The sequence below is a fragment of the Panicum virgatum genome, chromosome 1K (assembly GCF_016808335.1).
Source record: "Panicum virgatum strain AP13 chromosome 1K, P.virgatum_v5, whole genome shotgun sequence".
In the NCBI taxonomy this organism is placed as follows: domain Eukaryota; kingdom Viridiplantae; phylum Streptophyta; class Magnoliopsida; order Poales; family Poaceae; genus Panicum; species Panicum virgatum.
Genome location: NC_053136.1, coordinates 16,463,069 through 16,534,699, shown reverse-complemented (window position 1 = coordinate 16,534,699; position 71,631 = coordinate 16,463,069). Strand labels below are relative to the sequence as shown.

The window sequence follows — 71,631 nt, the reverse complement described above, 5'->3', positions numbered from 1 at the left end:
GAGACAAGTTCTCTGCCTTCTTCAGAAGTCGTTACTCCATCGGCTACCTCGAATAGCAACCTTTCTTTGTTCACTCAAAATCAAAGGCACGGCGAATCGAGTAGTCGGGGCTAAGGGCCATGAGCCTTGCGGCTCTAGAGACAAGTTCTCTATCTTCTTCAGGAGTCGTTACTCCATCGGCTACCTCGAATACCAACCTTTCTTTGTTCACTCAAAGTCAAAGGCATGGCAAATCGAGTAGTCGGGGCTAAGGGCCATGAGCCATGCGGCCTTAGAGACAAGTTCTCTGTCTTCTTCAGGAGTCGTTACTCCATCGGCTACCTCGAATACCAACCTTTCTTTATTCACTCAAAGTCAAAGGCACGGCAAATCGAGTAGTCGGGGCTAAGGGCCATGAGCCTTGCGGCCCTAGAGACAAGTTCTCTGTCTTCTTTAGGAGTCGTTACTCCATCGGCTACCTCGAATACCAACCTTTCTTTGTTCACTCAAAGTCAAAGGCACGACGAAATCGAGTAGTCGGGGCTAAGGGCCATGAGCTTTGTGGCCCTAGAAACAAGTTCTCTACCTTCTTCAGGAGTCGTTACTCCATCGGCTGCCTCGAATACCAACATTTCTTTGTTCACTCAAAGTCAAAGGCACGGCGAATCGAGTAGTCGGGGCTAAGGGCCATGAGCCTTGCGGCCCTAGAGACAAGTTCTCTGCCTTCTTCAGGAGTCGTTACTCCATCAGGCTACGTCAAACACCAACCTTTCTTTGTTGACTCAAAGTCAAAGGCACGACGAATTGAGTAGTCGGGGCTAAGGGCCACGAGCCTTGCGGCCCTAGAGACAAGTTCTCTACTCTTTCGTCCATGAGACGACAAATTATTCGACTACTGCGGTACTCGATCTCTGGATGAGACATGCTCCCTTTTTTCTCGTCCATGAGACGACAACTTATTCGACTACTGCGGTACTCGATCTCCGGATGGGACATGCTCCCTATTTTTCTCGTCCATGGGATGACAACTTATTCGACTACTGCGGTACTCGATCTCCGGATGGGACATGCTCCCTATTTTTCTCATCCATGGGACGACAACTTATTCGACTACTGTGGTATTCGATCTTCGGATGGGACATGCTCCCTATTTTTCCCGTCCATGAGATGATAACTTATTCGACTACTGCGGTACTCGATCTCCGAATGGGAAATTCTCCCTATTTTTCACGTCCACGAGACGACAACTATCGACTACTACAGTACTCGATCTGAAAAGAGACATCTCAAGAAGAGTTACTGTAGCGAAATATGGCATGGCGAAAATGGCCTCTCATGCCATATTTCAATATAACGTTTTGGTGATTGATATAAACAACACAACACTTGGACTAATATGATTATTAAGATGACCATTCTCATTCTTTTAGGTTCAAGTGATGACAAAGAGAAGATAGGCGTAGCAAGGCCCGAAGGGCCGCCCCTACGGTGGTTCCGCCCCTCGTGGGTCTCAGGGCAGCACCCTGAAACCTCTTCGGTCCAAGGGACAAGAATTGAAGAGACCGTGAAGAAATCCAAGTCAAAACAGAGACAATTTACTATCACCGGTTAAACCGACGATTGGAAAATTGTACTCACCGGTGCAATGGGCTCAGTGGAGACCAAGTCAGCAGAGTGCACCGGTTGAACCGACGACGGGAAAAATGAAGGCGTCGGTGCAATGGACCCAGAGGCTGAGGCTAGGGTTTAGCACCGGTTAAACCGACGATGCTCAAAATTGAGCGTTGGTGTAGTTGTCCAGAGACTCCATTTTTCGGGGGTTTCTGAGCTTGCACTCACCGGTTAAACCGACGGTGATTTCAAGAGCGTTGGTCGATTGATCAAGTAGCCGTTGGAAGACAGTAACGGCTAGAAGAAGGGAAAGTACACTCACCGGTTGATTCGGTGTTGACCAAACTGGAGCGTCGGTTTAATCGACGATAAGAATTTTTGTCAGCCTTTCCCAATGGCTCTTTTGGGGTGTGTGGGCTATATATACCCCCAAGGCCGGGTCATTTAAGGTTGCTGGAGAGTGCTGGAGTTGTTGAAGCATACTACACTTGAAGAACACCTCCAACCACCATAGAGTTTCATTGTACATTATAGAGGATTAAGCACACTTGTGAGAGTGCTTAGTGCTTGTAATAGGGATTAGTTCTTACGAGAGCTCCCTTGAGAGAAGCCTTGCTGCGGCAAGCAATCATTGTACTCGTCGTGTGACCCTCCGACTTGGTGTGGAGAGGCAACGACACTTTGTGCGGGGAAGGAGACCCCTCTTGGTGAGAAGCTCCGATAGTGAAGACGGTGCCATGGGTGACGCTTCGAGAGAGACGGTGGCGGTGGCCTTGTCTTGGTGACTTGGGGTCACTTAGCCTTTGCTTGCCGGGAGCCTTGGTGGCGAACGCAAGACGGTGATTAAGCAGAGAGACTCGGCATCACACTTGTTCGTGTTGGACAAGTGGCCGTGGACGTAGGGAGGGACTTGGTGTCCTAACCGAACCACGTTAAATCGTGTGTCTTGGTGTCTTCACGGGAGTTTGCATATTCTCTGCCTTACCTCTTTACTTACCGTATTACATTTCCGCATTTACTCTATCTTGCGTGCCTTTACTTTCCTAGTTAGTTTGATTAGGATTGGCTATAGGTTGCAAGTCTTTTAGGGGTAAGTAGAGAGTAGCATAGATAAACGTTAGTCATAACAAGCATGTGTAGGACGTGTTAGATTTATCTTATGCAAATATATTGAGCCCTAGGATAGAAAGCGATTATCGACCCTATTCACCCACTCCCCCTCTAGGGTCGGACACCCCAGTGATTCTTACAATTACTCATCCACAAGATGGAAGTCAAGGAAGAGACAAGATCTCTACATCCACACAAGACGGTCAATCAAGAAAAGTTCTCACAAAAAGAACTTACCAACTCATTGACCAAAAAAGTTATATTTACATGGCAAAGAGAAGATACAGTACATCCTACTGATCTATCAACTTTACAATCTGGTCGGCCACAGGTTTCGCCTCCTCTACAAACTTGACAAATTGGTCATGATCACAAGTTGAACACATGCCATCGCCAAGGACACCTATCTTGGCCCAAGGCCAGTACGATTTGACAAGACCAAGGACCTGCGCTACACAATTCCTAGAAGCTTCGGCCAAGTACTCAGCAAACTTCTGCAGCCGATCAGCCAAACTGCCATCAGACTCCTCGGCGGAACCTACGGACTCGACCACAGTCTGAGCTGCCACTCGAAGCACCTACAACTCCTTCTGGTGGTCTCCAGTACCATCTGCAGCCACAACAAAAAGGACATGAGCACCAGTATAACCAAAAAGAAAAGCTTCAGAACACAGATCAAGAGGTTACCTCGGTTCTTGTGGATCACCTCCTTCAGCATCCTGACCCTCTGCTCGAGCGCGGCTTTGTCTTTCTTAAAAGCAGCATTCTCCGCCTCTAGCAGAGCAATCTTCTGACGATCCGCCTCAGTCGCTTTCAGCTTCTGAGACTTCAGATATGACCGATTGGCCATTTGCTGCAACAACAAAGTCAGCTCACAAAAAATTCCACACAAGGAAAAAGTACTCGACAACAGTACTCACCACAGAAAACCTTGTGAACTCCCGCACAACGGCTTGGAATTTCTTCATGTTCCCAGCTATCAACTGCGGATCATCTTCAAGCTGCTCGCAATGATAGTATTCAAAGGGAGGAGGCGATGCCCTAATCTCCTCCAAGAGGCTATCACTCGACTCCTCGTAAACTCTTGGCGAAGCACCTGCTGTCCTATCCTCGTGAAACAGTCGAGCAAATGGAAGAGCCTTCGAACCATTGTAAGGAGGAACGATGGGCTCACCATCAGGGATCTCTTCCGAAGGCCGCGATCCCGCCCCCCAGCCCTCCTCGACGACTCCGCCATATCAGGAGTGGCAGCAGCAGGAGCTTCCTCCTCCACCACTCGCCTCTGCTTGGGCGCAGGACCAGGGCTACAGACAAAAGCTAGGGCATCAGACATACAGCTCAAAACGAGACAAAAACCACTCGACGAGCTACCTGACATCGCCACTAGCCCTCCTCTTTCGCACAGCTGTCCTCGGTTTTTTGGGACAACTAGTGCAAACTTCAGCCTCAGGGCTCTCGCCCTGACCCAAAGACCCGACCGCCCTAACCTTCACATCTTCTGCAAGGGAAGCACCCTCGTCAGAATCATCATCCGATAAGCTAACAAACTCAGCTAAATCCGGATGAGAATCAACAAAGGGTCGGTAGGCACTTGGAGTCTCGTGAAGTGGACGAGGCACTTCAGGCAAAGGAGCATCACAACGGAACACAAGCACATCGCTCTATAAGCAAAAGCAACAGTGAGCAACAAGCACCAAAAAGAGAAATTGGCAAGCCAATTTCCAAAAAACTACTCGAAGAATCAGAAAGTTACCAGATTCGGCGGGTGCTTACGATGATACAACTTAGGGAGCTTTGGCACGGAGTCGACTCCCTCAAAAAGGTCATTCAGAATCGCCATAGCCTCATTCGGATGAATCACTTCTGAAGAAAATCGAGAGGGGTCATCTAGGCCAGAATACTCGAACCAAGCCAAGAAAAAGCAACCATTGCACCAGTCACCCCGTTATTCTTCAGAACAGCAATCCATTGCAACAGCTCTTCCTCCTGGACTTGGATATTTCCATGATGAAACCATTCATGACAATGCTTGGGCGGACCAGGGACTCTGTCCGGCAGCGAAGGCGCATGATTGTCTATATAAAACCACTCGGCCCTCTAGTCACCAATCTGACGACGAGGAGTATACGGAATATACTTCCCCGCCATCTCAGATCGAAGCTCAAGATTGGCTCCACCAACCGTGGCAACTTTCAAAAAATTCGGATAGGGATTCAAGAAGAACAGACTGTTGAACAAATCAAAGTGCGGGTAGATTCCAAGGAAAACCTCGCACAAATGAACAAAAATAGAAATATGGAGAACGGAAGTTGGAGTCAAAGGATGAAGCTGGATCCCCCAGAAAAAGAGGAGACCCCGCAAGAAGTCGCAAACAGGAATTCCCAATTCGCGCTCAACAAAAGACTTGAAGATAACAGTTTCCGCAACTCTTTCATAAGGTCTATCATGTCCCTCAGCCGAAAAGCATTGAACAACAGATCGAGGACGGAGAAGTCGACGACTGACAAGGGATGAGATCGCGGATTCGGACAACTTACTCTTCCTCCAACCATCCGCAATCGTCGCCTCCTTCTCAGATCTCGGACGCCGGGACCTCTTCAGCACCATTCGGATGGTCACGAGCCGCTTCTCACGCATATGCTCGGGGGCTGACAAATCAAGGGAAGACTCAAGGTTGAGGAGGTGGTCTGAGGCAAGAGCAGATGAAAACACAGATCGGATCTCTACTGTTAAATAAACAGGGCAATGGCATTTCTGGAATTACCAAGAAAACCAAAGGTCACAAAGAACACCTTGGTTTGGGAACCTTAACCCTAAATCGAGGGATGTGTCATAAATGACAAACCTTTTTCAAAAACAGACCTGAAGACAGAAAATGACCCTCAGCCTGATCCATCGGTTCAACCTAAGGCTCGGGGGGCTCCTCCATATGGAGCGTGAGTACATCGCGCACCATATCGGAAGACGAAATTCGGGGCTGGAGCACCTCATAGCCTCGATGCAGCCAAAGAAGTACTCGGAAGATTAGTTGAGGCGCACAAAGGACTCCAAGCCTGAGCAATGGACTCCAGAAGCACTCGAAAGCACTCGATGGACATCTTCAAAAGTACTCAACGCCTGCAGGACTCGACTACGAAGAGCTCGGAGGCTTGTCAGACCCGGGGCAGCAGAACTGCTCACGGGCATAGAATATTCTAGAGTAGGGAGAACTGCATGGGTACTCCCTACCTCTACTGTAACTACTCATACAATAGTAGAACTAGCCTAAGTACAAAGAAACTACCCCGACCCCACTCGGAGTAGGACTCTAACCGTACTCGGCTAGGACTTTCCATGTAACCCTGTTCCCCCAGACTATATAAGGGCGAACAGGGACCCCTCCAAATCATCGAACAATACCAAAGGGAATACAAACCGCAACACAGGACGTAGGGTATTACGCTCCGACGGCCCGAATCTGTCTAAATATTTGTGTTCCTTGCACCATCGCGTTCTGATCTCGGCGAGTCTCTACTCATAACCACTCTCCTCGGGATACCCCCCGGAGAACCTGACGGTAAAACACCGACAAAGTCGTCCCTACAAATGCCATTTTGAGGGGTGGCTCACCCCTCCACCCGCTCTTGAAAATGGCCTCATTTTTAGGGGTGGTTGTGGGTGAGCCGCCCCTAATCCACTGGATCATATCATACAAGACAAGGAGTTTGACAGAATGGTCCATTCTTATTTTTATGATGGCGGAGACGATGATGGTGTCGATGATGATGGGGTTGGTGGATCCCATGGTGATGATGTCGACTGTCTCATGGATTGTGATAATAGTGATGATGAACTTGACTATGGTGATTTTCTCGGCCAGCTGTTGCGCCACACCAAAGCGGAGGTATTGTTTGCTAGTGCCGGGGGATTAGCAAACTTCGAGACAGTGCGAAAACCAGTGGAGGAACTTATTTACGACCGATAGAAGGGATGCCCGGAACATTGGACCGTGCTTCGTTTCATACTTCAGCTATTGACTCTGAAAGCTAAGCATAGTTGGTCAGGTGGTAGTTTCAATGATCTGCTGTGTATCTTGACCCGGTTGCTTCCAAAGTCGTATAAAGTGTGAGCCAACAGATACTGAGCTAAGAAGATGAGCCAATTCCCTAAGTGCCATAAAAATTTGTATAGCTTCCCTAGGTGCCACAAAATTTTGTAAAATCCCTTTAGTGCCATAGAACCAAAACTTTATCCCTTGAATGCCAATTCTGTTAGCTTGCTGCTACGTTGGTTGACAAGAACTTGACTCCATTTGTGCAGTGGATGAGATGGGCCTGGATTCACGGATCCCACTGGACGAGGCACGCGCAGCGATGGGAGCAGCTGCGGACGGGGAGGGGCGACATGGCTCCTCGACGCGTGCGGGCACCGCGCGCCGCGCGGCCTTGCGATTGGAGTTGCGGGGCCCGCGGCTCCCCGTCGCGCTCCACCCGCGCGATTGGAGCTCTTGGGCCCGTAGCTCCCTAACCCACGCGCTGCCTCTGCTTGCGCACGCATAACCGCCACGCCGACTCTTGGTTGAACGCCGTCCGCCTCCGCCTCCTCAACTCCGCTAGCTGGCGCCACCGCTCGCCGCCACCGGCAACCTCGTCATGGGGGTGGGTGCGTCTTGGCGCGCTGTCGAGGAAGAATGGCTACCCGCTGGCTTCTGGGTGCTGTTGGCCGCCGTGCATGGCGGCGGGAGCAAGTCTAGAGGGAGCAGGTCTATGCTGATGCCCGGAAATAGGAAGTGGTCCCCCGCACGACTGGAGCTCTTGGGCCAGCAGCTCACCGACGCGGAAGCTCCTTGGCCACTACTCCCTGCTGGTGGCCGGCCTCGCGAGTGCTCACGCTCAGCTGCTCCCTGCCATGGTGGGGATTGCTGTCGTGCTGGGGATTTGGAAGATGGGGGAAAGAATGGGACGATGGTTTGGAGAAGAAGAGAGCTGAAACTGAGGATAAGGTAGAGAGAGAGAGCAATCGCCGGAGGGTATATTGGTAACATGTATACTTGGATATGGTACCAACAGGTGACCTTCCATTAAAAATCAAACAGGAGCTAACAGAATTGGCATTCAAGGGATAAAGTTTTGATTCCATGGCACCAAAGGGATTTTACAAAATTTTATGGTACTGTGGGAAGATATACTAATTTTTGTGGCACTGATGAGTGTGGAAAGAATCCACGCATGTCCAAATAATTTTATTTTGTATCGTGGGATACTTTCAAAGACTTGAAGAAATGCCCTGTATGTTACACAAGTCAGTACAAAAATAATGCTGGTTACTGTGGTGACGACAATCAAGGTTCATCTGATGTGAATAAAAGGAATGTGGTGAAGAATAGTGGTGCCTCCATTGAGCCAAACAACACAACTTTAGGCATTTCTAAGAAGCATAGCAGAATTCCCGCCATGGTTATGTGGTACCTCCCGGTTTTCAATCACCTTAGGTGTTTCTTCTCAAACCCAAAGGATGCTGAGCTAATGCGATGGTGGGATTCAAAAATAAGCGCAAGAAGGGTGACGGAAAGCTCCGACATCAGCTGATGCTCGACAGTGGAAGGAATTCGATGAAAAGTATTATCTAGAATTTGGGAATGACCTGAGAAATGTTCGGTTCGTGTTGAGGATAGAATGGATCCGTTTGGTGAAAGAAGAAGCACCCACATCACATGGCCAGTGATACTGTCGATGTACAACCTACCTACATGGCTGTGCCAGAAAAAGAAGTATCGTTTGGTATCCATCCTTATACAGGGCCCCAAGCATTCTGGTATCGATATAGATGTTTTTCTTGATCCTCTAATGCAAGAGATGGAAATTTATGGAAGGAGAGTATTGATATCTTTGATGGTTTTGCACGACAGTCCTTTAATCTTAAAGCCATTATATTCATCACCATCCATGATTATCAGGCATTGTTTCTCCTGTCAGGATAGATCGAAGGTAGGATGAGATGCACAGTGTGCATGAATGACATTGTATTGTCTTTCCTTGAGGGTTCTTGAAAGGTAGTTTACCTTGGGTACAGACGCTTCTTGGTGGAAGGACATAGGTACTAAAGTAAAAAGTTCTATAATCTTTTTGATGGCCAATCTGAATTCCGTTCTGCTCCAGTACAACGAGACGGGCACTATGTTTTCAGGATGGCCCAGAACGTCCAGGTCATTTATGGGAAGAACAAGGAATATGGAAAAAAAAGAGAGAGATATATAAGACACCTATCGATGGCGTACTATTCAAGAAACAGTCCATCTTCTATAAGTACTTGCTGTATTGGGCGGATCTTGAGGTCCGCCATGCAATCGATGGTATGCACCTGAATAATAATGTGAATTGGGCTCCTCCTGGGGACATCAAGTAAAAACAAAGGATATTTTGAAGTCGCGACAGGACATGGTAGCCATGAAGATAAGACAAGATCTTAACCATGAAGCTAGCTACAACTTGGCACGTGATGAGAAGAAGGCAATGTGCGAGAGATTAAGAGGGATCAAAGTCCCGATTCGTTTGACTTCCAACATAAGGAAACTAGTTTCGATGAAAGATCTGTCACTATGCGGCTATAACTGTCATGATTGTCATGTGTTGCTGACGTTGTTCCTCCCAATTGCAATCAGAGCGATCAAACCAGCATATGTAAAGATGGTAATCATTTGATTATGTTACTTCAATAGGATTTCACAAAAGGTGATTGGCGAAGATGAGTTGTAGGATCTCAAAGAATTCATTGGGGAAACTATGGCGCAACTGGAGATGTGCTTCCCTCCGGGATTTTTCGACATAATTGATCACCTAATGATTCACATGGTCAATCAGATACGCACTTGATCCACTTTACCTACACGAAATGTGGACATATGAGCATTTTATGTCCATCCTCAACCGGTACGTACTGAATCGTGCTCATCCTAAGGGGTCCATGATAGAGGGATACAGTACAGGGGAAGTCATCGAGTTATGCCTAGGTTACCTAAAGGATAACGTGTCCCTTGGTTTGCCTATTCTGATTTTTGGGGCGGTTGGAAGGTGTGGGCACAGTTGGAAGGAAAATTTTCATTGGCAAAGATTCCAAAAGTGTGCAACAAGCACATTATAGAATCTTGCAGCACCTCGCGATAATGACACCTTTAGTCAATCAACACTTGAGCATGATTCATGTAGAAAGTAACGGCCGCTCAAATGATTGGATCATGAGAGAGCACAAGAGTCGACTGACTGCACGGTTGAAGGACCTGCATCTACTAGATGAAGAGACCTTGATGGAGCAAACGATCAAAAGATTGGTAGTTGGCCCATCTAGCCAGGTCACATCATGGCAAGGGTAGGATATTAATGGATATCTTTTCTATACTGCCACCAATAACAAGAAGACCGTGTCCCAGAATAGTGGTGTTCGTATTGTGCGCTATGGTTCCAATATTCAAATCCCGGTGTTTTGATGTCGTTCGTTGAAACACCCAAAAGGTGTTGAGGTGGACGGCTATGGACTCACAACTGTTGACCTCAACAATATTGGTTATAAAGACGACCTATGGGTACTTGCTTCACAGGTCGCACATGTACTCTTTGTAGTTGATCCTGCAAAGAAGACAAAACACATTGTCTTTTCTGGAAAACAAGATATCATAGGAGTCGAGTGTATCGAAGATGTGGAAAAATATAATCATTACTATCAAATGAACCTGTTCATAGACCTACCACAATTGATGAAGATTATAGAAGCAGGAATCAGAGAAGACGAGAAGCCGTGGGCACGCGAAGATGGCAAATCGAGAATTGTTATAGCTTAAATATATGCAGCCAATATCCCATGCATTTATGTATTCTAAAAGTTGTATAAATACGAGATCTATTAACATGCAGTAGTGTTTGTATTTTGTCATCTCTTGCTATAATGATGACACTTGGACTAATTGTGGTTTCAACACTTTTATTCATCACAGACATGTCAATGTGATTTCTATATTTTTTCTTATGTTGTACATATGACAATATGCTCATGGTAAAAATTTCACAACTTAACTTTTGGATGTGTTGTTTTCGCATTAAATGAATTTTCTTCGGAATAAATTGGAAAATAATTTGTAGGGGCGGGTGGGGGCCTCACTCGTTTGTAGGGGCGAGTGGGGGCGCCACCCGACCCAAAAAATTGATTTATAGGACGGGTGAGGCCCCCACCCGCTCCTACAAATCATTTTTCAATTTATTCTAAAAATTTATTTAGTTGAAATAGAGCTGCAAAACACTTCAAAAAAATGTGATTTTTTTACCATAAGCATGTAATGACCTGTACAACTGGTAAAAAATATAAAAAATACAATTAAGCATGTTTTGTGTTAAAGAGTGTGGCAAACACAAAGATAGCCTTGAGTTCTATGAGATAGTAGTGTGACTTTGGTGCACATTGCGGTTTCAACATTTTCATTTATTATACACCAAAACATGTGATTTCTATAGGGACGGCTATGGGTAGGAGCTCCTAGCCCGGGCATGCTGCAGCTCTGCGAGGGTGCTGATAAGAGTAGAATTGAATGGAATGGTTGGATTATCTTGTTAATAGAGATCACTGTTTATATACAAGACCAAGGGAGGCCGAAGGGACATGCCCCTTCGGTATGGCCCCTTCGTGAGTTGGCCCTTTCATGGATTGGCCCTTTCGTGAAAGGTAACCGCCTACTGACTAATCTTATTGACTATTACAGAAATTGATCACTAATTCTAATTTCTTCATAACACTCCTCCTTGATCAATTTTCTTCTTCTTATGGTTTGTAATCAATTTGATCTTCTCATGAACTTGTAATCAAATCGAAAAACTCCTTGAAAACCCTATGGGAAAAATCAGGAGATGCGATATAATATATAACTCCCCCAAAAACCTTTTAGGAAAAATGTGAGAAGATTCTTTGGAAAACCCTGTGGGAAAAACCAAAGTAATTCCGGTATACTAGGCAAAACTCCTTAAAATCCAGTGGGAAAAATAAGGAGAAATACCATAGTATACAATTACCAATGTTAGTTGACCCTTGAGACAAATCCAAGTCTTAATCTAATAACGCCTTGACCCTATGGTCAATATGCTTCAAATATCATCTTCCAAAAACCCCGGTGGGAAAAACTAGATGACATAGCATATAACTTTGTGTTAACATTGCCTCATCAAAAACTTTATATGAGAAACCTTAAAAGAAAAAAAACTCACATAAAGAAAATAGTTCAATGTATTATGTCCCAATATCATCCACCAAAAACCCCTTCAGGAAAAATGGATGATATGACATAGCCTTGTGTCGATATTGCCTCATTAAAAACTTTATATGAGAAACCCAAAGGAAAAAACTCATACAAAGAAAAGAGTGCAATATGATGTTTTCAACAAGTTATTAATCAGAGAGACGAGAGACTCTCCCCCTGAAACTTGCAAACCTTTCATACCAATGTATTCTACACATGAAATGTGGAGTATAGTAGATCTTGTGAATATCTCTTCGAGATTATCACAAGTACTTAGTTTGCAAATATTCATATGCCCATATGACCTATGAAACAGAACCATCTTAATGCAAAATATTGCATTAAGTATAACTTGGCTCCATCTAAACAACACAAGTTGCATTACCTTTATAGATAATGATCTTTAATTCAATAGAATCAGAACCACATAACTTCAGTATGTGACATATCATTCTGTCAAGCTATACACATTCATGTGTAGCCTTGTACAATGCAATATCAGAATGATTAGTGGAATTAACCATTAAATGTCTACTTAAAGACTATTACAGAATGATCTTTCTATATTCCTGTAAAGCTTATTTCAATGATCTGGAATTTGGGGATCATATTGATAACCAGAATCATGATATCCACGTAATCGGATCATGGATTATACCAAATCCGTATGTGCTATTTTAAGATATATCAAAAGTTATTCTTAACTTCAATCTACCAACTTTAGGTAGAATAGTGCTGCTATTAGATAGCAAAGTATTGCAAAGATAATATCCGACCGGGAACTTTTGCAATATATGTATTAGCGCATAAATAGCACTGGAATAGTGGACCATATGTCCCAATATCTCAATTCAATCACTATGGCATAATAAACAATCTTCCTCATGCCTTTCTCTATCATGAGGTAGAACCACCATAGGATTCCCTTTCATATTGAGTCATTCAATATGGCGTGGATATAGATAGCTTTACTATAAAAGTCAGGAAGAAAATACTTGGATCCTAAACACAAAATAAAATTTTGGTTTAGACCGTATCTTCCATATCTAAACTCCGTCTTTAGATTACAACGTGCTCTCGACAAGTGTTCATTACCAATGATGTCACGATTATTGACAATCATATAATACTAGAAAATCCCATTAAGAATTCCGAAATGAACACCACGTGTAATTAATCTTGTATCCGTTTAATTTAAGGATACATATAAAGTCGATTGTACCAAAATCAACTTAACTGCTTTGAGCCATATATTGACTTAAGCAATACACGGTATATGTTGCGATTTTATATATAATTAATTATTGGATATGTGAACTCCTTCCTGGAAGTTTCACAGTATACCAAATCAGGTGATCATATGTAATAATTACATCTATCAACTGCAAAGGTAGACGCTTTTGTACTGCCAGTCAAAAGTTAGTATCGGAAATTTATAACTTACTATGGAGAATAACCTGCATTGAAAAACAATGCTCTGGGCTTTGCATAAACCCCTTGTGCTACTAGTCTTGCTTTAATCTCACCACCTCATTGTTCTCAATCCATTCTAGGATAAGAACACTTTTGTACCCACTGTAAAGGTACATCTAGGTGTTGGCTTTACTACCAAAAACACCTCTCTTCAAGTGAGCAAGACTATCTCTGTTTGTATAATTTTACTCAACAAGTTCCAATAAGAGTGACAAAGCACTCTGCCATGGTCTTATTAACTGGATAACTTTGGATAATGTATACAATTTATTTAGAGAAGTATGAGTCCACTCATGTAGCCTTTATATGATATAATTCTCCGATTATCAAAACTCAAAAATGGACCCTGAATGACTCATCGTGACTTTCTTAAACGAGAGTCAGGGCTTTCCGATATCCCAGCATCAGTATTTTGGTGCACCTCTGAGCTGGGTTGTGGATTATAAATATCCACAGGACATAAAATGTCCTCTAGGTATCTTTCAACCAAAGGTTGAGTTGCATTTACTAATTTAGAAGAAAAGTCTTCTATTGCTAGCATGAATAATCCTACTTTATGGCTATACTACTCCCCCTCATTTACAATTCGGAGTTGAGTGGTTTTACTTAGTACCACTACTCTTTCTGGCACATACTTGCATTAGATTAATGATTAGTAAATCCATGTGGCAGTTTATTTGCAATACTATGTAAATCTTTGAACTCAAAGTTCAGTTAATTTAGTACGTGATCCTGAGCTTGAAATGCTTTATGCACTCAAATATTTTCCGGGCATTATATATGGTACTTCTAATCTCCCCTAATGCCTGGAAAAGCACATTTATACTAAAACTCAGCATACATATTGTAAATAGATCCTCTCTAAGAGATCTAGATACTGAACAATCGACGGAGATTTGAAATCTCAGATGATCCCCAATTTCCTGTGTGAACCCATCAATATATGCTGCGGTGGTGAGAGTGGTCTGTATACAACGTAACTCAATCTTACACAAATAGGAAATCTTCATGTATTTCCACGTACTATATGCATATGGGAGATATGCAATTAATCATAAGTCAGAAGTGTGTAAATCTACCTGACTTCAATACGAAGTTGATGATAGCAATCCAATAATGATGATCCTGTTATGACTTTAATGTTATACTTATATATTCCAATTTATGCTTTTGGATATGTAACTAAACTCTTGTGATACCAAACAATCGTCATTGAAGGTATAAAGGTTTAGTAATGTTCAGGATAATGCTCATAACTAGAACCATTATCTACCAAATGCATGGTTGAGCGTGTAAATTTTACACACTCTAGATCATCTCATAGATGTATCTATACAACCATGAAATGCCTGAACTGTCCATACAATCTTCGTACGAACCCATACATATTCTTTTGAATATGATCAAGAAATCTAATAAAGTCAACCTAATTTTAAGATAAGAGGGTTTTAAAATCTGTTTCCCTATGTTACTTATTGTATCCACACTTTGGGAAAGTCATGACCAAATGAATTGCCATTAATTTCTCACGCATCCCTTTAGATGCTCAAGTTGATCATTTCAAATTGAATAGATCAACCGTGTGAAAAATTTGGATACGCAACATGGTGTACGGGATGGTTGTATGCATAATACAACAAAAATGAGATCCATCTCATTACTTATATGCCATATCCAAAATTGTCTTTTTGTGTTTTCCTAAAAACACATGTTGATATCTCTATACTTTAGTAAAATATGAGTTGAATTAGGACATAATTAAATGTCATCAATTGTTTACTCATATCCTTAGGAAGAATGATAGTGGAGAAGAGTCGACCAAACTATCATTGCATCGCATTAGCGATAGCCAAAATTATTCCCTCTTCTTGTCATAAGAAACAGGAATATTTTGCTTCCATAATTATAAAGTTTGTGATACAAATTATCCACTAGAGACATATTATTCCAAATTGGAGTGATTCTCGTACAATCTATATATGGCAAGAATTTAATGGAATTTTTGTCTAATATATAGAAAAATCCATAAGTATTGTCGAGTATCAAATTCATCAATATGATACTCACAGTAGTTATGCATTGACAACAAATGTTACAATATATTTTGATTGACTAAATAATATCAATGGACCTTGAGATTATTCTCAAATCTCAAAATAAGTCATTCGAATTATGTTCGATGATCTTGTTGTCCATGAATTTATGTTCTCTTATGATAGAAATGGGAGTCTTTGTTATGCGATCTTAGAAGATCTGGCAAAAACAATCAAATTCCTAGAGAGCTTAAAATTTCAGATTGAAAAACTTTCAAATCTTATGTCCTAACTCCTATTTTATCCCTTATTGATGTTTAATATAGATAAATTGTTCCTTCCATAAGATATTCTTATCGATAATCTTTATGGATGTAGTGCCTTAACAATAGCAAGGCACATTTTCTGTTATCTATAATAAAAAACCCCAATCAAGGGTCATTAAATTCTTTTATTAATTTATGGGATAAAAGCAATATTAATGTCTATTGTTTATGTGGGATATTGATGCCACCAAGAGCGAGTTCAATAGACTACTCTGAAGTCAATATCCAAAATATGTGATAGACCAATTATTTAATTAATTTACACCTAAGATAAATTAAAAATCACTATGGTGATGTTGTAATCTCCAATGCAAAATTTAGGGGAAGGTCCATATCTTCACTTTGTTTTGGATAGTTGGAGGTAGTCAACAAAACTTCAAACCTCACAACAATTAGAGGTAGTCACAAAATGTGTATACCTCATAGACAATCATTATTAATATGACACACACATAGTAGATAATCTCTATGTCCGAAACATAGAGTATATCTCTCAGTAATAGGCAAATAAATTGCTGCTATAGGCATGGTCTCTAGGCTGATATATTCACATGAATATACTGCAGCCAATGCCTAAGACTCTACTACCTGTGTGTAACTTTTAATAATGAATTATGGTAATCACCATAAAAGTATACCATTTGTATATTTCCAAAACACTTATTTGGGAGAACACAATGTAGGTAATCATCAAGTTTAAAATCCCTAGAGTGATGTAAACCTCTCAGCAATGGGCGAATAATCCCTGCCATAGGCACGGTCTATGGGCTGAATAATTCAATATGAATTAAACGCAGCCAATGCCTAGGACTCCATTACTTGTGTTAGGATCCCAAATGTATCCAAAATATAGATATAACAATTTTGCATAACCCTTCAATAATTAAGAAATTTTTAATTAAGAGGAACAATCTTTGTTAAAATGTTACTTATAGAAAAATAACCAAATTAACAATGTTAACAAAGTACTCTACCATATTGATACTGTTTAATTCAGATATTAAAACAGAAAATTTACTAAGCACGTAGTGCTATAGATGGATAGTGGCATAATTTACACAAATCCTGTAGGGATCGAAGCAAATTTCCATATTTTATGTTAGTCTTACTAGCAAAAATGGTTTGACTTCCATTTTGCCTTTCTAGACTGGGCTAATATTAGCCTAAATACAACCGTCATTAATTAAGCATCACTTAATTAAGAGGATCCAATTTTATTGTAATTAAAATAATTGCCAACCAACAAAAATGATAAACTATTTATGTTTACATATACAATTTTCTGGTCTCAAAAGCAAACAATGTATAGGAGTAAAGATTCTATCATACAAATTCTCTCAGAGTCCATGACTAAAACAGAAAATCATAGACACAGAGAAATATATATATAAATATTAAATAGTAAAAAGTCTGCAATATAATATCTTATGATGCAATTTTTAAAAGACTCATATGTCTAAAATTCACTCTAGGTAAATAATTTGCATCATAAGACATTTAAATACAAGGCTTAAAACAAGCATTTATATCATCGGGCTCGGTTGGTGGCTTCATTTGGCCCGTAGCATGGCTTGGGGCGGCCCAAGTCGGCCCATCTTGGCCCGATCAAGATGACAGGGAGGGGGGCGCCCTAACCCTCCCCTCCTAGGAACACACCGCCGCCGCCTCCTCTTGGTGTCGCCGTCCTCTTGGTGCGTCCGCCGCCGAGCCATGGAGCGCCGCCGCCACCGCCTTGATGTGCTGCCATTGCGGCCTCCTGTGCCGTGCGCCGCCGCAAAAAGCCGCCGCGCCATGGAAGGCCGCCTGCCCCCTGTGCAAGCGCCGCCGCCTCCTAGCCCTTGCACCGCCGCACCGGGGCCATGTGCCGCCACCTCCTGTGCAAGCGCCGCCGCCTGCCCACGGTGGCACCGCCTCCTTCGTCTGGGACGACGGTTGTTCCTTCCCTTGGGGTCCGCTGCCGCCCCTTGGTGCTGTGCCGATGCCGGCCTTGGTCGGCCGTCGGCTTCCTATGGCGGAGGGGTGGCGAGCGCCGAGGGCGCCGGCGAGGCCGCAGATGCGGTGGAGAAACCGGAGGAGCGCGACGCATGGAGTGGGGTTGCGACTGCCGATGGCGGCAATGTCGGGCTTCCTCATCGACGGCGAGGACTCCGATGGTGAGCCATCCAACGATCCCGACCACCGGTGAAGTGCCATTCGCGACCATGAAGGCCGTGGCATCCTACATGGCCATGGCCATGCTGTCTTTGCGGAGTCCATGAAGTCGTGAATCCGCCATGGACGGTGGTTGCCGTGGCGGTGCAGAGGCCATTGTGCATCTGTTCTTTTCATTTCCTTGCAAGAGTTCTCGTCGAGTTCGTGAGGCAACTCGTTGAGTTGTGTCTCGGTGAGTTCTTTGGGGGTGAGCAGTGGAACTCGGCGAGTTCCCCTTGCCCAGGGAGCCAATTCAGTCCCTGTTCTTGATTCTTTCGTGCGCTCAGTGTTGAGTCTAGCATGACTGATAACGTGATAAGAGTAGAATTGAATGGAATGGTTGGATTATCTTGTTAATAGAGATCACTGTTTATATACAAGACCAAGGGAGGCCGAAGGGGCATGCCCCTTCGGTATGACCCCTTCGTGAGTTGGCCCTTTCGTGGATTGGCCCTTTCGTGAAAAATAACCGACTACTGACTAATCTTATTAACTATTACAGAAATTAATTACTAATCCTAATTTCTTCATAACAGGTGCGAGATGGGGTGCGGGCGTGGGCCGTTTGGTCCACTGCCTCATCATCCAGCGGGTCGTCTGGCTGGCTAGAAGCATCCCAGGGACGAGGGGTCGAGCGGCAGGGGCTTCTAGTTTACGGTCGACCGTAAACTCATTGTTAAGCGGTCGATGCTCCGACAGTATTTTTTTTCCGTTTTAGGAAAAAAGTTGTGCACGTAACTCTGGGGAACATTAATATGGCAAGGTGTGCCCACCATGTCCGCCTCCACCACCTTCCCACCGGCTAGAAATTAGATTTTCATTCTCTTTGAGATTTTCTTTAAGAAGCAACAACCCTTTCGGGACCGTGGGAAACAGGGGTATTTAAAGGGTGGGGGGTTGGAATAAAAGTAAGTTTTATTTTCTCTATAAAAATTAATAAATTATTTGTTTAAAAAATGTTGTTAAAAGGTAAACGTGCTAGAATTGTGGATTGTGCGGAACGAAAAAAGGACGATTTATGTTCTGGGAAAAAACTATACTGTCGAAATTTGTGGGAAAAATAAACTATAGAAAAATAGAGCCTAGAAGGCGACTGATCTGGGAAAACATTTCCAGAGAAATTACTGTAGCACCAAAAAAGTGAGAATCATTGTATGTTTTTTTTGTAGCTCCTGAGGATAGCAGAACCTTTGACAATGGAAAAAAAAGGTTAACACAAATGTCGTAGAATTTTTCTTGTCCTACATTTAAATGAAGAAATTTAATTCTTATGTGCCCTGAAAAAAAAAAGAAAAACAAAAAATACAAAAAAAACTTATTAGTTGAAAAAAAAAACATGGTAAATAAAATTAGTAGAAGATTTTCAATAGACAAGTTTTCGAATAATTCTTTTTTGAAAAAATTCTAGGGAACTTATAATTTTTTCTTACTTTGCTTAGCATGAAAAACTTATGAAGTAAACTTTGTCAGAAAACTTAGTTTTCAAAACTTATACAACACCACTTATACAACAAACCTATCAAGTTGAACTTTCTGAATTTCAAAAAAAAATATTTCAGCCTAAAGTTTATTCAAAAAACTGTGTAACAAATTTTCAAACAAACAATTCTACAAACAAGTATAGGTAACTTATATAAGACTTTTCTAAATAATTTTTTCCTATGGAACTTCCCTAGTAACTTTCCTATAAATAAAACAAGTATCTAGAAAATTTTGTAAAAGAAAACTTTACAAAGGAAATTTTGTAAAAGAAAACTTTACAAAAATTTTGTAAAATATTTGTTTCTAGAAAACTTATCTGGAAAACTTGGACAAAAATTATGTCATGAAAATATTAACACATACAACTTTCAAAAAAATTTAAAAGAAATCTTTCTAGAAGAATTTTCTGGAAGAACTTTGATAAATAACTTAGCATCCAAACTTCTGTAAATCTTTCTAGAAATATTTTTAATGAAAGACTAATGAAATGAAACTTTTTCCATATAAAAACTTATTCCTTTAGAATTTTTCTTTACGTAGAAAACTTCTAAAAAAATTAAAAGAAATCTTTCTAGAAGAATTTCCTCGAAGAACTTTGATAAATAACTTACCAACCAAACTTTTGTTGATACCTTCTAATTAAATTTAGGTTGAAAATATTTGCTAGCAAATTTAACAAACTTTTGTAAATCTTTCTAGAAATATTTTTAATAAAAAATTTATGAAATGAAACTTTATGGAAAAACTTATTCCTTTAGATTTTTTTTGGAAACTTCCTGTAGGAAAACTTTTTCAACTAAAAAAACTTATGAAGGTCATTCAAACGTAGAACTTTTTTTATCAAACTCTCTTAACAGTTTATTGACAAATTTTGGTTTAAAGTTCTTTATATGATTTCATATAAATATTTTATCATATACGTTTTGTGTATATTTATCTACATAACTTTTATACCAAAACTTCATCAATAACTATGTTGTATAAACTTTTTTGGACCTTTTGTACATAAATTTTGTTAGGAGAAGCTTCATCTGTATAACATTTCTAAGAAAAAAAATATTATACAGTACATACTACTTGGTATAAAACCGAGCATCAAGACAACAACGGTAGTCAGTTGAGCACTTACTTGTGATATTTGATTTATAAACTGTCCAGAACTCCAGATTCATGTCCTCTTCCTATACTCCACATCCATGATGACTTGCTACAGAAATTGAAATAACAAAAGAAAATAGCCAAATTAAGTACCTGTATACAGAGGCACACCAAAAAGCTTTTCTTAACAGTATTTCTCCACTTGGAATGCATTTCTCTAAAAAGTCTGTTGATATGCCATAATGAAATGGTTCAGTGGCCCACAAAGGATCGGTAACTATCCGCTACCTCCTTTTGCATTAGGTCGCTGTAGTTAACTAAATGTAAGGGAGTTTCAACTTAGTCAACAATGAGCCATAGAAATAATGTTCGATGGTGATGGCTCGATCATTAGTATGAATTTCAACCCAAGACGAGCATAAGTGGATTAAGAGCTAGAACTTGTCTCAGTCAAAGCTCAAGTAGACTCAAGCCCAGCTTGTGAAAAGGTGAGTGCTACTCTTCCTCAGATAAATATGCCATAAAAACTGAACTGAAGATCGAGTAAGATTCAATCTACTTATGAAATTCAGCACCTACCCTTCCATACAATAACTCGTATAAAACATCTTGCAGAAAATCTGATAGAAAAAACAAGTGGAGCATTCAAAGGATTAATTCGAGAACAAACCACACAGTTCAATACAAAGAAATGCTGAATCTTAGCTTAACCAAGCTTGAATCAGAACAGAAGCGACCTAACTTGAGTAAGTAATGGGTCACGAGCACTTCTGACAACCTGAATCAACAGGTAATTAAACAAGCTTATTGCAAGTCTGAATCCCTGAAAATATTGGCATTCCAAAATGAGTTGGTTTAACTTCTCTCAGTGTAATTAAATGAGTAATTGTAAAGGCTTGCCCCAACAAATGGTTTTGAGATCTCGGTTCCCTGTTGATGATGCTAGTGCCAGGTGCCAGGTTTGGAATTCAATTATTCCCTTAACATTACCAGAGATGGTATTGGTTACAAAAAAAAAGCTACTGGAAAGTTTAGTAATAGGCAACTGTTTGCCACAATAGCACAGAAATTTGTGCTAAATCTGAACCTATTTTATAACAAACATGAGGGGTAGTGATTAATGATTGTGGGTTTGTAAAGCTCTGCAGGTAGCAGGCAAGCTAGCAGTCTAGTGCATTAGAGAGTTGCTGCCTGCAGTATGTTGGGAAGGGATTACTACCATAAAATAGCCAGCAATTTTGATCCGCAGGGTATGGCAGTTCCAATCGTAGCTGTAATTCTACTAATATTCATAACGGCGACATGCCAACTAGTTTCTTCCAATCAGCAGCCAACAAAGACCTTTCAGCTAGGCATCGTGAGAAGAGAAGATGTAGAAAGGGAAAGGAAGCAAGGTGCGTGGGCTCACCAGGGATTGCTTCCTGCGCTGCACTCAGACAGGTGCTCTCCTCCAAACTGCCGCCACTCATGTGGTTCTCCCTGGACGCCTCCTCTTTGGCAAGCAAGATCCGGCACTCCGCCAAGCGGATCTAGCGGCCCCGCTCGGAGGTCCTGCTCGCGCCGCTGCACTCCAACGGCTGCATCTCGCGGTCAGAGCTCAACGCCAACACCGCTGCCGCCGCCGCTCGCACCACCAAATCAGCAGCGGGCATCAGGCATGGTCGTCGAGCCACCTCCTCGATGGCGAGCAGCACAGGGATTGATGAGGCGGTGAGAGGGGCGAAAAATTGGAAAGGTAAAATGGGGAACGATTGAGAAAGAGAAGGAGAAGGAGCAGAGGGAGTCGCGCTCTGATGGGACCCACCATGTGCGCTGAGCAGTGCGGTCGAGTCCACCGTGAGTTTGGAAGGCTACGGTCGACTGTAGAATCACCATGGGTCGAGGGGCTCGTCGCGGGGGCCGCCACGGCTCCGCCAAGCACTCCGCTGCCATGGGTAACCGCCGTTGTCGTTCCTTTCCTTGGTGCACCCCCACGGCGCGCCGCTGCTGACGATTGCCGCACGGGGTTTTTGCAGGGCGTCCTCGACTGGCCCCTGCGAAGGGATGGCGGTGCCGGGCCGTCGTCTGCTGCGGCTCCCGCTAGCCTTCCGTCATCGGGCTCATCTGCGTCGTCGGACTCCAACCATCCGAAGCCGCACCCAGACGTGACTGACCTGGTGCGCGGAGCAGACCAAGCTCGTTGCTGGTATGCGGCCGCTACGGTGGAGGTTGAGAGGCTGAAGAACAGCCTCGCCGCCATGGAGGTGGCGCTGAAGGAGGCGGATGCCGAGACTGCTGACGCTCTCGCCCGGGTCGCCGGTGAGATCTTGTCTCGTGGTTCGGATCGCCCCGTTCGTGGGCGAGCACAATCTGACGTGTTGCCATTGTTAGGTTTGGAGTAGAAGGCAGGCGTCGCACGCCAGGAGGTGGCGGAGATGCGACGCCGCCTCAACGACCCAGAGGATCGCCACGAGGCCCTTTTGTAGGCGGTGCTCTGCGTGTTCTGCCTCGTCAGGCCGATCGAGCCGAAGCTCATCAACCGCCTGCGAAGCTTTTCGGGTCGCATCCGGGAGGCGGTGGCTCTGGACGCTCGACGTAGCGCCACGACGATGCTAGCTTCAATCCAGCTCCGCTCCAGGTTACACCTGGGGCAAGACGAGCCGGGGTTCCCAGAGTGTTCGAGCGCAGCCACAGGCGCTCATGCTCGACTTCTATGGGGCCATCGCGGTCTCGCTGTGACGGAGGTCGACGTCGACAACATTCTTCGGAATGGGGCGGATCCCAGCCTGGATGGCCTTTGAGTGGCGCTTCGACGGAGTGGTGCTGCTGAGGAATGTGAGTACTCTATCCTGCCTATGATGAGTGAATTGTCAACCGTGCAGTGTGATCGTGCGCTTGGTCTTTGAATTGCAGGTACACCGGCGTTGAGTGTCGATGGGGAGCTGCCGTGGAGGTGCTGTGGCCGATGGACCGTGCGGTGAATGGCGGTGAAGGGCAGCCGGGACCGGAGCTTGGACCGGGCGGCAGCTGTGGCGTCCACTCCTGGATCGAGGGCGCAAGCGGCGACGGAAGGCGGGTTTCTTGGTTTGCGCCACAAAACCAAGGAGGCGGACGGCGGTCGAAGACGTGAAGTCGTGGAGGCACGGGCGTCAGTCTCGGGACTGACGAAGGAGACGGGCGTCGACGGCATCTAGGGCTTCGCTGCGGGTGAGGAGGTGACGGGCGTCGGGTGGCGTCTATGACCGTCAGAAGGCCGAGGCGGGAACGACGTCTAGGGCCACGGCGTGGAGGCGGGAATCTTCCCGCGCGTGATGTTTTTGCGGTTTTCTCAAAACCGGCCACGTACCCGGGTTTCGCGGACCCTCCAAAACCGCGGACCTGATCTTCATCAAGATGGCGGCATCGCGGAGAAGACTTCGTTTCAAAGAAAGAACCTCGGCCGTCGGATGAGATCGTGTATAGGGGGTGCTGCAGGCCAACCGGTCTGACCGGTCCCTGGCACCAGTCTGACCGGTCTGACCGGTCCCGCGGGTATAAATACCCCTTCACTTGTGTTAGGTAAATTGCGGCTTTTGTAATCAGTTCGTGAACTCTTCTGTTCTCCAGGCCGCCGCCCCTGTGTCTCCCTCCCTCTGTTCTTCTCTTTAGAGTAGAATTTGATTATGGTTTTGTGAGACTTTGTATTGGATTTGATTGGAAAAGGAGGCCCCATCCTCCTTGTGCCCTCTAGGCTTTTGAATCGATCCAATCTTGTCGTTTTTGTGCCCGTTTGTGATGGATTTTGTTTTCGTTTTTGGTGCACACGATTGCGACGGTTCCATGAGCTCTTTGTAGTGGTTCCTCTGCTTCTAGCCTCGTGCCAAACCTTCTGGAATCGCTAGCTTTTCAGAATTGGAGTTCTTGAGTTTTTGAGAAAACCCCAATCCTTCTTAATCTCTCCTCGAATTCTCAAGATTTGTTGATCTTTAGGACGAGATCTCTTAGGGATATGTTCACGGGGTAGGAGCAAAGCTATCCCCCAAGTTTCATCGATTTTCGTAGTCGTTTGGTTGAGATTCATCGTTTGAATCTAAGTTTTCGGGGGTTTTCTGGGTGCCACCGGTCAGACCGGTAGGCAAGACCGGTCAGACCGGTAGGCAAGACCGGTCAGACCGGTCTGCTAGTTTTTTAACAGCCGAGACCGGTTAGACCGGTACAGTGCACCGGTCAGACCGGTCCAGGCAGATCAGGTCGGCTGTTTTTCCCGAGTCGCTTCCGAATTGCTTCGGATTTTCGCTCGCTCATTCGAGGCCTTTTGTGTTGGTTTAGCTTTTCAATAGCTATTCCAAACTTTGGTCAGAACGCTTGAGGGCTTGGGTGATTTTCGGAACATAGGCCGACGATTCAAATTTTGAAGAAATTTTGATCGGCTCACATTCACCCCCCCTCTGGTCGCCGGCTTCGGTCCCTTAATTGGTATCAGAGCTCGGTTGAGGTTTTCAGTACCTTAACCGGTTCGAAAACCACTCAGCGACCATGGCGAGTCTTGGTAAGATCCCGGTGTTTTTCGGCGAGGATTATGCCTACTGGAAGGTTCGCATGAGAGCCTTCCTGCAGAGCATGGGAGCCGATATGTGGGAAATTACCACGAACCAGCTTTACGAGGTGCTTGCTGTTCAGACCACACCTCTCCAGGTGACCCAGTACGAGGCTAACGCCAAGGCCGTCAATGCCTTGTTCGCTGGCATTTCTCGTGCGAAGTTCTCACGCGTCCAGGGTTTTCAGGAAGCCCACAAAATTTGGACGTGCCTTGAGAACTACCACGAGGGTAAACCTCACGTGAAGGCCAGACTGTTCGAGACTCACCGGCGTGAATACGAGAACTTCACACAGGAGCCGGGTGAGAGCATTGACTTGATGTTCAGTCGTTTTCAGTCGATTGTGAACAAAGTCAATGCGAATAGATCTGCTGGTGCCCTTGAGTACACAGAGCACGAGAAGGCTCTCAAGTTGCTCTACGCACTTGACCGCTCTGTGTGGGATCTCAAGGTGAACACGATCATTGAGTCTGCAGGCTATGAGACTCTGACCGTGAACGAGCTTTTCAGCAAGCTCAAGGCCACGGAGGTGGATAACCAGACACGAGCCAAGCTCAATGGTGCCTCTCCTTCCAAGAGCATCGCTCTTGTGACTGGCCCAGGTGGTGGATCGAGCTCTAACGCTAACTCTGTTCTTGGCTTTTCTCTTGCCTCTTTGCCTTCTGTTTCAGATGAGCAGCTGGAGACGCTGGGCGACGACGACTTGTGTCTCCTCATCAGCAAGTTCCAGCGCGTCTACCACAATAGGCAGAGAAAGAAGAATCACGGGTGCTACAACTGCGGCGATCTGAACCACTTCATCGCTGATTGCTCCAAGAAGTCCGGCGGTGGCCAGAACAATTCCTTCAACTACTACCGCCACCGCGACCGCGACGAGGGAGGCTCCAACAAGGAGCGTCGGCGCCACAAGCACCGCAGTCGTGACCGGGGAGGACGCTTCGACAAGGAGTCGCTCATGAAGCACTTCCAGTACAAGGCCAAGAAGTGGGAGAAGGCCTTTCTGGCGCAGCTCAGCGATCTCGACAAGAGCTCCGACACCGACCGCTCTTCTTCACCGACCTCCGACGACGATGACAAGAAGAAGAAGAAGCGGGACAAGGAAGCCACCGGCTTCATCGGCCTTTGCTTGGCAGCCGGTCGGCGCAAGAGTTTCTGCACCATGGCGGGCGAAGCCGATGGTGCTCGTGCGTCTTCAGGTGGACATGCTACACCGACGCACTCCGGCTCTTCTCCTAGATCCGAGAGTGATTCAGAGGTAAACTCCACGATCGACCTGCTTGATACAGAGGTTAGGGAGTTGTACGCCGCTCTCGACAACCAGAAGAGGCTGCTTAAGGAAGCAGCTAGAGAGCGTAGAAAGCTTAGGGCTGAGCTGACTTGTGCTAGGGAGAAATCTAGTGAGGATGAGTGCGCTGGCTGCATATCTCACATGAACGATCTTGTTGCTCTCCGTGCCAAGCAGGATGAGAACGTCGCGAACTTAGATGTTGCTAAGACTTCGCTTGCTGACGTGTCTCATGAGCTCGCTAAGGCCAAGCATGAACTAGAACTAGTTAAGGACGCTCCTATTATTAGCGATGTGCTTGAATGCGATGAGTGTCCTATTTTTAAGTCCGGTCTAGCTTCGTTGCAGTCCAAGTTTGCTACTGTTGTGTGCGAGCTAGAGGAGATGAAGTCTAGGCCAGTTTTGCTTGGTGCTTGTAAGCTTTGTCCCACGCTTAGGTTGGAGCTAGATGAGAAGAACGCTTTGATCAAGTCTTTTGGAAAGACTAAGGTCGTAGAGTCTAGCCCATCTATTGACTGCTTTGTTTGCCCTAGTTTGATTGCTGATCTGGATAGTCTTGCGGTAGAGAAAGCCAACTTGGAGAATGAGAATACCTATCTTAGGGCGATTCTGAGTTGGGTTTCTAGCAGTGAGCCGCAGTTGGGCATGATGATTAAGCAGTTCAAGCGTGGTGATGGGTTTGGGGTCGGTTACACATACACGAAGTCAGACTTTGATAGGTTGTATGGTAAGATTGGCAAGGCTACTGGAAACACTGCTAGCACGAGCACGCAGCCTTCGCTTGTTGACCCCGCGGATGGTGTGCTTAAAGAACCACCGAAAGCACCTCCGCAGAAGCAGGTTTGGGTTCCAAAGCCCAATGCGCTGAGGAATCCCCTCGACACGCTCCCTGCTGCCACAGCCCAGGTTGCCCAGAAGAAGAGGGCTGCTCCTCCCCGTCCGCAGGCTAGGCCTCCACCTCCCAAGCGTGAGGTGAGGTATCACTGCGAGTTCTGTGACAGGGAAGGTCACCTGGAGGAGTTTTGCTTCAGGAGGAAGCGGGCTGTGAGGCGAGAGCAGGAGAGATGGAACGCGGACATGTACTCTGCTCGGGTGCAGTGTCCTTCTCGGCGTGGTGGTAGGCAAGATGCTAGGGCGCGCCGTGTAGGTGGAGGTCAGGGAGACGGTGGTGGTTACCGTGCTCCAGCGGGTGGTCGCTTTGCCGGTCGTGCTCCTGGTCATTTTTAGTACGGCTATGGACCACGGGACCGAGGCTTTGGAGGAGGTTTTGAGGCTCCACGCTTTCCTCGCGGTGGAGTTCGTCAGTCACGCGGTAGACGGGACGGGGGATACGCTTTGCCTGATTTTGCTAACCCTTCTGTAGAGCAAATGGCTCAACACTGGTTTGCTTCTCACTTTGCTAACCCCAGTGTTGAGACATTTGCTCACCCTTTGTCTCACTACTGATGTGCAAGTCAGAGGCTTGGAGAACAGGTGGATCATGGACTCCGGTTGTTCGCGCCACATGACCAGAAATGACAAATGGTTTTCCAGCCTCACCCCGATGCGCTCAAAGGAGTACATTGTGTTCGGGGATAATGGAAGAGGAAAGGTACGTGGACTTGGCGCTGTTCGAGTTTCTGATCGTTTTACCCTGAGAGAAGTTGCTTTGGTTTCGAATCTTGGCTTTAATTTGCTCTCTGTTTCGCAACTTCTTGATGAGGGGTTTGAGGTTCGCTTCAAGGAGGGTTGTTCGCGTGTTCTGGATTCCAGGGGAGATTTGGTTTGCCGGATTACACCTCGCGATCGGGTTTTCTTGGTTGACTTCTCTGGAACTCCTCTTGGCCCTTCTCGTTGCTTGTTGGCTGGTCCTTCTTCTGATCTGTGGAAGTGGCATAGGAGACTTGGACATTTGAGCTTTGACTTGTTGTCGAGACTGAGCTCACTTGGCCTGATCCGAGGATTGCCCAAATTGAAGTTTGAAAAGGACCTTGTTTGCCATCCGTGTCGCCACGGGAAGATGATTGCCACTTCACATCCGCCTGTTAATCAGGTGATGACCTCTCACCCTGGAGAGTTGCTACACATGGACACTGTCGGTCCTTCTCGGGTGATGTCTGTTGGTGGGAAGTGGTACGTTCTTGTGATTGTGGACGACTTTTCTCGCTATTCTTGGGTCTTTTTCATGAGAACCAAGGATGAGGCTTTCGAGTTTGTTTGAGACTTGATCTTGAGGTTGAAAAACAAGTTACCCCAGGCCATGAGAGCGATCCGCAGTGACAATGGCACAGAATTAAAAAACGCTCGTTTTGATGCCTTTTGCAGTGATCAAGGGCTCGAACACCAGTATTCTTCTCCCTACACTCCACAGCAGAATGGAGTTGTAGAGCGGAAGAATCGGATGCTGGTTGAGATGGCGAGGACGATGCTCGATGAGCATAGGACTCCTCGCAAATACTGGGCTAAGGCGGTTAACACCGCTTGTTACGTGTCCAACCGCATTTTCTTGCGTGCTTTCATGCACAGGACTTCTTATGAGTTGCGGTTTGGACACCAGCCCCGTGTTGACCATCTCAGAGTTTTCGGTTGCCAGTGCTTTGTGCTGAAAGATGGAAATCTTGACAAGTTTGAGTCTCGCTCGTCTGACGGTATTTTTCTCGGTTATGCTTCTCACTCTACAGCGTACCATGTGCTGATTATTGATACTAACATCGTCAGAGAGACTTGTGAAGTCACTTTCGACAAGACTGCACCGTGCAATTCTTCTGTCTTTGAAGTTGCAGGAGATGATGAGCTCGCCACCTCCATCTTTGAAGATGAGGAGGAAGAAGCTGCAGAGGGCGACGCTGAGGCTACCACGCGTGCTGTGGACCTAGCTATCTCTGCCACGAGCTCGGACGATGACGACGGCCCCGACCCGACTACGTCTACTTCCCGGGGGCTGATCGAGGAGGTGACTCAGGCTTCACCAGCTGCACCTGAGGAGACACCAGCTTTGGTTGAGGAGGAGGCGACTTCGACACGGGAAGCACCGCAACACATTCAACGTCGCCATCCACCTCAACAGATGCTAGGTGATCTCAACGAGCGAGTCACCAGGTCCATGGTAACAAGTATCGCTGGCTTTGCTCATTCAGCGTTTGTTGCTTCTTTTGAGCCCAAAGATATTGGACACGCTCTCTCTGATTGTAATTGGGTCAATGCCATGCATGAGGAACCTGAAAATTTTGAAAGAAACCAAGTTTGGGTTTTAGTCGAGCCTCCACCTGCTTGTAATCCCATCGGAACGAAGTGGGTTTTCAAAAACAAGCAGGGTGAGGATGGGTTGGTTGTTCGAAACAAGGCTCGTCTTGTTGCCCAGGGGTTTTGCCAAAAAGAGGGTATTGATTTTGAGGAGACTTTTGCCCCTATTGCTCGTTTGGAAGCTATTCGAATCTTTCTTGAATTTGCTGCTTCCAAGGGTTTTAATGTTTTCCAAATGGATGTTAAATCTGCATCTTGAATGGTTTTATCGAAGAAGAGGTTTATGTGAAGCAACCCCCTGGTTTCGAAAATCCCAAGTTTCCAAACCGTGTTTATAAACTTCAAAAAGCTCTTTACGGTTTGAAACAGACACCTAGAGCTTGGTATGATAGATTGAAAACCTTTTTGCTGGCTCAGGGCTTTAAAATGGGATGTGTGGATAAAACGTTGTTCCTCATGCGGTCTGACAATGACTTTCTATTAGTTCAGATATACGTGGATGATATTATCTTTGGTGGCTCTTCTCATGCTCTTGTTCCAAGTTTTCTGAGCAGATGTCCAGGGAGTTCGAGATGAGCATGATGGGTGAGTTGCAGTTCTTTCTCGGGCTGCAGATCAAGCAAACTCCTCAGGGCACTTTTGTCCATCAAGCCAAGTACACTAGAGACTCATGATCGGCTCTCTCATGTACCTAACGGCGACGCGACCGGACATCCAGTTCGGCGTCTGCCTCTGCGCGCGGTACCAGGCGTCTCCGCGCACCTCCCACAGGCAGGTGGTGAAACGCATCTTCAGGTATCTGAAATTCACCCCTGAATTTGGTCTTTGGTATTCTGCGGATTCTTCTCTGGTTTTGGTGGGCTTTTCTGATGCCGATTTCGGTTGGTGTCGGTTGGATCGCAAGTCGACATCTGGCACTTGTCAATTTCTCGGTACATCTTTGGTGTCTTGGTCCTCTCGCAAGCAGGCTAGCGTAGCGCTTTCTTCCACAGAAGCTGAGTACGTTGCCGCTGCTAGCTGCTCCTCCCAGATCCTTTGGATGAAGCAAACTTTGCAGGATTATGGATTGAGTTTTGGTAGGGTTCCCATCTTTGTAGACAACATGTCAGCCATTAGCATTGCAAAGAACCCTGTCCTACACTCCAGAACCAAACACATAGATATCTGGTTCCATTTCCTGAGAGATAACCATGAGAGAGGCCACATAGACTTGGTCCATGTTCCTTCAGAGAGGCAAACCGCAGATATTCTCACCAAACCGCTTGAGCAGGACACCTTTGCTCACTTGCGAGGGGAGCTTGGGGTTTGTTACCACTTTTGGTTGCTGACTTTTCTTTGGTTAGCCTTGTAGATTTTATTTGCTTCTCTTTGTTTTCTGGGTTTGGTAGTTGCATTGTGCATATGCATTGTACATATTTGCATTTTGCATTGTCTCACTTGCACTAGCATTCTTGTATACATTGCTATGATTTTCTAGTGCCTGCTAGTGTGAGTTGATAAACTTGATCATGTATAGCTTGCTCCATTGTGTATATGACATCATCTGAGTTAAGCTATTTTGATTTGAAAATCTGAAAACATGATCACCCTGTCTTGGCTACTAGCATGTTAGGGCGTGTTGATGTGCTTTGCTATCTTATTCATGCCAGTGTAGCTTTTCGTTCAGCAATTCATACTTGAAATGATCTAAATCTGATAAAATTGCTTGAACTGCTCTTGAAATGGATTAAAAAGATCCAGGTGGGATTGCTTGTCGCACTGATCGAGCTTTCGAGACGGCTCACTTTGCACTTGTGAGAACCCGGGCAAGGCTGTGCATGACTGAAACGAGTGCCTTAAGCTTCTGATTGTCTTTGGCATATGCTTGGCCTCGTTGCTAAGTAAAGCATGACAAGCTTTCAACCCCTGGCATTAAGAATTGCTTGATATAAATTTGATCGAAAAATGAATGTTTGCAACATGCTTTTGGCTGGGTTGGCTCACTTGTATGAGTATGTTTAGCACTGCTTTCCATTTCCTACTTGTTAGTGCTAGATCTTGGGTGATGCTTTTATTTCTCCTAAACTGATATTGCCTAGCTCTAGACTGATTTGATATACCCTGTTGAGCTAGATGCAGGTCCTGTTTATGGATGCACACGTGCTTGTGACTAGATGTTGCTCATATCCTTGTATCCCTGAATGCTTTCACTTACACCTCCTGCATTGCATTCATTGCATAGCATCTGTTCAGGGGGAGTCTCAGCTTCAGGGGGAGCTTTAGGTCTGTTTAGGCTTGATGTGTGCATGTGCCAACAAGGGGGAGAATTTTGGGAGAAGTGATCGAACAAGGGGGAGACTTGTTTGATTTTTGAAAAACCTGTTGTGCACAGGGCCTTGAGAGTGCATCATTTTGGGAGAGTTACACTTGTGAGAGGGAAAAGCTTTGATTGGGGAGTTTTTGTTTTGTTCTTGGCTCCTGGTTTTCCTCGTTTTCCCTCTGCTTCTTGCATGACTGCGTCGAGCGTTACCTCTGTCTTTGAGGAGTCATGTTTTGGGTTTTGATCGATTGCGTCGAGCCTTTGCCCTTGTCTTAGGGGATCGATTTTCCTTGAGTAAGTGACTGTTCTTGCCTTTCTGAGCCTTTCGTCACTTGCTTATGCTTCTTTGTTCTTTTCTGGTTTCACTTCTCTTAGTTCGTTTGTGGTGTGTTGACAATGCACTCATCAAGGGGGAGATTGAGGAATGTGAGTACTCTATCCTGCTTGTGATGAGTGAATTGTCAACCGTGCGGTGTGATCGTGTTCTTGGTCTTTGGATTGCAGGTACACGGGCGTTGAGTGTCAACAGGGAGCTGCCGTGGAGGTGCTGTGGCCGATGGACCGTGCGGTGGACGGCGGTGAAGGGCAGCCGGGACCGGAGCTCGGACCGGGCGGCAGCTGTGGCGTCCACTCCTGGATCGAGGGCGCAAGCGGCGACGGAAGGCGGGTTTCTTGGTTTGCGCCACAAAACCAAGGAGGCGGACGGCGGTCGAAGACGCCAAGTCGTGGAGGCACGGGCGTCGGTCTCGGGACTGACGGAGGCGATGGGCGTCGACGGCGTCTAGGGCCTCGCTGCGGGCGAGGAGGTGACGGGCGTCGGGCGGCGTCTAGGGCCGTCAGAAGGCCGAGGCGGGAACGGCGTCTAGGGTCACGGCGTGGAGGCGGGAATCTTCCCGCGCGTGAGGTTTTGGCGGTTTTCTCAAAACCGGCCACCTACCCGGGTTTCGCGGACCCTCCAAAACCGCGGACCTGATCTTCATCAAGATGGCGGCATCGCGGAGAAGACTTCGTTTTGAAGAAAAAACCTCGGCCGTCGGATGAGATCGTGTACAGGGGGTGCTGCAGGCCAACCGGTCTGACCGATCCCTGGCACCGGTCTGACCGGCCTAACCAACCAGTCTGACCGGTCCAACGTACCGGTCTGACCGGTCCCGCGGGTATAAATACCCCTTCACTTGTGTTAGGTTAATTGCGGCTTTTGTAATCAATTCGTGAACTCTTCTGTTCTCCATGCCGCCGCCCCTGTGTCTCCCTCTCGCTGTTCTTCTCTTTAGAGTAGAATTTGATTATGGTTTTGTGAGACTTTGTATTGGATTTGATTGGGAAAGGAGGCCCCATACTCCTTGTTCCCTCTGGGCTTTTGAATCGATCCAATCTCGTCGTTTTTGTGCCCGTTTGTGATGGATTTTGGTTTCGTTTTTGGTGCACATGATTGAGACGGTTCCATGAGCTCTTTGTAGTGGTTCCTCAGCTTCTAGCCTCGTGCCAAACCTTCTGGAATCGCTAGCTCTTCAGAATTGGAGTTCTTGAGTTTTTGAGAAAACCCCAATCCTTCTTGATCTCTCCTCGAATTCTCAAGATTTGTTGATCTTTAGGACGAGATCTCTTAGGGATATGTTCACGGGGTAGGTGCGAAGCTATCCCCCAAGTTTCATCGATTTTCGTGGTCGTTTGGTTGAGATTCATCGTTTGAATCCATGTTTTCGGGGGTTTTCTGGGTGCCACCGGTCAGACAAGTAGGCAAGACCGGTCAGACCGGTCTGCTAGTTTTTTAACAGCCGAGACCGGTCAGACCGGTACAGTGCACCGGTCAGACCGGTCCAGGCAGATCAGGTCGGCTGTTTTTCCCGAGTCGCTTCCGAATTGCTATTCCAAACTTTGGTCAGATCAGACAGGCAGTCATTCGAGGCCTTTTGTGTTGGTTTAGCTTTTCAATAGCTATTCCAAACTTTGGTCAGAACGCTTGAGGGCTTGGGTGATTTTCGGGACATAGGCCGACGATTCAAATTTTGAAGAAATTTTGATCGGCTCCCATTCACCCCCCCTCCCCCCTCTGGTCGCCGGCTTCGGTCCCTCAGCTGCTCATGGGCCTGCTAGCGCCGGCCTGGCCAAGTACCCCAAGAAGGTGATCCTCGTTGCCGGCCTCGCCAAATACCCCTAGAAGGTGATCCCAGGCGGCGGCAAAGACTCCTTCGCGGGCGACGTTCTTTATGTTTTTCTTCTCTTTGGTTTGCTTGTCGGACATGTATCGCTTTCGTTTAGGTCTTGTGAGCTTATTTTCGTGCTAATGATGATGATGCCGGTTTGACCTTTTCCCATCGTTTGGGATGATGGGCGAGAGACGTGAACTAGGGTGACTTCCCGAGGACAGGTTAGCGGGTGCCGCGGCTGTCGAGGCATTTGCAGTCCGCAGTCCGACCTATGGTGCTGGGCGCGCTACACTTTGCTCAGGCGATCTCCGCTCGTCCGTTCGTGATGGGGTCGGGTATTGCCATAGGTTCGCTCAGGCGACCTATGGAATTTGTACAACAGCCTTCTCTAAGGGTAGAAACGACGTATAGCTATTCGATGTTCCATGCGTTGGAGAAGACTTCTCCGTCGAAGGTCTGAAGCTTGTGTGTGCCGGGTCGGAGCACCTCTACTACGATGAACGGCCCCTCCCATGTCGGGGAGAGTTTGTAGCTATCCTTGTTGCTCTACACACGCCGCAGCACCAAGTATCCCACGCTCATGGCCCGTCCACGCACGTGACGATGGTGGTACCTGCGCATCGCTTGCTGGTACTTAGCCGATCGCAAGAGCGCGATGTCGCAAGCCTTGTCAAGCTAGTCCATCACATCTTCTAGGGCGGTATCCGCCCCCTGCTCGCTATACGCCCTGACCCGTAGGGATCTGTAGTCCAAGTTGGTCGGGAGGATTGCCTCCGAGCCATACACCATGAAGAATGGCGTGAAACCGGTCTCCCAGCTGGGAGTCGTCCTCAGGCTCCACAGGACGGTAGGGAGCTCAGCGACCCAGTGTCCCGCAAACTTCTTGAGCTGGTTGTAGATCCTGGGCTTAAGCCCCTGCAGGACCATACTGTTTGTGTGATTGACCTGCCCATTCGTGCGGGGGTGCGCGACTGCGGCCCAATTGTCGGATGTGGTAATCGTCACAAAACTCCTGAAACTTTTTCCCGGTGAACTGCATACCATTATCCGTAATGATGGAGCGCGACGGGCCTTGCCTCGATCCACTTTGTGAACTTGTCTACGGCGACAAGGAGGTGGGTGTAGCCTCCGGGTGCTTTCCTCAACCCTTGGCGTGGCAAGAACTTGCTTCTTCGCCAGCGGTACGGTGTTGTTGACGCAAAAATCCCACCATAGGTACTCTCACGCTCCACGTTTGCTAGGGATGGGTCCGAAAAGCTCAATAACTGGTGAACAGTTAAACCCCGCTGGACGGATCTAATATACTCGATAACTGGTGAACAGCTAAACCCCGCTGGACGGATCTAGCATGCTCGATAACTTTGTGCGCCATAGACGGAGGAAGAAGTGACGCGCTGTTAACCTGAACACATCTACTCTATTTAGTTCCCTAGACTTTAATAAATGCAAAGCATTGTAAGCAGAAAAGTAACATTTGATTGGCTCTATATGCCCTTCTCAATGCAATTGTTTCTGGGTATAAGTTGGTATATGGTATTGCTTTAATTAGATGGATTTTACTACAATTTAAATGAAGAATCTTATCTTTGTGAAACAAAATTTGAAGGCTAAACGAGTAGTATTTGCGGAACCAAGGGAGTACAACAAGCCTTTTTATCCATTCAAGAGAAGGCCACGCGCCCACGCCACATTTTGCGCGTGACAGTTAATTACCTAGTAGTTCTCTGTAGCGGTCGCATCCAAAATTCAAAATCCCCTCCTTCAGTTCAATTTCAATATAGAGTAAACGCCACATTTTTTGGGACCGGCGAGATGCCGTGCCTATTTTGCTCGTGGTGGTTACCTTACCTACGGAGTAGTTTTCTGTAGCGGCCGCATCCAAAATTCAAAATCCCATCTTTCATGCAGTTCAATATAGATCTAGTAGTAATTATATAAACGCTAGATTGGCCATCGCAGCCAGATTCACTCACCCAAAACTAAACCCTCCATCGCCGTCGTCTGCAGGCGAGCCACCGATGAAGGGAGTCCAGCTCCGGCGCCGAGCCGCCACACTCAAACCACAGAGTGAGGAGGCCACGGTGAAAGCCACGAGAGCGAGAAGTTCCAGGAGACGCCTGCGCCAGCCGTCGCTCCCGCTCGTCTACTTCCCAAGGTTTTAAATCTCCGGCTATAGCTTCCGCTATCTCCGGCTATAGCTGTTTGAGAGAAATTTAGCTAAGTTTTTTCACGTACAATTTAGCTCTTAGCTACCGCTATAGCCCGCTATAGCTGGCTATAGCTCGTTTTTGGACATCGATAGCTAAATGGCTTAGCCCGCTATTTAAAACATTGCTACTTCCACGCCTGCCGAAGAAACGTCGACGTCGCCCTCGACGCCTTGGACTTCCGACGGCGCCCCGCCGAGCGCCGCCCTGTGCTCCGCTTCAGCGACTACGACCGACGCGGCAGCTCCGCGGTCCACGCCTCCTGCGACGGCCTGCTGCTGCTGTCCCTCCCCAATGGTACCTTCTACATCTGCAACCCGGCCACGCGCCAGTGGACCAGACTGCCCCGCCTCCATGGCTTTGCGAGGGGGCTCTACCGGCACAGCTCGTCGGGCGAGTACCGCATCTTGTACAGGGGTTGGGGTCGTTTCGGCTGCTACTACGTCCGCACCGTGACCTCCGCGAAGCCAAGGTGCGTTGAGGCGCCGCCCATTATGGGGAGCGTTAGCACGCCGCCGGTCTTGCTCCATGGCCGCCTTCACTGGGCCGTCCCCGTCAGCCGCTCGCAGGAAAAGGGTCTGGTTGTTTTTGATACGGTTGCTGAATCATTCAGGGCTTGGCGGATGTCTTGTCCAGCCGATGGCAATTGGCCATGGGTGAATCTGCTTGAGATGGACGGCACGCTTGGCATCACCCGTACTGATGAGAGCAGCATGGTACTGCAGCTATGGGTGCTGCAGGACTACGAGACGGAGACATGGTCACTCAAGTACCGGATCCAACTTCCAATAATGGAGGTGGCGAGTATCGGCCAGAAATGCAGTTTCTTCAATGCTTGCAGTGTGTCCAAGGAAGGGGACGTGCTGTTCCGGACCGACCTTTCTCGTGGTGACCTTTTTCACTGCGACAGCAAGGGCAAGTTGCTTCAGAAGCTCCACTGGGACCATGTGTCTTCACATGTTAGTGGACAGTGGTTCAAAGAAAGCCTCGTCAGGCATGACTTGTTCGAGAGGCGAGATGGCCTTCGTCGCGTGAGCCAGCCGCGGTTCTTTTCAGGACTCTCTAGTACTTTCGAGTAACTAGAGTAGTCCTGCACAAAAAAAATTTCTGTCTAGGTTATTGCTTGGGCATCCTTTTGCTAATAACCAACCAGCATCTTGTTTACTTTGTCCAATTGTGTGCGTCTATATGCATGTACTGTGTGCTGGAACTTCTCAACCATGCTCGCTAATGGTAGCACATCTTATATGCTCGCTCATACATTTCTACTTCTGTGTTTCTGCTGCTGGACTATATGTCAGAAATATATACAAAATTTTGTAGGAAGATCGATATGGTACCGCACAAAGCACAATATTCTGTTTTTGCTCTAGCACGGGCTAATAATTATCTTGATAGGAATAAGTTTCAGAAATTCATAAAAAAAATTACAATCCGTGGATGATAATCAAAATTGAATTGCAGATTCAGGAATGAAGCCAACGCTAGATGAGTTAATAATCTCCAAAGAAATGAAGCCATAAGATTTAGGAATTCAAGAAATGAAGCCATAAGATTCAGGAATTCAAGCTTGAATTGCAGAAAATGAAGTGAATAATCATATTATATGTGCGTATATGCATTAGAGAACAGAGCAACCAGTGCGAAAATTAACCAGACCAGTTCACCTTTGTCACTGGTGTGTCAGTATCTCTCTTTTCTCGGATTTCTGCCCATTCATGCTCATGCTCAACCATCATCAGTCTTATAATCAGGCAAAAATAAAAAAAACAATATTCTTGTTATGCTTCACGAAAACATATTTGACCTTGCCAAGGATGACGTCATCTAAAAAACAAATATCCAGAACTTAAATGCTTGATACAAACAACATATTCTATTGATAGTAAGGTATCTGCCATTTTAGAATTTGAGGTGAGAAATGAAACTAAAGAGAAGCTTGAAATCTAGTACAAACAAATCTAACAGCCTGCCTCCTATCACTCTATCAGTAGTGGACCTGCCTCTGACTTTGAATCCGAGTCTTTCTGAACTGCTTAGTAGCACTACTCTGAATCATACCTGCCTCTAACTCTTCCTTTCAGGCTATCTCAGTTGCTCTGAATCATTGCACCGAATCACTGTATCATGATAGCAACATTCAGCTATCATGATAACATAAGCATTATAACTTTCAGGCTCAATTTTGGAATGTAGTTGCTTTTATAAAGCTTAAACCACCTACAGAAAGCATTAAGTTCCTTACCCAGTAGCAGTTTTGTATGACAGCAGTCTAACATGTCCAAGCAGCATGTAAAGATCCATTACCACTCAAATTGCCAAGCCTGCAAGACAACGACAAGATATGATGCACCATCATCTCAATGAGCAATTGAATTCAACTTTCGATGGCCTGAAATTGGACAGCTGTGTCGCAGTACCTCCAAAAGAAGCATTGAAGTTCCAAAACTTTAACTATCATCAGAGTTAGCAGGTCATTGATAACAATTCCATGAACAAGCCCATATGGTCGTCATGAGAGAAACAGGTTGTCCACTGGTCATAGTGAATCACATTCATGGAATGCATGAACCTGCAAACAGAAAGTAAATGGTCGTTGTTCAGAATTTTAGAAAAAAATGCTAATGATACAACATTGGTCTGCTGATCACTTCGATCAGAGAGCTCAAGCTCACGTTCACACACACTGGTGGCTGGAAGTTGAAGAAGGAAAGAGGAGCAGAGCACACACGTAGGTTTGTGCTGCTCAACTTAAGCTGTAGCTGCTTTCCTGCCTTCATTATATGCAAAAGCCACGAAACCATGTACAAGGTATGGTCAGCCACTACTCCAACCACTATACCTCTACTGTTGCCATGCTGCAACTTGTTGACTACATTACTTAGCTGTTGGCATTTCTTAAGTCGATACCAGGTTTGCGATGACATTGGTAACAATCTCAGAATTGCCTGTTCGCGGTCCTTAGTGCAGTCACTAGAAATGAGGGTGCCGAACCCATCCTAGCAACTGCACCCAAGGGGTGCCACTCTCGTGGTATAATAATACGATTACAGAAGGATCCGCAAGCGCACAGATATACCGTTGTAGCATTTCACCCGGAGAGTAAGGGTATCGTCATTTATTTGTGTCCCAAAGGACAGCAGCGGCAAAGGTATTGTACTTGACATTAACCATGGCATTGTGCCTCAAGCAATAGGCAGAACTCTAACAGGGGTAAGTCCAGGTAAAGAATAAGCAAGGGTAATGCGACACAACACACAACCACACTCCAAGAGGAAGGAATAAAAGAGAGAAACGACGAAACAAAGGTCTACTCTATCCTACGTTAAGTCAGCTGGAGCTTAGGCTAGGTTAGGTGTCCTAGTGCTTCTATCCAAAGCTGGGGTTATGTTAGGACATGGTTAGGACTACAGGTGCCAGGAAAAATGGGATAGCGGGGAGAAGGTCCCGCACTGGAAAACGTCCAGTTCTATTACCTCTTTGCATGAACTCCTACACCAAACCCGAATGTCGGGGAGTACACTAAACGCAACACCGTTGTTACGCCGGACGGACAGGGCTGTCACCACCTGCCGTCTACCCCAGTCACACCGTGGAGAACGGTCATATCTGAAGGATCCCGCATACCCGAGCACCACGCTCGTGTATGAAGTCACTACTCTAGTGCCCCCAGGTCTCCCACCCTTCGGATGGACGAGTAAAACACTAGAGCAAGTCCGAATGCACAACGAATCTCTATCCGTACCCGGATCATCTAGCCTAACCAAGACTGTAGCATAACTCATGAACGTATTAAGCATGGATTGATAAACTATCAAGATAGTAAAGCAACCATGACATATCTCTATATTATGAAAAGAAGTCTGACAGGTCGGATACAAAGCCATACCGGGAGGCGATGATTGCTCAACGACCCCGAAGACGACTTGGTCGCTAAAGAACTAGCGTAGCTCCACTACCTAGCTAAGAGAGCAAGAGAGGAGAGCCTTCTTGGAATGATGGAATGATAGTGCGTGTGTGTTGAGGGGAGGGGAGAAAAGCCCTATTTATAGCTCTAGAGGTCGGTTCCCGCCAAATGCACATATGGAAGGTGATCAGGTGCCTTGGCCGTGACTCCTCCGCAAGATGCACCTAGACGCGTTGCAGGCCAGGTTCGGCCGACCCTAGGGGTCGGCCGACCCCACCTGTCAGCCAAACGAGCTGATCTTCTTCTGGATGGTATATTCTTTGATCCTTATCCTTATCATCTGGTGCATCTTGCATGGAGGCCCCGTTTTCTCTGACATGTGGGCCCTCTTTGTAAGTGGGTGACGCCGGAAGCGATCTTCTGCGTAGTTAAGTGGCGTCTGCTGCATATTTTCGTCTTATTCCACTCTTGCTCATCTGAAATGTACAAAACTCGAAAACAACTGTAGAGCGAGGTTAGTGATACAAATATGTGAGTAAGGCATATGGTTTTCCTTTATTATTGAGTATAGTTGACGGTTGAAATTGCACTTAAGCACTGTCAACAACTCCCCCAAGCTAGCCCTTTGCTCATCCCGAGCAAAGTTTTAGACTTAGGTTGTTGATCAGGAGTTGCTACAATGTCGCATTCCTGACTTATGCACAAGGCACAACCGAGTGTTCTTACCTTTATTCTGAATAAGTTGGCCTTGTTCGCACCTTTTACCTTACTCCTGTGGGGCTTATAGCATCATTCTCATCTTTGGCGGTTGAGAGTCAAAACAGCTTGTAGAGTACCACTTACCACTCTTGTTCAACTGTCAATCCGGAGGTTTTTTTATAGAGTTTTTGAAAAGAAATGTGTAAGTTCCTCGGGTGATCTCTCGGATCGCTCAAATGTGTTTTATTCCTCACCAAGGCCTTTTTATGCGCCTTTCTTTTTCCATCCTACTTCTAATGACTCTTTTTGGTGGATCTGTAGGTATGGAGGATATGAAGGCAACCTGCTTCTCATATTTTGCTGAGTCAAAGACCGGATCCAAAGGAGAAACAAGTCATAAGCCTTGATCAAGATGTGCAAGTGTGTGGATATTTTTGGTGGATGATGGATGAAAACTCCTTTATATGAATTCTCCCTCCCATGTAATATTGTTGGTATGGGCTATATTTTCTTTTTATTTTTTTTTATTTTTTTCGACACGCTTTATGGGTGTGTGGCATACCTTCTTTGGGTATACATCTTTTCTCTTATCTTTTTTTTTACATGTGTAGCGAAAATGGCATCTGATGCCATATTTCAATATAATGTTTTGGTGATTGATATAGATAACACAACACTTGGACTAATATGATTGTTAAGATGGCCATTCTCAGGCTTTTAGGTTCAAGTGATGACAAAGAGAAGATAGGCGTAGCTAGGCCCGAAGGGCCGCCCCTACGGTGAAAAGGACAGAGATACTTTAGTCAAAGAATTGAAGAGACCGTGAAGAAAACTAAGTCAAAGAAATTAAGACAGAGATACTTTAGTATCACCGGTTGAACCGACGCTAAGAAAATCACATACGTCGGTGCATTGACTTGGAGCACACCGAGATACTTTAGTTTCACCGGTTGAACCGACGTTAGGGAAGTTGAATACGTCGGTGCAATGGAACCAGAAGCTGGGGCAAGGTCTATACACCGGATGAACCGACGATTGGGTCTTTGTGAACGTTGGTGCAGTTGTCCAGAGAGTTTGTTTTTCAGAGTTTACAGGACAATTACACTCACCGGTTAAACCGACGCAGCATCGGTTGATTGCCCGTGCACGTAACAGCTAGTTTTTTAGGCGGGCAGTTTAGTTTCACCGGTTGAACCGACAATGGCTATTGGAGGTGCGTCGGATTAACCGGCATTAAGTGTTTTTCTGTCAGCTTTTCTCCAACGGCTATATTTGCTTGGGCTGCCTATATATACCCCCAAGGCCGGGTCATTTGAGGTTGCTGGAGACTATGGAAGCATAAAAGAGTTAAAGATCATCTCCAACCATCTTAGAGATTCATTGTACATCATATAGGCTTAAGCAAACATGTGAGAGTGTTTAGTGCTTGTTTAGGCTTAGTTCTTAAGAGAACTAGCTTGAGAGAAAGTCTTGTTGTGGCAAGCATCTTGTGTACTCGTCGTGTGACCCTCCGACTTGGTGTGGAGCGGCAAGCATCATATTGTCTCTCGGCCTTATTCTCATTTTTCATGCCTAATTCGATGATACGCCAAACATCAAGCCCACGGGCTTGGAGATGTGCTTGCATAAGCACTTTCCATCGTGGAAAACCTGTGCCATCGAAAAACGGAGCCATGTCGGTACTCATCCCTTCCCCGAACATTATACTCACTCGACGGTGAAGTCGACGGGTCTCCTACGAGCTTTCTCACAAATTTACCAATGGAATTGGCTAATCCTCGTAAGAGGTGTGAGACTAAGCTCTGATACCAATTGTAAGGATCACCGGGGTGTTCGACCCTAGAGTGGGAGGGGGTGAATAGGGTCGCTAATCGCTTTCTAATCTAGGGCTCAATCTATTTGCTTAAGATAAACCTAACACGTCCTACACATGCTAGTTTTGACTAAGGTTTATCTATGCTACTCTCTACTTACCTCTAAAAGACTTGCAACCTATATCCAATCCTAATCAAACTAACTAGGAAAGTAAAGGCACGCAAGATAGAGTAAATGCGGAAATATAATACGGTAAGTAAAGAGGTAAGGGAGAGAATATGCAAACTCCCGTGAAGACACCAAGACACACGATTTAACGTGGTTCGGTTAGGACACCAAGAACCTCCCTACGTCCACGGCCACTTGTCCAACACGAACAAGTGTGATGCCAAGTCTCTTTGCTTGACCACCATCTTGCGTTCGCTACCAAGGCTTCCGGCAAGCAAAGGCTAAGTGGCGCCAAGTCACCAAGACAAGGCCACCGCCACCATCTCTCTCAAAGCGTCACCAACGGCACCGTCTTCACTATTGGAGCTTCTCACCAAGAGGGGTCTCCTTCCCCGCACAAAGTGTCATTGCCGCTCCACACCAAGTCGGAGGGTCACACGACGAGTACACAAGATGCTTGCCGCAGCAAGACTTTCTCTCAAGCTAGTTCTCTCAAGAACTAAGCCTAAACAAGCACTAAGCACTCTCACAAGTGTGCTTAAGCCTATATGATGTACAATGAAGCTCTATGGTGGTTGGAGATGTTCTTCAAGTGTAGTAGGCTTCAGCAACTCCAGCACCCTCAAATGACCCGGCCTTGGGGGTATATATAACTCACACCTCTAAAACTAGCCGTTGGGAAAGGCTGATGAAATTCCTTAACACTGGTTAAACCGACGCTCCAGTTTTGTCAACACTGGTTCAACCGGTGAATGTATTTTCCCAGCAACTAGCCGTTACTGCTCCAATAGCTACTCGATCAAATGCACCGACACTCTTGAAATCATCGTCGGTTTAACCGGTGAGTGCAAGCTTAGAAACCCCCCAAAAAATGGAGTCTCTGGACAACTGCACCGACGCTCACATTGCCTTGATCGTCGGTTTAACCGGTGCCTCTGGGTCTGTCTTCAATTCAAGTCATTGCACCGACGCGTTGTCTTTAGGCATCGTCGGTTCATCCGACGCAAAACCCTAGCCTCAGCTTCTGGGTTTATTGCGCCGACGCCTTTACTCTGCTCCTTGTCGGTTCATCCGGTGTACTCTCCTGATTTTGCCTTCTCTGAGTCCATTGCACCGGTGAGTACAATTTTCCTATCGTCGGTTTAACCGGTGATAGTAAATTGTCTCTGTTCTGGTCTTTTCGACTTGGTTTCTTCAGGGTCTTTGATCTTTTCATCCCTTGGACCTATAAACCTGATTTTGCCTTCTCTGAGTCCATTGCACCTGTGAGTACAATTTTCCTATCGTCGGTTCAACCGGTGATACTAAATTGTCTCTGTTCTGATCTTTTCGACTTGGTTTCTTCAGGGTCTTTGATCTTTTTATCCCTTGGACCTATAAACCTGATAATGATCATCTTAACACATATATTAGTCCAAGTGTTGTGTGTGTCATCAATCACCAAAACATTATATTGAAATATGGCATGAGAGGCCATTTTCGCTACAATCGTTGCCAGTTCTGAGTTGACTCGATGTGCTGGCCCAGTGACTCGTCGATGTTGGTGGTGTGCATATTCAGCTTGTCCATCTGCCGAGTCAGAGTGGCGAAATCTCTGGACGAAGCTGTACGTCGCGGGGGTCCATTGGAGCTGGAGCTGGTGGACCAGTGCCCTAAGGCCTGCCGTGCCCACTCGGTAGAGCTGGCACTCTGATATGACGAACCTCCAGTCTCATATTGCTATGGTTGACGCTGAGGTTGCTACTGCATGAATTTCTCCCTTCTGGCCCTGCTTCTTGTAACCCTGCTAGGAAGACCAGAAACACTATATCGGCGGCTCTCCTCTTGTGGAATAAGAGGGATGGTTAGCGAATGCCAGTTACACAAATGATACCCCGCATTTGGCAACGGGATTTCATTCGCATAACCAAGCAAAAAGAAAATCAAGGAGTCATCCGGGCCTTTCTTGAGCGTGTGGCATTGAACCAAATACGCCTCATCGATCATAACACGGGGCTCCTCAATGAAGGGAACGGGGTTCCCGTCTAAGATTCCCATGTTTGATGCGATGCGGGTAACCAAAAAAGTGCATTCAATAGGACCCGTCATCCGAAAATTTGTGAGCCATTGCTTAACCATTGCTTGTACGGGGGAGATTCGAATCTTGTTCACCATGGCATATAATATCATCAACTCATCGTTCCGCACTGGTCGTGGATCATCTCTTGGAAAGAGAGTGATAGCCACCCACTTGTGCATCAAATGAAGAGTCGGATTTTGAATGTCATTGCACCGAGGTGCAAACTTGCCATGAACAACTTGACCCGAAATCAAACTCCAAAACTCATGTCGATCAAAACCGCGGCAAGCTTTTGCAAGGGAAGCCGGCAAGCACGCGCTAAAACCAAGGAGGTGACTGAAATTTCTCCAATTAAAATAGCGTTCAACTCTAAAAAGTCGGAAAGAAACACCGTCGTCCACCTCCCGAAGAGTGCAAAGAAACTGGATGGTGAGGAGAAGAGAACCATTCTCCTCAACGGGCACAAAACCATCACATCCAACCGCATGCCAAACACGAGCGAAGTCAACGTCCATATGTGTTTTCTCGAGAAGGTCCGGATCGAAGGCTCTGGTATGACCAAAGCTTCGATTCTTGATCATGGCGTAGGCCTGACACTCGTGGTCATCTTGCCAGTAGAGGTACGGTGCATCATCTTCATCTATATCCATGTCCTCGGCTTGCAGCTCTACAGCTTGCTCCTCAAATTGTTCTTCTTGTTTGTCTTGCTCATAATCCATCGTGGTCGGTGTTGGTGCCGGTTCGGAGGAATGACGAGAGTTTGACTCACCCCGTGAATAGAACGAGCCTGACCCGGTCATCGTCTTGAGAGCTCCAGAAATCTTACGTTCGGCACTTCTCATGCTTGCAACAAGAACGAACGAGAACGAACGAGAACAACTCGATTCGGGTTAGTGAAATGAAAATGAAACTCTTACCCGAATGTTGTTCCGCAAAGTGTGTAGACGATCTTGCAGCAAAGAAATGAGAGATAGAGTGTTCTTGCGATCAAACTTGAGCCAAAATCCAAAGGAAACCCGAGCAAGAATGTGTAAGAGGGAGTGAGAGTGAAGAGAGTGAGCATGAGAGCTCCTCACCCCTCTCTCGGCCTCTATTTAAAGAGAACTCGTCGTGTGCACCCGAGGAGAGGCAAGCCACAACGGTCAGGTAGCCGTTGGAGAAGATGGGGCCCAGGAGCCGTTGACCCTGGGTCAGCCGACCTGTGCGGTCGGCCGGCCCCAGGGTGGGCCCCCTGGTGCCCCCCTTTGTCTAGGTGATTCCTCAACGGTTATGTTGTTTGAAAATATGGTCCACGGCCAAAAGTTTGCTCGAAAGGATGTCCAAAATATATTTTTTTTTCAAAAGGATTTTGAAACTCAAAAAATATTTTTGGTATTTTTTGTAAAAGGGGAAAAGTTGCTAGAAAAATTCCAGCATGCAGAAAGCAATTTTGAAAATTTTCAAATATGTAGTGGGGAAAAATAAATGAGGTGCAAAGAAAATTTGAAAAGGGTGGAGAAAGTAAATATGAGATAAATACCAATTTACCTTTGGCAAGGGCACGTCGTTTATAGTCCGACGTGCACGACTTTTCTCCATCGTCCTTATCATTGGTCGGCTCGTCCTGGAGAAGTGGACGAGGCCGAACTCTCGACCTTTCGCCATACCTTCTTTGCCTTCTTCTTTCTTTTAGGTGTGGAAGGTCGGTGTTCTGGCTGGGGCTCTGGTGCACCCCAGAGTGCTTGCCCTTCGCTGTCTTGTTGAATCATGAAGCGCTGCTCTTCTCTTTTCTTGAACCTGAAAAAACATATCCTCCCTTCCGATGTGGAAGTGGATTTCTCCTTTTCCGACATCGATCCTTGCCTTGGCGGACCTTAGGAAAGGTTACCCAAGTACGAGGTCGACTCCAAGGTCGCCCTCCATATCCATTACCACAAAGTCGGCAAGGACGAAGGAGTCTCGCACTCATATGAAAACGTGTTAGGCTATCCCTTCGGGATACCGAATGGTTGAATCTGTAAGCTATACGAGCATGGTTGTTGGGGAAAGAGCAGGATAATCAAGCGCTTCATATATTACCTTGGGCATTATATTCACGCTTGCCCCCAGATCGCAAAGGCATCGCTCGAAGTGTTTGATGTAGATCGAGCAGCTGATCATGGGGACCCCTAGATCCTCTTGCACCGCTACCACCATGCCATCCCAAACGTCATTTCTTGGGGGATTGTACCTGCCTGTATGGTTATTGCGTGGTGGCCTCCGGGACGAGTTACCCCGTCCGGTGAACACCATGCTGACATTTTCTATGGGAGTCTCGGATTGCCCCGGGATCTTTCCACTCTCAACAGTAGGTAAAGCAGCAGCAATTTGTGCAAGCTGGGTTTCGATCATTTTATTGAAACTTAACTAGCGTGGAAGACAAAGTTTCAAGCTTAACATTTAAACTTTCCAGGAATTTGTCATTGGCCAAAAGCTTTTTATTTATATTTTCGTTGATTTTAACTTGGCCAAGAACAAGTTCTCTCAAGGGAGGTTGGTTCGAATTGAAATTCGAATTGTAAGAAGGATTGTAGTTGTTACCTCTCTGAAAAGGTGGACGTGGCTGGTTCCACCCCTGGCCTCCTTGTGGTGGACGGTACCCATTGTTGTTGTTGTTGTTGTTGTTGGTGTTGTTGTTGTTGTTGTTGTTGTTGTTGAGGTAGGCGCAGTCTTCACGGGTTTCAAGGCAGTTGTTCCCCGAATGTCCATCGTTGCCACAGACTTCGCACGTGAAGTACGAACCCGTGGCGTAGACGGGAGCATGGATTTGTTGTTTGCTCCCTTCCTCTATCTTCTTGATTAGGAGGTCCAGCTTTGCGGCAATCATATCTGTCTCTTTGACGGTATGCATGCCTTTCATGCGGGGTTGGAGTCGTTCATCGCTCCACCCCTGGTTGGAGACCATCTTCTCGACCAATGCTTTGGCTTTGGCTATGGTCAGGTCGAGGAAGGCTCCTCCAGCAGCAGCATCAATATTGGCTTGAGCCCATTGTAGAAGCTTTGAAGGACGAGCCACTCATCCATGCCGTGGTGAGGACAGGCTAGGATGTATTCCTGCAGCCTCTCCCAAGCTTCTAGGATGGATTCCATCCCCGTCTGCTGGAAACTTGATATTCTCCCGCGCAGGGCATTTGTTTTGCCCAGCGGGAAGAATTTTGTGAGGAACGCCTTGGAGAATTTGGCCTAGGTGTCGATGTATTTTTCCTTATAAAACCACTATTTCGCCTTCCCCAGGAGGGAAAAGGGAAACAGACGAATCTTGACAACGTCGGCGGCGACACCCCGTATGACAACAGTGTCGCAGAGCTCCAGAAAGTTCTGCAAATGAGCATTGGCATCCTCGTTCGGCTTGCCACAGAATGGGCTAGCCTGCACCATGTTGATGAGGTTTGATTTTAGCTCGAAGTTCACATCCCCGACATTTATGTTGGGGCTAGTGGCCACATTATCGGTGGAGGGGACGGAGAACTCGCGGAGAGTCTTCTCAGCCATAGACTCAAGAATAAGTGGTGCTTCCTGAATGGGTTCCTATGCCGGGAGGATAGCGAGAGGAGGAACGACGCGAGGTCATGCCCTTCTCACGAGCCTCTCTGGATTGTCTGTGTAGTTTTTCGGCAGGGAGAAACCAGTCATACACTACTCCTGTCTTCTTTCAAATCAAAAATAAAAGAAGACATAAAGTGACATTAGCCTGAAAGAGTAAAGACTATATCCTGAGTACAAAGCCTAGATTAATATCAGCAAAATATCTTTGTTCACATGCCGTCCCCGGCAACGGCGCCAGAAATGCTTGTTGGCATTTCTCAAGTCGATACAAGGTTTGCGATGACCTTGGTTAAAACCTCAGAATTGCATGTTCGCGGTCCTTAGTGCAGTCACTAGAAATGAGGGCGCCGAACCCATCCTAGTAACTGCACCCAAGGGGTGCCACTCTTGTGGTATAATCAATACGATTACAGAAGGATCCGCAAGCGCACGGATATACCGTTGTAGCATTTCACCCGGAGAGTAAGGGTATCGTCATTTATTTGTGTCCCAAAGGACGGCAGCGGCAAAGGTATTGTACTTGACATTAACCATGATATTGTGCCTCAAGCAATAGGCAGAACTCTAACAGGGGTAAGTTCAGGTAAAGAATAAGCAAGGGTAATGCGACACAACACACAACCACACTCCAAGAGGAAGGAATAAAAGAGAGAAACGACGAAACAAAGGTCTACTCTATTCTACGTTAAGTCAGCTGGAGCTTAGGCTAGGTTAGGTGTCCTAGTGCTTCTATCCAAAGCTGGGGTTATGTTAGGACATGGTTAGGACTGTAGGTGCCAGGAAAATGGGATAGCGGGGAGAAGGTCCTGCACTGGAGAACGTCCAGTTCCGTTACCTCTTTGCATGAACTCCTACACCGAACCCGAATGTCGGAGAGTACGCTAAACGCAACACCGCTGTTACGCCGGACGGACAGGGCTGTCACCACCTGCCGTCTACCCCAGTCACACCGTGGAGCACGGTCATATCCGAAGGATCCCGCATACCCGAGCACCACGCTCGTGTATAAAGTCACTACTCTAGTGCCCCCAGGTCTCCCACCCTTTGGATGGACGAGTAAAACACTAGAGCAAGCCCGAAAGCAGAACGAACCTCTATCCGTACCCGGATCATCTGGCCTAACTAAGACTGTCGCATAACTCATGAACGTATTAAGCATGGATTGATAAACTATCAAGATAGTAAAGCAACCATGACATATCTCTATATTATGAATAGAAGTCTGACAAGTCGAATACAAAGCCATACCGGGAGCCGAGGATTGCTCAACGACCCTGAGGACGACTTGCTCGCTAAAGAAGAACTTGCCTAGCTCCACTACTTAGCTAAAAGAGCAAGAGAGGAGAGCCTTCTTGGAATGATGGAATGAGAGAGTGTGTGTATTGAGGGGGGGAGGCCCTATTTATAGCTCTAAAGGTCGATTCCCGCCAAATACACATATGGAAGGTGATCAGTTGCCTTGGCCGTGACTCCTCCCCGAGATATACCTGGACGCGTTGCAGGCCAGGTTCGGCCGACCCTAGGGGTCGGCCGACCCCACCTGTCAGCCAAACGAGCTGATCTTCTTCTGGATGGTATATTCTTTGATCCTTATCCTTATCTTCTTGTGCATCTTGTGTGGAGGCCCCGTTTCCTCTGACATGTGGGCTCTCTTTGTAAGTGGGTGACCCCGGAAGCGATCTTCTACGTAGTTAAGTGGCGTCTGCTGTGTGTTTTCGTCTTATTCCGCTCTTGCTCATCTGAAATATACAAAACTCGAAAACAACTGTGGAGCGAGGTTAGTGATACAAATATGTGAGTAAGGCATATGATTTTCCTTTATTATTGAGTATAGTTGACGGTTCAAAATGACACTTTAGCACCGTCAACATTAGCCATGCTGCAACTCGTTGACTACAATTACTTAGGAGTAAAATACGCAACCGGTCCTCAAAGGGTGTATCATCCCGGTCTCTGAACTTATGAAACCAGGAATCCGGGTCCTTGAACTTACCAGGGTGTGTCATCCCAGTACCTAAACTTAGAAAACCAAAAATCCGCGGATCCTTGCAATGATTAAAAGTGGTTTCAAACCATATTTTTAGTTCAAAAGCAAATCCAACAAGTAATAGATATAGTTTTCAAACCATAAAAATATCTAAGCACCCAAAATTCTTCAAAAATTCCAAAAAAAATACTAAAGATACATCGGAGCCTAAATAAAATAATCGGAGCTCGTGAAAATATCTCGTGAAAATATATTTTCACATTCTCCTCTGCTGCCCCGCGGCCTGCCGTTCCTGGCCCCGCCTCACCTCCAGCGACGATTTCCTCATCGCCAACCACGAGCGCCAGCCGTCGCTCCCACTTGTCGTCTCCTACGGCCAGCCAGATCCGCACCTCCAGCAATGTCCCCGGCGCCGCCCTCGACGCCTTCGACCTCCGAACAGCCCCAGTCGTCCTGCTGTCCTCCGTTTCACAGATCCCAGGAACTACTGTGAGTTCAAGGTCTACGCCTCCTGCAACGGGCTTCAGTGGAAGGCGGAGTCGAGGCGGACAGTGATAACGTGCGGAGGAGAAGCAAAACAAAACAAAATACTGGGTAAAAACAGAGGAGTAGCTCAGTGAACTTAAGAACACAAGTTTTACTACCATTGCCATGGCAAAGTGGTTTACATACACATTGTCATGGCAAAGTGGTTTACATACAATACATTGTCATAGGTCAGCAGACAAAATACGGGGTTCAAGCTCCCTAAACAGAAGTAAATATCTGAATAGCCTGGTTACTCAAAGGCAGGTAGCTATAGGCATCAATATATCATCAAGTTCAAGAAGCATCAACCTGTGCTAGAGTCCACAAAAGAAACGCGGCTGTTTGACGACACCATGATTTTGATTGTGGAAGAATGAATGTCTGCAAAGGCTTTCTTTAAACCAATGTCCGGTAACCATTAGAAACACACGATCCCACTGGAATTTCTGCAGCAATTTGCCGTTGCTGCTGCAGTGAAACAGATGCGAAGCGTTGTCGCAGTAGACCAGCATATCTCCATTCTGAGACACAACCAACACATCAAAAGAGCAGTTCTTTGCAATGGTCCTCATTCCTGCCACCGGCAATTTGATCTGGTATTTCAGTGACCATACCTCCATCTTGTAGTCCTGAAGCACCCAGAGTTCCACCATCGTCTCACTCTCATTTACACTGCTTACGCCAAGCATACCATCCATGTCAAACAAATCCGACCATGCCCAATTGTAATCTGCAGGAGCACTGATACGTCTGAATGACTCAGCAACCGTGTCAAAAGCAATTAGCTCATGTTTCAGAAACCGTTGACCCCAGTGCAGGCAGCTCCGTAGCAAGATGGCCGGGAGATGGCTGATGTAAGTCAGAGACCGCTCCATGGATGGTGAGGTTACAGGGCACCCAATGCACCTTGGCTCTGCAGAGGATCCCACGGTGAGGACGTAGTAGACATTACCTCCATCGTGACATCTCTTCCTCTTCATCTCCCTGTACAGGACGCGGTACTCGCCGGACGAGCCGTGCGGGTACAGCCCCGCGATGCTGCTTCCGCGAGGGCGGGCAGTGTGGTCCACTGCCGTGTGGCTGGGTTGCAGATGTAGAAGCAACCATCGGAGAGGGAGAGCAGGAGCAGCTCATCGCACGAGGCGCGGACCTCGAAGTGACGGTGGTGGTTGCAATCGTTGAAACGGAGGACGGGCTGGCGCTCGGCGGGGGATCGCCGGAGGTCGAAGGCGTCGACGGCGGCGTCGACGAGGTCGCGGCTGTAGAAACTGATGTGGTTGTGGAAGAAAACGAGAGGGAGCGACGGCTGGCGCAGGTGGTGGGCGCGGAGGAAGTCGGGGTCGGAGGTGATGAGGCGCAGCCAGGGGCGGCAGACCGCGCGGCAGCGGAGGAGCGCCTTCGCCGGCAGGCGGACGAGGATCTCCCAGACGACGAGCTCCTCCGGAAGGACGGGGGAAGCGGCGCGGCGGATCCGCGTACGTCCTGCGCTTGCCGATTCAACCATGGCCCCAGCTCTATGCAGTTGCGACTTGCGAGCACCACGAGCGACCGAGCTCTATCGCCGGGGGCTCGCCGGCGGACGGCGATCTAGGGCTTTGGCTCGGGGATGCGGCTTTGCTTCGCGAAAGATTGGGGAATTTCGGATGGGGCTCTTTCTTTCTGTTTTTCCCCTCGATACAAGGAGGGTTGTGTCATTGTAATAATCTCGCTACATGACTATATATATATATATATATATATATATATATATATATATATATATATATATATATATATATATATATATATATATATATATAACTATTTGTAAAGGAGTTCTAAATTATAATATCTTAATTTTTTTTGTTTGAACTAAACTATTATGCACGTGCGTTGCAATGGACAAAATTAGTATAAGTATCGGATATATATAGTTGCTCATGCGTTAATTTGCAGAGATCTACGTGATCGAGTTGTGGACGGCAGGTTTTGTCTGACTCGCATATGAGATGAATTAAGACCCACATGTCAATAACATAAGATGGATCAAACCAAAAAATTAGGTGGAAATATTTCTCGCTTTATAAATATGTAGGTATAGATTCTAATTTTTAAAAGCTATAGATGCACGTGTCACGCACCATCAAACTATCTTACTTGTAATCAAATAGCATAGTGTCTGTGCGTTGCTATGAGTTAATATCTAGACCTATATGAGATTACCAATTTTGTGCTCTTCCATTCCATGTACATGTCGTACCGTGACAGCGCATTGTATTGATTGTCCATATTTCAATTGAGATTTAGATTAATTTGTTCATGTTACTATTAGAATTCTGATTGATTTATCCTAATTCTGATAGAATTCCAATTGATTTATCCAGTTTTTATTCCGATTGACGGACCGTGAAATCATTACTTGTTTTAAAAATAGTAGAGATTTATATAAACATACCAATATTTAAGAAAAAAACTCGACCCCTTGGAGCAAAATCTCCCGGGAGGTGACCTGCCAGTGCTGCTGGGGTGCTCTAACCGCTAGGCTAGAGGCACTTTCACCATGACTCATGAGAGGTATTTTTATAGTGTTTTGTTTGGTTTATAGATGTTTGTATTTTCTCTACAAACATGCTTAAACTTTAAATAATTTGATTGCTCTAAAATTTATTTTATTATGAGATAGATGAAGTAGTAACTTTAAGTAAGGAATAATAAGAAGGGTTCAGTTTTACTATCCTCGTCACCAATTCATCTTGTCGCTTAAATCCCTTAAAAAATTAGGCTCAGCTTACGCCACTGAACAACTTTGGTTGGTCCAATGTACCTTTCTAATTAAGATTTTCTTTCCTATTTCTCCACGCACATGTTGATTTTTGACTTCAAATTTGATTATGTGACTTAGTAACATATAACTTATGTTACAAAATACTCAATGAATTTTTTATGATTAATTTTTATGTACTTTTGATTTCTAGGATCTATTTTGTATTAAATATTGCTAACATATGAAAATAATAATGAAAAAAATAATTTATCTTTCTAACGTAGAGCATGATGTTAAGCGAATAAAGTGGATTAGTTATGGTAAATAACATAGACTTTTCCAATAATAATTAATGTTTCAAGTGAAGGCAGGCCAACCACCTGCAACCCGCCTGCATAAAGTGGCTTAGTTGGCAAAGTGTTCCGTCGCCTGCATCCGTGCAGTGGCGGCTCACATTTGGATTAACTTCAGGTAATACTTCCGTCCATTCTAAATAGTAGATATATAATTTTTACCATTTGACATATATAATTTGAAATAAAGAAGTAAGATATATCGTGAAACAATTTGTGCTCACACTTAGGCATTGTTTGGTTTTTTAAGTGGTTGTCACATCAAATATTCAGATGTCAATTTGAATGTTTAGATGCTAACTTAATATGAAATTAATTGCATAAGTTACAATTAGAGCTCTAGACGAATCTATTAAGTATAATTAATGCACGATTAGTGAATAGTTACTGTAACAATTAGTGGTCAAATAATAGACAAATTAGGATTAATAGATCCGTCTCATAATTAAGTCACGACTTATGAAATTAATTTTGTAACAAGCCTATATTTAGTACTCCTAATTGTTGTGTAAACATGTGATATGACGGGACTTAAACTAAAAAAATCGAACGAGGCGAGGCTGTTAACTTCGTTTGCACACATGGAAAACTGACAAAAAAATAACCCACGCTATTTGCTAATTACATATGATGGTGCTTGGGGGGACACATGTACAACCTCCTCCCGGCTCGCTCCACTCTTTGATTGCTCCACTTGTAGTCCAATATTACGATTTACGCCACACCGGTGACTGACAAAACCATTTTTTTTTCAAACGTGCTTGAACAGTAAGCAGTAGCATTACAAAATGATTGTTTTTTTACAAAAAAAAATGGTTGTTTCGAGCAAGATCCGCCAAAGTCGCACTCAGCATCTCCACATTTTCCTCCGAAATCGACAGACAGCAGACTGTGTTATTCACCTAAAGCAGCAAACGGTCACCAGTTGCTGTAGATTCTCTTGGGTTCACCTATCTGTAAAATAGAAGAAATTTCCAAGTAGATGTTAAATAGACTCAACTTTCTTCTCATATTAGATCCATAAATAATATAAGTGTGTAACTGTATTAACGTGTTGTCCTTTCTTTAAAGGATGAGTTGCTAGCCGCTAGCCACCAGGATCTCTCGTGACTTCGTGAGTCGCTCGCTGGCCGACGGTGAATTACAGGGTTTTGGGGTTCCCCGGGCTGCAGCGCTGCTGGTGGAGTACCGTAGATCGTTTTATGCGCCAATCTATTGGATTTTTTTGTAACCTTTAGATTTAAATTTAGATACAAAAGTTTTTAAGTAAAAATAAAGTAAATCTTCTCCAAACAAATTCTAAAACAGAGTAAACTTCACAAATCCAGCACTCACATTTGGAGTCACGAATTCACATTATCATTTGATAACTTAAATATTTCTGGTTTATCGGTGGAGTCCAATAGAATTGGGCTATCATTAAAAAGTATCGGTGTTTTTAATTCAACCTGCTAGGCCAACCTACAACTGTATGAGCATACTTTTTGGCACATAAGTGATCAGATAAGGGTATATATGTAGCCACCCTCTAACCTTAATTTATTTATTTTCTTCCGCATGGATTCAACCCTCCACATTCTAGCTAGAGCTTGCTGCCACCATGCCTTGCTACCGGTAACGCCCCCATGTTTTTCGATATTGTTAGAGAAGGGTGGGCGCTGATTGCAGGATGGGCACCTGGATCCGGAGGTAGCAGTGCTTCAACTCATTCCCCACATGGAAGCCAATCCGTGGTAATTCCATATTTCTCCGCTTCAATTTATTTATTAGATGCCAATCTAATAAAACTAAAATTTAGCCACTCAGTTAGCCTGGTCATATGATCTATTTTTCAATGATATATTAGCGAACTCTTTTTCTTTTAAAAGTGCAATGCAATCATGTTTATATTAATTTTAAAAGTATGGGTCTTTCATGGAAAACCTCAGAAAGGCTAGCTATACCAAAAAGAACTGCAAATATAGTAGATGATAAAGAAAAAGTAAATATCTATACGGGTATTGTGGTATCATATTTATTAATCACAAATGAGAGAGAATACAATTTTGATTGTTGTATTTGGGTCCTAATATTTATGAACTTCTAAAACTTATTCCGATCCTGTCAAGATAATTATTAGCCCGTGCTAGAGCAGAAACAGAATATCGTGCTTTGTGCCGTACCATATCGATCTTCCTACAAAATTTTGCATATATTTCTGACATATATATAGTCCAAGAGCAGAAACACAAAGTAGAAATGTATGAGCTGAGCATATAAGATGTGCTACCATTAGCATGGTTAAGAAGTTCCAGCACACATAGTACATGCATACAGACGCACAATTGAAAAAAGTAAACAAGATGCTGGTTGGTTTTAGCAAAAGGATGCCCAAGCAAGAAGCAACAACCTACTCTAGTTTTTTTTTTAATCTCAATCCTCCGCTGCTTTATTCAGAGACTGCCGGCCCAGACATCTCGCGAGCCAATAAGTTTATTACAAAACCAGGGAGGGGATCGATCCAAACAATCAGATCATCCGGGTCCCGACTACGCCCAAGTTTGGCCAGCTCATGAGCAGCACCATTACAAGTCCGATGAACATAAACAACGGAAACTGAAGCAAATGAATGTTAGATTTAATCATTCATAAACAGGATCTTAGCTTAGCCTAATCATGATCACTAATTAAACTTAATGCGGAATTAATTACTTAAGAACTAACCAGAGCCTGAAGTCATCATAAACGCCTCAGTTCTTGTAGATTTGTTGGTGTAGATGAAGCAGACCTGATCTTCACCAATTAGAGAGATTCTCTTGGTTGATGAAGATCTTGGTGTTGATGATGAGCAGCAACTCCTGTTGATGCCTGCCACGAAGTAGATGAGGAAACCGTGCTGTATATGTAGATGAACAGCAGAACAAGGCTTCTGCTCCCCTTCAGCCCGCTTAGTAATCGGATTTAGAGTGGCTAATCACGTTTAGGGTTTTTCAGATGATAAAAATGAGTCAGCCACACCTTAGATTTATAGTGCTGCGGGTGCAGGGCCTTGCCCTCAGTTTGGAAACTAATCTGGGCCCACCGATTACAGCCCATTAACTTTCTTAATCACGTTTAGGTGGATCAAACATTTTCTTAATGTTGTTTGTTTTTCCTTAACAGTGAAGATCACTTTCCAAAAACTCCAACATTCTCCCACTTGATCGAACAGTTAATAACTTATGTTCACTTTAAACTTATGTTCACACTCAGCACAACGGTAAGACCGGACCAATGCGTCGTCGGTAGTATTTAATTCACTACCGGGACTCCATTACCCACAGTTCACCGCAATACCTTGATAGAACTCTTATTTGGGAATGATCATGTACCCAGAATCAATTCCAAGACTGCTCGCAAATCCCATACTTAATTTCGCGAAAATTTAAATGGGATGAGCGACATGTCTTTAATAAGATTTGCTAGCATTAACTCAATCTTATTTCTTTAGCTTTAATAACTTGATCCTGGGACCTTTCTTTCACAACATAATATTTAATCATCAATAGTCTAGACATCATCAATAATTATGTTGTTATTCGAATGAATACCGCAATCACAGCAGTATCAATTTGATGTCCTTCAATTTTATACCGAAATACAACTCTTAAGCTTGATGAGTTAAAACATGCTTTATACAAGCTTAGCTTTCATTATGCTAAGTTTGCTTAGAGTTCTCAATATAATTACTCTTTTCTGCAAGAGTGAAGGATATAATCTAATGTGCACTTTTATATCCATACACTTTACAGAACACTTAACTGAATAGTTCATAATAAACAAGCATGTTAAAATGTCTTTCTTCTTATCCAGTGGACCACCCTTGGATAACATTCAATGACATAAAACTTTCCGGCTTACAAAATGCCAAGTCAACCACTTAGAGACTCATGCATAGGCTTCAGATAGCTGAAGCATAAGGAACATCTTCCTTTTCTTTATCTTAACTTTATTCTTAGGATACTTAGACATAATTTGCATCATTATGCAAATAGAACAGAATAATATTATTCTTATTTTCTTACTTTAGACAACTTATGTCTTCAGTAATAATCCTAACACTTTCTTGGTCCAATCTTAGTGTATACTAATGCCCAAAACATAACATAAGAGGCTTTCACCAAGATTACTTTAAATCTAATTGAATGATAAAACTCTCAATCTTAACGGCATATTTGAAATGGCCACTTTTTTTAGCAGAGCATCATCCACTTAAAGTATTAGGATAATAAATTTTCCACCTTGTAAACATCCTAAATCATGGTAAGCTACAATCTTAGTATTTTAATTTTCCTCCGGAATCACATTCATAACATAGACCCTTTATAGTCTATTGATTTGACTCCATTAGAAATTTATACTAAAATCCATACTTATACATTTAAGCTCATAGACTCAATTTATGGCCTCCTTAATAGTGATCTTTAACACAAATGAGGTTCTTTCTTTTATGCCAACATCAATAATTATTACATACCACATCATGATGTTGAGGTTAATCAACTTATGAGAATTCTCAACAAATATATGGTAGTTGGAGATGGATGTGTACTTAACTAATGGCATAAATAAATATATTATGAGAATTGCATACTTGAATCATAGGTGCAAGAAACTAACCTTGCATCTATTCTCAAAATATCTCTTCCTCCTTTGTGAGCTCCCACTGACTCCCACTAATCTCTGCATTCTTTTAGGAATACAATAGTTGAAACAACTAATCTTTGCATTCTTTTAGAAACACAACAGTTGAGACAACTAGAGCGATAAGAATCGTATCCCTCATACTCATTAGGGTATACATAAATGGTAGTTCTTCGTGACTTATTATGATTTAAATTCTTTATCTTTAACCATTGATCAACTTCCTTTACTGATCAAGCCCACCCCAGCGATGGCCAGAAATGAACAAGAGCAGCAAAGCTTATGGTCAAATATTTACCAAACAACGATGGCCAGAAATGATAAATATAAGCCATACTTCAGATGTCTCCAGCTTTGTTGAAATAGTCAAATAGCGATGGCTAAATGAACTAGAACAACAAAACTTAGTGAACTTATCCATTAATCAGCGATGGCCAGAATAACGAATAAGATCACACTTAACTTTATTTGAGACATTTGGCAATTATGGAGTATTTATCCTATCACAATGGTTTTTAGAGCGTTCTCTCATTATATTCACCCTTTATATAAGCCAATTTTCTAATTCAGCCTTTCCTTTATTAATGGGCAAATAAAACATGATCAGTTATAGATCATTGATTGTCTTACAGCTAATGACTTGAGTGTATCTTTCACTATGAGGACATCACAACTAATGACTGGAGTATCTCTTATACTTGATGAGACATTCCAATTCTCCCCTTCGAAATGTGATTTTTAACTAATAATATCACAATTTCGACAAGGTCTCATCAACAACTTATTGAAGCATTACACAATATACAAGAAATATATATGAAAATTTCTTGACAAGATAGTAAAATCAACAATGATGATGTCTTTATTATCTCAAAACTTAACAAAATGTTCAGAATCACTTATAACTGAAACAAATATGGCTTTACTTAATCTAAAATATATCATCAAATAAAGACTAGAGCCAAGCTAATAGCTAAAAGCTAACTAATGCAAAGCTTCTAAAGTCTTTCTTTCCATCATCAGTTGTCGGATTTTTTTTTCCTTGACTCCCCTTATCACTTATGGTTCAAACTTAATAACCAGCAGGGGAATGCATCTCAATTAATCCACCAAGCTTAAGGGGGATTTTTTTTTAACTTAAGAGAACTCATGAGACAACTTTATTACCCTTATTTTTCAATCCATTCCTTAAACTCAGGGCACTGCTTCATAATGTGACCAGGTGATTGGCAGAACTTGCAATTTCGAGCTTTCAACTCTGTAGCCATATAATACATGCTACCACTTTGCCCATCATAATGTGAGGTACACGTCTTATTTATGATGAAATTGGCATAATCAACTTCATAATTTTCCTCAATGGAGTTCAAAAACTCCTTAGCACTTAATCCCTCATCATTCTTTATACAAGGAAGTACTCTTATGGCAACTGAGGTCGATTGCTTTATGACCATTTTTCCAAGCTTATTGGAATGTTTCCATTTCTCCAAGTTGGAGTTATATTTCCTCATTTGCTCATCGTAACTCTCAGCATTTGCCGGAGGAGCAACTATTTTATCTTCACAAAGTGCGTAGTCAAGGTCCAGAACCTTGAGAATAGCATGCACCTCTTTATCCCACTTGGGAAAATTTGTGCCATTAAAGGGCTCAATGGTGCTTAGCAAGTCCTCATAATTCACTGAAAAATCATAAAATTGAAGTCTCAATAATCTTATACAATAAGATGCACATAAAAGCACAAGATTAACCCTACGATGGTCTGATTCAAATCGTGCTATAAGTTTCAATTTGCATCACCGATGGGGAAAACAAACGAAACTTATCATTAACTCATAATTAAAACAACGATGGTTGAAATTAATTACAAGTGTACTCTAATCAAACTTCTCGATGGTTCCATTTAATTAGAGAGCATCTTAATTGTACTTGGTGGAAAACATATAATTTTTCAGTTTAAACAGTGCAGACTAATGCAACAGTCATCGTTAAGGCATAATAAAACATTAAGGGAATAAACTTATTCTGGAATTTTAAAGCTCAAAACGGTGAAAATGACACATAAAGCATAATGAAGCAAATTTCACTGTAAATAATGAGGCTCATAAAACCTTAAATTTTTGCCTTGTATAATCAGCACATAAAACATCATTAAACTTAATTGCACTGTAATGATAAGGCTCAAAATTTTGAATTTTCTCTCATTTAGCAAGCACATTAAACATTATAAATCAATAGTGCTGAAAACATGAGACTAATTAATATCCCAAAAAGGAACTCATTATCAGTGATTAATTCCCAACATTATTCTTAAATTAACCTCGTCAAAGAATATGGGAAATAACACTATTCATAATTGAGAAATATCTACCCGGCCTAAACAAATTAAGCAATAAGCTTATTTGTGAAATTATAAACAATAGATAAATCAGAAATCAAATATGAAATACTCATGGGCATTAAATAAACACAAGGCTGGTAATCTTAAGTGCAACAGAAAAATAAATAAAGCCTTTAACATAATCAATAAAGAAATTAAGCTTAAAACAGTAAAGAAATAAGCTTAAAACATTAAACAGTAAAGAAAAAGGCTTTATATCTTAAAACTGGCATAAAACTCATAAACCAGTCCGTGATGATCCAGCAGCGCGGAACCCTAATCCGACTTCATCCGAACCGTCCGTGATGATCCGACAGCCCAGATCTTATATGGTTCCGCATAAAAGGGTGGAGGCCAGTCCTGAAAACCCTAATGCCTCTCACTCTCTTCTTCTTTCCCCAGCAGCCAGCACAAACCGCCGCCGCCTGATGCCCGCGCGCGCCTGTGCGGGGAGCTGCAGTCGCCACAGCTCTGCAGCTGGGCGCCACTGCACGCGGCCAGCACCGCCGCCGTCTCATGGCGTAGTGCAGTGGGTGCCGCCACGCGCTCCCTGATGCGCACGCGCAGCGCCCCTGTCGCCGCCTCACGCGCGGGGCGCGCGTCCCACGGGCCGCGCGGTGAGGGGCCGGCAGGCCCGGCCACCGCTCGTGAGCCCCGGCCTGCGCCTGGGAGCTGCGGCCGCCGCTGCTCCTCATGCAGCGGGCGCTCGCCTTTGGCTGGCCGGTCCCGCCGGCCAGAGGTGCCTCGCGCGCCGTGGGTGCCTCCGAGCCGCTCGCGATGTGCGCGTCCTCATGCTCCTCCGCGGCCGCTCGAGATCCCGTGAGCGCCAATTTGGTGAAGCCGAGCACCGCCCGTGCCATGCTCCGTGGTGGGCCCTCTCGCCGGCAGTGCGTGCGGCCTAATCGCGCGCACGGCCATCGAGGGGCTCCACCTCGGTGCTCTCGGTCGGGCTGTGCGCTACTGATGCACATGAGTGGCTCGTCAGGGAAAGACGCCGGCACCTGCGCGCGGCGGCAGCATCATGCCACGCGCGGCAGACGGCATCCCGAGGTGAGTTCATCCTCTATTAGGGTTAGGGTTCATGAGGAATTTGGGATTTCTTGATGCGATCTGAAATTTGCAATTCCCCTTCTTCTCAATGCTGCTGATGCATCTAATTGCATGAATTTGACTTCAATTTTGCGGAATTTGACTTAACAGTGGGCTAATTTGGGGAACTGATTAAGTAATCTTAAACCCTAACCTTAATTACTTGACTTAATCATCAAGTAGATCTTAATTTGCCTCGGTCTAATCACAATTAGCATTAAGATAATTATTTAGATCTAATCCAAGGTACTTAGTCTAATCAGATTAAGATTTGCATTAATCAGTGTCTAATCCGAACATAATTCAGACTTCATAAACATGCATCTTAATCTAATTCGCCCATGAAAAACTTTACTGCAGAAGCTTAGTCGCAGGTAGATAAGCACAAAAATAAACTAATTTGAACATTAATCAGCACACACATCACGCTGGAGAGACTTAGTAGATCCAATCTACTAATCGCATCACCCTCATTTGCACATAACGTAATTATGCATAACAGATCTAATCTGTTATTAACAGAGATTTAAATTTTGATGGCTCTGGATATTAAGATCGTGATAGAACTAAGATGGCTCTTGATACCGATTGTTAGATTTAATCATTCATAAACAGGATCTTAGCTTAGCCTAATCATGATCACTAATTAAACTTAATGCGGAATTAATTACTTAAGAACTAACCAGAGCCTGAAGTCTTCATGAATGCCTCGGTTCTTGTAGATTTGTTGGTGTAGATGAAGCAGACCTGATCTTCACCAATTAGAGAGATTTAGATCTCTCGGTTGATGAAGATCTTGGTGTTGATGATGAGCAGCAACTCGTGTTGATGCCTGCCACGAAGTAGATGAGGAAACCGTGCTATAGATGTAGTAGAACAAGGCTTCTGCTCCCCTTCAGCCCGCTTAGTAATCGGATTTAGAGTGGCTAATCACGTTTAGGGTTTTTCAGATGATAAAAATGAGTCAGCCACACCTTAGATTTATAGTGATGCGGGTGCAGGGCCTTGCCCTCAATTTGGAAACTAATCTGGGCCCACCGATTACCGCCCATTAACTTTTTTAATCACGTTTAGGTGGATCAAACGTTTTCTTAATGTTGTTTGTTTTTCCTTAACAGTGAATATCACTTTCCTAAAACTCCAACAATGAAGAATTGAAGACATAAGAAATTTTGCCTCTCTGAAAAGTACTCCATTCGACGCACGATCATATTCTTCCGTTCGCAACGCCTTCACCATGATTTGCGAATCCGTCTCCAAGATAACATGTTGCATGCCCCAGTCTGATGCAGCCTGGAGACCGGCAATGCACGCATGTGCCTCAGCGCATCAACCTACTCTAGTTACTCGAAAGTACTATAGCTAGACAGGCAAGGGCGGAGCACAAAACAACTGTGTACTAGAGTCCTGAAAAGAACCGCGGCTGGCTCACGCGGCGACGGCGACAGCCATCTTGCCTCTCGAAGAAGTCATGCCTGACGAGGCTTTCTTTGAACCACTGTCCACTAACACCTGAAGACACATGATCCCCAATTCCCCATGGAGCTTCTGAAGCAACTTGCCCTTGCTGTCGCAGTGAAAAAGGTGACCACGAGAACGGTCGTCGGACCAGAACAGCACATCCCCTTCCTTGGACACAAGGACCCCGTTGAAACTGTACTGCGGCGGCCTAGCGTAAGGAGTCCTTTTCACCTCAATTATTGGAAGTCGGATCCGGTACTTGAGTGACCACGCCTCCGTCTCGTAGTCCTGCAGCACCCATAGCTTCAGTATCATGCTGCTCTCATCAGCATGGCTGATGCCAAGCGTGCCGTCCATCTCAAACAGATTCGCCCGTGGCGAATTGCCAACGGTTGGACAAGACATCCGCCTGGCCCTAAATGATTCAGCAACCGTATCAAAAACAACCAGACCGGCCTTTTCCTGCGAGGTGCGAGCAGTCGGGGAGCCAGTGAATGCAGCCATGGAGCAGGACCGACGGCGTGCGCCCCATGGGCGGCGAAGCTGCTGGCGGCTCAACGCACGTTGGCTTCGCGGAGGAGGCCACGGTGCGGACGTAGTAGCAGACGAAATCATCCTCATCTGTCCACTGCTTGTACAAGATGCGGTACTCGCCCGACGAGCTGTGCCGGTAGAGCCCCGCGACGCCGCCATGGAGGCTGGGCAGTGTGGTCCACTGGCGCGTGGCCGGGTTGCAGATGTAGAAGGTATTATTGGAGAGGGACAGCAGCAGCAGGCCGTCGCAGGAGGCGTGGACCTTGAAGCTGCCGCGGCGGCTGTAGTCGCTGAAGCGGAGCACAGGGCGGCGCTCGGCGGGGCGTCGCCGGAAGTCCAAGGCGTCGAGGCCGGCGTCGACGTTTCTTCGGCAGGCGTCGATCTCGCCGCAGAAGGAGACGAGCGGGAGCGACGGCTGGCGCAGGTGGTGGGCGGGGAGGAATTCGGAGGTGGAGGTGAGGTCTCGCCAGGAGCGGCAGACCGCGCGGCAGCGGAGGAGCGCCGCCGCCGGGAGGCGGACGAGGATCTCCCACACGACGAGCAGCTCCGGGAGGAACGAGGTGGCAGCAAGGCGTCTCCTGGAACTCCTTGCTCTCGTGGCATTCACCGTGGCCTCCTCATCACTCTGTGGTTTGAGCATGGTGGTGCTGGCTCGCCGGAGCTGGACTCCCTTCATCAGTTAGCTGGACTCCCTTCATCAGTGGCTAGCGTTTATATAGGGAAAACTGAAGGACGGGATCGATTTTGAAGTTTGGATGCGGCTGCTACAGAAAACTAGGTAATTAACCACCACGCGCAAAAAAGGTGCGGCATCTCCGGTCCCAAAAAATGTGGCGTTCACTCTATTATATAGAACTGAAGGACGGGAAAAGGACGGGATTTTGAATTTTGTATGCGGCGGCGGCCGCTACAAAAAACTAGGTAATTAACCACCACGCGCAAAATAGGCGCGGCATCAACGGTCTCAAAAAATATGGCGTCGACTTCTCTTGAATGGATAAAAAGGCTTAATGTAAGCTTATTTTGGAAAAAGACCGGTTTGATGTACTTCCTCCGTCCTCAAATATATGTCATTCTGGGATTCAAAATTTGTCCTTAAATATAATTCATTCAGGTTGAGAGTGGACTCAATCATCTTAATTATACATCGTTTTTTTAGTATTTCTCTGTAGAAAGATGTGCATGCAACCATGTAGGTGGAGGTACATGTGGAGGAGTGCAAGAAAAAAGGCATGCTAGTTCAACTAGCACATTCCCAATGCTTAATAATTATGGGTAGGAGAGTCTTTTCTACACCCCTACCGCACATGCTTTAATTAATTACTCCCTCCCTCCCTCCTGGAACGTAATCCATGCTGCCGCGCATGCTTTAATTAATTACTCACTCCCTCCCTCCTGGAACGTAATCCATGCCCAGCCGGTATAATAACGCAAGCCATTCTAAATGAAATGTTTTGGTTTCAAGATTTTCTCGAGTGTCACGTTATTTTTATGGATTTAGGTTGATAAATGAAACAGCCCTCGCATAATTTCATTTCAGATATCATAAGATACCTAATCACTCCCGCGCAAATCCTCTTGTAAGACGTGTGAGCTTGTATTCAGTACAATAAGAACAATTTAATCCAGCGCAATTTTATTAAATTCCGTTCAGAGTTAGCAATCTATTTCCTTCGTCCTTAAATGCAAGGCATTAAAAGGTTTAAAATTTGTACCCAAACGTAAGGCATCTTAAATCTCTTCAAACAAAAAAGTCATGCTAATCTCCTTAGTTTTGGTGTTTTTTTGGAAAAGTGAAACTTTATTAATTTCAAGTGGATACATCGAGATGATACTTAGTTTTGGTGCAAACTTTGAAAAGAAATCAATTGCGGTGGGCTAGGGGAGTAAAAAAAGTATGCTAATCTCCTTGGTGTGGGCAAGATAAAAAGATATATTAGTGAGAGATACTGTAAGGATCACCGGGGTGTTCGACCCTAGAGGGGGAGGGGGTGAATAGGGTCGCTAATCGCTTTTTAACCTAGAGCTCAAACTACTTGCATAAGATAAACCTAACACGTCCTATACATGCTAGTTATAACTAAGGTTTATCTATGGAACTCTCTACTTACCCCTAAAAACTTGCAACCTATAGCCAATCCTAATCAAACTAACTAGGAAACTAAAGGCACACAACAAAGAGTAAGTGCGGAAACATAATATGGTAAGTAAAGAGGTAAGTGCAAGAGGGATGCAAACTCCCGAGTAGACACGGTCATGTAACGTGGTTCGGCATAAACGCCTACGTCCACGGGACACCGAGGCTCTTCCGATCACCGTCTTGCACTACGCCACCAATGGCGATGCCGGCAAGCAAAGGCAAGTGCCCACAAGACACCGAGCCTCGTGCACCGCCACCGTCTCTCTCGGTCACCCGGCCGAAATCCACTACGGAGCTTCTCCACCAAGGAAGGGGCCTCCTCTTCCCCCGCACAAAGTGTCGTTGCCACTCCACACCAAGACGGAGGGTCACACGACGGATCACAAGTTGCTTGCCGCAGCAAGGCTTCTCTCAAGGGAGCTCTCGCAAGAACTAATCCCTATTACAAGCACTAAGCACTCTCACAAGTGTGCTTAAGCCTATATGATGTATAATGAAGCTCTAAGGTGGTTGGAGATGTTCTTCAAGTGTAGTAGAATGTTCAGCAACTCCAGCACACTTCAAATGGACGGGGTGAGGCGTATATATAGGCCACCAAGTCTTGTAGCCGTTGCTCCAACGGTCAGCTGTAAATCTGCGTATCACCGGAAGAACCGATGCCTCTGGCAGGGGTAGCGTCGGTTCTTCCGGTCACTCATAAACCGAAGTAGCCGTTGGACTCCTGACGGCTGACGCAGTGACCACCGGTTGAACCGATGCTTTGCACCGATGCTTCACCGGTTCAACCGGTGCTGAAGGAATCTTCTCCAGGACGCTGACGTCATTACACCGGTGGTATGCACCGATGCACCGTCGGTTGAACCGGTGCTGAAGAAACTTCTTCTGGGCACTTGACATCGTCTCTGGTACAAAGGACTGGCAATGCACCGATGCCCTTTCTTGGACCGTCGGTTCAACCGATGCCTAAAGGCTGACTTGGCTTCGATTCCATCCTGCACCAAACATCATGGCGTCGGTTCTTCCGAATACCACCGGATGCTCCGATGCCCATGGCGTCGGATCTTCTGGTGCTCCTGATCCGAAGAGCTTTCAGGGCGCTGCCCTGAGACCCGCGAGGGGCGGCTCCCCCTCGACCCCCGTCCGCTAACCGGGTAGCGGAACCCCCGTAGGGGCGGCCCTTCGGGTCTTGCTACGCCTATCTTCTCTCTCTTTGTCATCACTTGAACCTAAAAGCCTGAGAATGATAATCTTAACAATCATATTAGTCCAAGTGTTGTGTTGTCATTCGATCACCAAAATCACTCGAAATGGCATAAATGGTGCCATGTTCGTTACAGATACAATGCGTCTTTTCTCTACCTCCATAATTTGTCTACAAAAATTCAAGATGCCTTACATTCTAGGAGTAGCATCAATTTGCATGCATGCATGAAGTGAGCTTTGTGCCTCGCTAAGCTAGAAGGACAATGGAGCCAATGGCTAGCTAGGTCTATGCAACTATTAGAGCAAGTATTATAACAGTTTGCAAACAAGCTAAATGCTAAGATGGAGAAGAGAGGAGAGGAGAGAGAAAGAGGAGAAGTGAGCTACAAAGCTTGCAGCTAGTTTCGACATAAGAATCATCAATAAATATTGTGAGTGAGAAATGGGCTTACATTAACCGTGAATGACTAACTACTATATAAGTGGGCTGAGAGGTAGATTGCAAGAATCCTTACATCCAGTAACCATTTTTAATATTAATCTTGCTCTTAGGCATCGCCACCTCCAGCCTTCACTTGTCGTAAGATTAATAATACAGTCAGCCGCTAGCTGTAAGGATTATTACAGCGTATCTATCAGCCCATTTGTATAGTAGTTAGCCCTTCACCATTAATATATGGTTCACTTGTCTCTCTCACAAGAATTCTTGGTTCTTATGTTGAAGCCGGCTGCAAACTTATAGCCCGGTTCTCCTCTCTCTCCTCTCCCCTCTTGTTTATCTCATCATTTAGAGTAAGTACAAAAATGGACTTAAAGCCAAGCTAGTCAGTAGTTTTGCTGATGTGGAGGAGAGAAGAGAGCTTGGCTCTTGTTCTAGCACCAAGCTTGGCACGGAAGCATAAGCATTTGTGGGTCCAAATAAAAATGTATATGAGGAAGAGTAAGAAAGAGAAAGTAAGACATGGTACCACATAACAATAAAAAACTTTATAAGAGACAAATATGAGACAACTATTGTATAACTTGGCTCTTAGCACTTAACTTATAGTTAAGCACTTGGCTCTGCTATTAACCATGCTCTTGGCCTGCTTGCAGCCTGTAATAAGACTTTCTCTGAGGAGTAAAACATTGGCTTTACGTTTCATGCATGGGGGTGAGAAGAAAAGTGATTTTTTCCGTGAGGTCCATATAGAATTAGCCCCAATAAGCGTCTCTTGGAGGAGCTAATTCACTTTAGCCTCAAATAGCCCTACTCGTTTGGATTCTTTGGAGCTAAAGCTAATTCACTTTAGCCTCAAATAGCCCTACTCGTTTGGATTCTTTGGAGCTAAAGATGCTAAAAGAAAGAGGGCTAATTTTTAACCCCCGATCCAAACAGGCCCCGGCCAAATCTTTTGGGCGAGTTTTTCTTATAAAACTACTATATTATTTGATATACGGAAACTGTACATACATATATCCAAACGAATACAAGTACGTACGATAAGGATATGAAAACAGCTGCTCCGACCAAACTGCAGAGAAGCCCCTCAAAGGAGGAGAAAATACAACGAGGTTCCAAACTCCTATGCTTGCCATCTCCTCGCCGGAGATCGCCGCCGCCAGTCACTGCCGTCGACGAGGTCCCAAACTTGTGAAGGCGAGTTGGCACAAAAGAAAACAAGAAGAGGGAAGGAGCACGTACGGTGCGCAGCGATAGCGTGGCCTGTCTTGTGTTGCGCCATATTCGCCATGAGCTGGAGCGTCTATGCAACAAGGGTAGCTAGCGTTGGCGGGCCTTGAAGAGGAAAACGTGGGCCGTAGTTTATGGGCTTATTACTGTACCGACTGTTGGGCTTTCGGTTTAGGTGCATACTGATCTTGTTATTTCACTCCTTTTCTCATGGTGTTGTGAATTAGAAGAGGGTGCCAATATGGAATTAAACAGCATTTAAAAAGGTCGGTCTCATATATCAGCATTGTAGACACATAGGTTACAGCATTGAAGCTACGTAGTCCATAAAGATTTGCACAGAATAGCTAATCTTGCCTAGGTAATTACCAGGATGCTGCTAGTCCTTCTGATGGCAATTGCAGCCTTTCGTGGATCAAAGATGCTGCTAGTCTAGGATCCCTTACAAAATGTTTCATGCATCTAGCTTTGTAGTTCCAAATAGCTGAGTGTAACTTGCAACATGGAGGAGCAATGGACACGCATCTGTGTTTTTTTGTTTCCTACCTTAAATCTGGAATGGTAGGTGAAGGGGCCACGATACTCCTGTATCTGCTAAACTAAATCTGTAAACACCCTGCAAGAAAGCAACAGCTTGCATTGCTGATCGTTCATAGGCAAGGATTAAGGATTGCTCTGCAGGGCTCCAAAAGAAGTAACGATGCGGTGTGACTAACTCCAGCTGCGGTAGCTCTAATTCTACTCCACATAGCAAAGTACCATCATCCCCAACCTTGGTAATCAAAGATGTATACGGTAGACAGTACTGCCTAGACACAGCTCTTAGCAAGGAGATGGAGTTCACACCAACAGGAAGCATAACGTCTACCGAAAGGCAGCGATGTCAGGGGAAACTGCAAAGGTAAAGACCATAAAAAAAAAGAAAGTGCAAAAAAAAGAAGCTAAAGAGTATCAACACAAGGCAAAAAAAAAAACTTTTTAGTTAAAGGAAGCACGAGAATTCAGAAGCGATGCCATTATGCCAATGTGTGTCAGCCTGGCGACCATGAAGTGAAAATAGTGAAATGCAAACCGTCCAAGATCTTATCTGAAAATGGCTGGAGACCATGAAGTCGAACGGAGCAAATGGCGGAAGAGGAAAAGTGTAGCAAGACAGCGGAAAAACTATCAACGACGTTAAATGGCAACATGAAATCGACAAAAAAAAAAAGAGTACGCACAATGCAGATCTAAAGATTAAGGGACCACAAAGTACAGGGAACAGGGCCTACCGACTGTTTTTGGAATTTACCGTGAAGCCATAAACTTGGAGGTGGACCCAAATCTAAAGCTTATAAAGATCAAATGCTAATGTAGGACCGGAAAATGCGACCAGAGGGGGGGGGTGAATGGGAGCAACTCAAAATAATTTCGCACGGAAGCAAACAGATCAAACTCCCAAATTTCAAGAACTTTAGCAAATTAGATCCAAACGCGAGGAAACTCGAAACATAGGTTCACAAGATCACTAGAAATCTATTCTCAAAATATTATGCAAGGAAATTAAGTATAAAATGCGGATCAAGAAAACCTAGATTGAAACCGACGATAAACCTGACGAAGAACAAATAAGCACGATGCAATGAAACGAAGAACAATACTTAATGATAAAGTATTAAACCAAGTACTTGTTCTTACAAAATTGCATCTAGCCTCCGCCCGATCGTCCTCCCTCTCTTGATTAGAGAGATCAACAAAAATCCCTCACTAGGAATTAAACCCTAGGCTAGACTGGAGAGAGGAGTGCACGCAAGAAGAGCTTCAGGGAGGCGGCTACTGTTCACGGCGGCTACTGTTCACGGCGGCTACTGTAGCGCGCAAGACTGTAGCGCGGAACTGTTCACGGCGGCTACTGTAGCAGCGCCCCCCAAAACCCTAAAAACGCATACCCCTCAATCCTAGGTGCCACATATTTATAACCCATAGGGTGGCACTACCTAAATTACAAATTTGCCATTACGTAAATCAAATTAACGTAATCGGCGCGTATCACTCAATATCATCCTCCACGGCAAACAATCTCGATGTCCGCGATCCTTCCATCTAGCACCATGGCGTCCCGTGATCTCGCCGCACGACGATCCGGAATCTTCTCGCGATCGACAATTGTCCCCGTCTTCAGCCACGTCCGCCGCAACGAACGTCCGGGATCTTGGTTTTGTGGCTTAACCAAGAAACCGTCCACCAACGTTCTCTCGCTGTGTCGTTAGGTACAGTAGACATACACCGCACGATCTCAAATCCCTCGAACGCAAGTCTTGATCCACCCTTCACCGCTCTCAGTCCATCGGCGTGGCATCATATCTTCATTCTTCACACGTCGCCGCATGTTCAGTCTCCACCTATCACATGCA

The 71,631-nt window shown here is 45.2% G+C and overlaps 4 protein-coding genes, 1 long non-coding RNA gene and 1 other non-coding gene across 6 annotated transcripts; 3 read left to right on the top strand and 3 right to left on the bottom strand.

Moving 5' to 3' along the window:
• Positions 1–18,976: 18,976 nt before the first annotated feature.
• On the bottom strand, positions 18,977–22,296 carry LOC120697466. The gene is made up of 3 exons (XR_005684501.1): positions 21,967–22,296; positions 20,590–20,667; positions 18,977–19,255 (listed from the first exon to the last, which is right to left on the bottom strand). It is a non-coding gene; the product is annotated as an uncharacterized LOC120697466 (long non-coding RNA).
• Positions 22,297–22,317: 21 nt separating this feature from the next.
• On the top strand, positions 22,318–23,598 carry LOC120697460. The gene is made up of 3 exons (XM_039980706.1): positions 22,318–22,492; positions 22,574–22,856; positions 22,929–23,598. Exons 1-3 carry the CDS (start codon positions 22,352–22,354, stop codon positions 22,937–22,939), a joined length of 435 nt encoding a protein of 144 aa, XP_039836640.1. The 5' UTR covers positions 22,318–22,351; the 3' UTR covers positions 22,940–23,598.
• An 11,527-nt stretch (positions 23,599–35,125) lies between these two features.
• LOC120653318 lies at positions 35,126–37,479 on the top strand. The gene is made up of 2 exons (XM_039931082.1): positions 35,126–35,185; positions 36,373–37,479. The coding sequence occupies exons 1-2, from the start codon at positions 35,126–35,128 to the stop codon at positions 37,354–37,356; spliced, it is 1,044 nt and encodes a 347-aa protein (XP_039787016.1). The 3' UTR covers positions 37,357–37,479.
• A 10,486-nt stretch (positions 37,480–47,965) lies between these two features.
• LOC120658523 lies at positions 47,966–48,069 on the top strand. Its single transcript, XR_005668723.1, has one exon. It is a non-coding gene; the product is annotated as a small nucleolar RNA R71 (small nucleolar RNA).
• Positions 48,070–51,223: 3,154 nt separating this feature from the next.
• LOC120653306 lies at positions 51,224–52,508 on the bottom strand. The gene is made up of 4 exons (XM_039931074.1): positions 52,144–52,508; positions 51,619–52,084; positions 51,407–51,525; positions 51,224–51,272 (listed from the first exon to the last, which is right to left on the bottom strand). The coding sequence occupies exons 1-4, from the start codon at positions 52,506–52,508 to the stop codon at positions 51,224–51,226; spliced, it is 999 nt and encodes a 332-aa protein (XP_039787008.1).
• An 11,617-nt stretch (positions 52,509–64,125) lies between these two features.
• LOC120653296 (putative F-box protein At3g16210) lies at positions 64,126–64,863 on the bottom strand. Its single transcript, XM_039931066.1, has one exon. The coding sequence runs from the start codon at positions 64,861–64,863 to the stop codon at positions 64,126–64,128; it is 738 nt and encodes a 245-aa protein (XP_039787000.1).
• Between the last annotated feature and the right edge of the window lie 6,768 nt (positions 64,864–71,631).

Coding starts and splice junctions, on each gene's coding strand:
- LOC120697460 (XM_039980706.1), top strand. CDS start 22,352: ATGGGACCCACCATGTGCGCTGAGCAGTGCGGTCGAGTCCACCGTGAG. Junction 22,493..22,573: donor CAAGCACTCCGCTGCCATGG/GTAACCGCCGTT, acceptor GGGTTTTTGCAG/GGCGTCCTCGACTGGCCCCT.
- LOC120653318 (XM_039931082.1), top strand. CDS start 35,126: ATGGAGCGCGACGGGCCTTGCCTCGATCCACTTTGTGAACTTGTCTAC. Junction 35,186..36,372: donor TTGTCTACGGCGACAAGGAG/GTGGGTGTAGCC, acceptor GGACATCGATAG/CTAAATGGCTTAGCCCGCTA.
- LOC120653306 (XM_039931074.1), bottom strand. CDS start 52,508: ATGGTTGAATCGGCAAGCGCAGGACGTACGCGGATCCGCCGCGCCGCT. Junction 52,085..52,143: donor CACTTCGAGGTCCGCGCCTC/GTGCGATGAGCT, acceptor TCTGCAACCCAG/CCACACGGCAGTGGACCACA. Junction 51,526..51,618: donor TTCAGGACTACAAGATGGAG/GTATGGTCACTG, acceptor GTTGTGTCTCAG/AATGGAGATATGCTGGTCTA.
- LOC120653296 (XM_039931066.1), bottom strand. CDS start 64,863: ATGCTCAAACCACAGAGTGATGAGGAGGCCACGGTGAATGCCACGAGA.